The following is a 72,089-nucleotide window of genomic DNA, read 5'->3' as shown; positions in this document are numbered from 1 at the left end:
TCTCATACCTTAGAAATTCTTCCAATTATGCAAGTGAAATTTAATCAGCATACAAATAAGACAAAGAAGTAAATATTATAATTAAACATGCAACATGGATTTTATAGCTTTATTAGGACTTAATTCACATATAGCACATTTCACCCATTTAAATTACATAGTCCAATGGTTTCTAGTGGATTCAGAATTATGTGACCCCCACTATAATCTAACTTAATAACTTATTTGTCACCACAAAAGAAAACTCAAACTGTTAGCAGTCATTTCCCATTCTCTGATCCCTGGGCAACTATCTATTTATTTTCTGGTTCAGTAGATTTGCCTATTCTTGGCATTTCATAAAACCAGAATCATACAGTATGTACTCTTTTGGACCATATTCTGTCCTTCGGCCTATGTGTTTAAGGTCCTTCCACGTTGCACCATGTATCACTTTATTCCTTTTCATGACTACATAATTTTCCATCAGAAAGATATGTAGAATGCTTTGTGGATGTATTCCCCAGCTGGTAGACTTCAAAATGGTTATAATTTTGGGTCTACTAAATAAAACATCAATCTAACTGTATAAATAATATTTAAACAACATGGAACATTGATCCTGATCTCTTCAAAATACGGACAGGGCAATTTTAAATTTTCTGTCAACATTAGTAGACTATGATTCCACATTTTTTTTTGGAAAGTAAAGAAAAAACTAAAATAGTTATATCTTTTCAATTTAGCATTTTACTCAAGCCAGAAATGATGTGTCTTTAATAAGAATAGCAAATAAATTTTCTTCAACTCCATCAAGATACTATATGAGCAATAAGAAAAATGAATTATCCTTTCATCTGTTGAAGGTCATCTAGGTTGGTCCATAATCTGGCTATTGTGAATTGAGATGCTATAAACATCAATGTGGCTGCATCACTGTAGTATGCTAATTTTAAGTCCTTTGGGTATAGGCCAAGGAGTGGGATAGCTGGGTCAAATGGTGGTTCCATTCCATGTTTTCTAAGGAATCTCCACACTGCTATCCAGAGTGACTGCACCAATTTGCTACCCCATCAGCAATGTGTGAGTGTGTCTTTTTCCCCACATCCCTGCCAACACCTATTATTGCTTGTGTTCTTGATAATAGTCCTTCTCATTAGAGTAAGATGAAATCTTAGGGTGGTTTTAATTTTCATTTCTCTAATTACTAGAGATTTTTAACACTTTTTCATATATTTGTTAATCACTTTTATATCTTCTTCTATAAAGTATCCAGTTCCTTGACCCATTTATTGATTGGGTTCTTTGTATTTTTGGTGTAAAGTTTTGTAAGTTCTTTATAAATTTGGAAATTAGTGCTCTATCTGAAGTGCATGTGGAAAAGATTTTCTCCCACTCTGTAGGCTCTCTTTTCACATTATTGAGTGTATTCTTTGCTGAGAAAAAGCTTTTTAGTTTGAGTCCATCCTATTTATTGATTTTTACTTTGATATCTTATGCTTTGGGAGTCTTATTAAGGAAGTCTGATCCTAAGACAACATGATGAAGATTCGGGCCTACTTTGTCTTCTATTTGGTGCTGGGTTGCTGGTCTAAAAGTCCTTGATTCATTTTGAGTTGAATTATGTGTAAGGTGAGAGATGGAGGTTTAATTTCATTTTAATGCATATGGATCTCCAGTTTTCCCATCACCATGCCCTTCAACAGATGAATAAATAAATAAACTGTCATATATATACACAGTGGAATATTATTCAACCACAAAGAAGAAGAATATTATGGCCTTTGCAGATAAATGGATGGAATCGGAGAATATCATGCTAAGTGAAATAAGCCAATCCCAAAAAAAACCAAAGGTCAAATGCTTTCCCCAATAAGTGAATGATGAAATATAATGGGGGTGGAAAGTGGGGTGAGAGAAGAATGGAGAAACTTTAGATTACGCAGAGGGAAATGAGAGGGAGGGGGGTTTGAAAAATGGTGGAATGAGACAGACATCATTACCCTATGTAGATGTGTGATTACATGAATGGTGTGAATCTACATGGTGCACAACCATAGAAACAAAGTGATGCACCCCATTTGTGTACAATGAATCAAAATGCAGTCTGTAAAAAGAAAAAAAGAAAAATGAATTATTCAGAATATGAATGATCATTTTAGCACCAAATTGGCCAAAGTGATCTAGTATATTTTGGTATTTGTTACAAAGCAATTGAGAGCTAAAGTATTTTCCTGATAAATTCCAAATAATTTTAATAATTTTGACCAGAATTTTAGATCCTCTACTTCTTATTGTAAGGTACTTTCCTAAACTATACTATAGCATTTTTCTTTGAGCAACAACGCTTTTCTATGTATTTCTGCTGGAGGTAATGTCACCCGCAGACTCCAGGTTTCATTAATTAGAATCACATTGAATAAACCAGGATGCTAAAGGTCAAAGGACAAGTGCTTTGTCCTGGAATGTGCTGCACTGCTTAGGTCCATGGATACCACGTTTCTAGGTTGATATAAGCCCACAGATAGGAGAGGGTGTCTTTGTTACCACCCAGGCAGAACCTACCTGAGAAAGAAATCAAACCAGGAAAAGATGCTCAGAGTAAAATCTTGTGGGAGAATTCAAGGATCCCAGTTCAGTTCTGCAGGAAGTTCCTTTGATTAGACCGTGACTATCTGATAGAAAATGTGGCAATCCCTTCAGCTTTGCATCAGGAATTTTCCATTTGTTTTCTTTCTCTCTTTTGAAGAGAAGTCTTTACTTCCTGATAAGGTCAAGTCTAGAGTAAAACTGAGTTGTTTGATTTGAGGATTCTTTCCTCTTCCTTTTCCCACCTCACAGTGGTGCCATAGATTTCTGGACATACCTTCATGAGTGCCAGGATGAGACACAATCAGCTCGAATTTAATAGACAATATTTATTCAAGCAATAGGTTCCCTCCAATGAATAAAACGCAAGCCCACGTATTTGCTCTCCAGGGTTCCTGGACTGGGGGTTATATAAGAGCCAAGAAAACTAATGAACTATTATGGGGGAATGTACCCAACAACCTGACAGGAGCAACAATTAATAAATGCCACCAAGGACTTTCCCAAAGATATTTTACTAATGGAAATTATCTGAATATATTATATCTAGGGACCTATAAGAAATAACTTAGCACACATAAATACAAATCTATTCCCCCAAGGAATTTCCAACCCAGCGTAAGAAGTAGTTTACACTTTAATCATCAGTTGCAATATCATGTCCCAATTCAATGCCTTGCTGAATATGAATGTGATCCACCTTTTCCAAATTCCAAAATTGCTCTCTATTTATTTGTAAAATACACTAAACTGTAAGAAAGGTGAGTGATAACTGGAGAAATCAAAGTAGAAGATTGGCCATTGCCAGGTGCAATCAAGTTATATAGTTGTCCTTCAGGAAGGAAGAGGGCAAAGCTGACTCACAAGCAGAATAGACTTTGGGTATATTATTCTATTTGAGGAATTGCAATTTTTTAGAAGAGAAGAAGAGTTAGAAATTGGTAGCATAGATATCCTGAAGGAAAAAAAAGTTCATATTATTTTTGGAATGATTGCATAAGATATGTCTTTCCCATCAAGAACTGTTCCAGATTCAACTATAAATTTTCTTTCAGAATTCATAAAAGTTGCTAATTCATAGCTGTTATGTTCTGCCACAAGCCCCAACACACTACTTCCTTTAACTTTGTAATATTTGAAACATGTATGTTTAAAGCAAGACTATTTTTTTCTGGGACAGTACTTGTCCCCAGTACCTAATTCCTTTTAAGATCACAAAGTAAACAGAAGACAGTACAGATGTAATCTGGAGGAAACTTATAAAGATTTGATAATCCACACACATAAAATATGTGTACATGTATATTCTCTTAGAAAGTGACCAATAAATGAGGGATGGAGGACTTCCTAATGATCAGTTCATTACCAAGTCTTTGATACAGCATGATATCAAACATGTTAAGATTCATTAGAGCCAGTTTTCTGTTGTTTGGTTAAGAAAATTATCCCAGCATTTCATTATACATTTAGTGAAGGTTAGGATCCTTTTAATTTCTTGTCAGAGTATATAAGAAATAGTAGAAAATGTCTAAAATACATAGTCTCATCAAATGTTGTGCTTTAATTCATTAGTGGATAACAACCAGTTCAGAACATTGTGACAATTTTTTTTAAGTGATGCTGATATAATTAGAACAGATACAATGTGCCATTTTCCTTTTTTTTGGGGGGGGGTGTGGGTACCAGGGAATGAACTCAGGGGCACTCAGCCACTGAGCCACATCCCCAGCCCTATTTTGCATTTTATTTAGAAACAACGTCTCACAGAGTTGCTTAGCACTTCACTATTGCTGAGGCTGGCTTTGAACTCTCCATCCTGCTGCTGCAGCCTCCTGAGCCACTGGGATTACAGGCATGTGCCACCATGGACCCAGCTCTTTATTAAAATTTATTTCTATTTACCAGTCAAATAAGAAGAAGAAATTTAATTTTAAACCTATGTGTTTGGCAATATTCAAGAATATATTTAGAGTATGTCCTAAAATAATTTTCTGTCAAATAGATTAATCAGCCTAAGAAAAAATATGAATTTCTATTACATAACTAATGAAAAATTATAGCATGAACATTAGGGGGAAATCTGATTTATACATAATTTCTCAGAAGAGAAATCAAAGAAGGAATTTTGTATATTTTTATCCTATCTTGAATAGGAACATTTAGAGAGTCCATTACACTCCAGCACTATTTTAATGAACTTTAGTGAGTCATTGATGCAGTCCAATAGTGCACAATAAATGCCAAAAATATTTGTACCTCTAAATTCACATTCTAATTCCCTGCTTTCTGAACAATCCTTCTTTTTTAATGTGCACAGCTCCATATTCAACTGGGGTACAAGAAACTAAAATATGAAGCTTTTAAAAAGAGATTTAAGGATATGTAAAAATCAAATGTGCTAATTTTAAATGGAAGTATTATTTTCATCCTAAAATTCTCATTTAATCAGTTTTAATTTGCTACAAAGTACATAGTCATTAAACTATATTAAAATGAGTCATAAGACTCTCCAGACTAATGGAAGTTTTAGAAATAATGTTGCAGACACGGGGGAAAAACACTAAGAAAGTGGAAAAAAGGAGCCAATATTACCATATTAAAATTAGTCCTTACATTTATCCTCCTTTACACAAAAATCTTATATCAAGTTGAGATGATACCCAACATTGTTTTTAATTGAAATATTTTTCAATATAAATTTTAGATAAAACAATCTTCATTAATATGACTAGATAATTTTCCATAAGAAATATAAAAAAACAAATCCTGAAGGTACTAAAAATGTTTCATAAAAGTATCTTTATTATTTTATATTCATTTACCTTTTCAATTAATTTAAACTTTAATATGAAGCTAATTTTTAAAAAAAAGAGGAAAAAACACTTAAAGTTGCTTTGATGCTTTGAAAAATTCTTCAAATCACTGCAGAAATAAGATAAGTCATAAGACTCTGACACAGGACCTTGGATCAGTCCCTTCACCTGAGGTCTCATTGTGGACAGGGTCTGCAGGTGGAGGTTTGCACAAAAGAGTTTACAGGGAGAAGAAGGGAAGGGTGAGATGCACACATGTGTCTGTCTTCAGATAAATAGGAGTTCATAAAAAGGAGCATTATAAGTAAAATTTTGACAGGGACAAACATACTGGAGGATAGGTCTCTGCCCTCAGAGGATAATCTTCTGTTATCTCAGCTCTTAAGAGCCTTGGCTACCATTTTTTTTAACTCACTCCACTAACATCAATTCAATAAGGTCATGCTGGAAACTGTTCTGGGCGTGGTAGTAGATCAAAAACAGTGGGACAGGGTCCTTTTCCTCATGCACACAATGTACCCGAAATAACAGGGAATTAAATACATATGATGGAAACTGACTTGCCATGATATACAGATCTAGGTGATGTTAGGAACACACGCACAAGTATGCATGATATTTTAGAATAAAGAAAACTGAAAAATGTGATCTGCTATTGAGAAATGGGAAGGACAGATGTCCTGTAATTCTATGTGACTAGAGCAGAAGTTCCAAACCTTGTCAACAGTATTATTTTTCCTCATTATCCCTATTAATACTAGACAAAAGAAGGTCCTTCAGACACATTTTAGAAAATGATGCCAAAGAATAAGTGGTTCCCAATCTGGTTGATTATCAGAAACACCCGTACATTTATGATCCTACCTAAGATCCTGACTCAATAATTCATTGTGCCTTTGGTAGGGGCATGCTGTTTATATTTTTAAAAGAATATAAATGGAACATAAATAAATAAAATTAAAGCAGAAGGAATTGAAAGAAAAAAATATATCTTGATCATTTTATTCTAATGGTCAACCATGACCGTGTTTAAGAACCATTGAACTAAATTGAATTCATACACAGAAGAGTGACATTAAGTCAGATTCTAAGGCTATAGAATTAATGGTATGACATGAACTGAACAGAAGAGAGAGATGAGAAGTTCACGTGGTGCATTATGATAATAGTAATGGCATTGAAGAGCTTATTGTCTACGGTTACCTTTCTGAACTTTGTACACCCATGAAGCCATTTCATTCCTCCTATGATAAAAGTACTGTTATCGGTTCTAACTTATCAATGAAGAAATTGAGCAGAGAGGAGTTTAGTAGTTCACATAATGTCCAAAGTTACTAAATTGCAAAACTGGGATTGAAACAGATTAAGTCTAACTCTGGAATGTGAGTTCCATGCTACACGGATGCTGGTGCAGAGACTGTCAACTTTCGGTAGACATGTCCAGGACATGAAGGTGTTAATAGCATTTGAATTCAACTCTTTACTGCCTACCCATGGTTCTCTTTATAAGACACTCCACTATTTCTAGTCTAGAGATTAAGAGAGTTCCATTCCTGCAGAGGTGTAAGGAGACTCCCAGGAAGACTTGGAACTCAACCTGGCTTCCACATTTGTAAGGCTCCCAATTTTTCTATGACCAGTAGCTTTTGTAAATATCTGTGGTCTAAGACTGGTCCTATTGCTACCTGAATTTCTCCTTCTGGGAACCTTTGGTCCTGTGATCAACACCTTTACATAAACTCTCTGATAAAACCATTACCAAAATTTGTATGTAGTCTATACTAATCGCTGGAAAGATCTCAAATGCCTGAACAATCATGCAGCCTATTGGACTAGATTGCCATGTTTTATACGTTGGAAAATGTCATTCATTTCCACAGATGCTTACTGAGTGCTCTATGTAACCAAGGCACAAGATTTTTTTTTTTTTCGTTTATATGAGTTTCATCTCAAAACAGACTGCAAATGGCAGACTTGACCTTGTCCCTTTCCATTGTGCACTGGGATGAAGTCCTTTGCCTCCAGAGATTTTGTTCCTTGAAAGCCACTCCAAAAACTCAGTCCCCTTGTCCCTTGACACCCACAGCTCAACTCTTATTGGCCTCAGCCTTAGGAACTCCACAACAGGGAGGTAAGTCCTGCAGAGGACTGAATCGGGCAGGACTTGAGACACTGTTTTTTAGTTTTGGTTCCCTTCTTGCTTTACAAAGCCCTGAGCCTCACCCAAGTCTTTCTGAATGCTCACCTTTCTCCCATGCGCCACTGTTTACCTGGTACTCTCCTCCTAAGTCTCTTAGTAATCTCAGGTTTAGTGTGAGAAACTGAAAGGACATGATTCTACTCCACTCAGTCCTTGCTGCCCCCGACCGTGCTCTGTAGACCTGACCCAACTCAATAAAGTGCACGACTGTCTAGTCACTTACTTATCCAAAATCACCCTTGATTCTTCCTTCCCTGCCCTCACATCATACCTATCACATAAACCTAGAAGTTGAAACCAAGTCATACTTTAAATTTATCTTCTCCTCCAAATAATATTTTAAATTTTTCCATTTCTTATTTCTCAATTCCAAGCAATCTTCAACTATATACAATTTTGATATGCTGTGTCCTCCAGCTTTCATTCTTAGCCTCATAAGATCTAAGATAAGTTTCACATATAAATTAAATCCTTTCACTCCTCAGCTTAAAATAGTTCCAACTCTCAATGAGTGAAATTCAAACATATTAGTGTTGGTCATTGAGGTGCCTAGGCACAGATCTATGTGCAAATTGATGCATCTGATGTGGTTTAATAATCATCATCTGTGATTCATTGCTTTCTCTCTGCCCTCCTTTAGGATTCACATACATCAAGTATTTTGTGTAGGGTATTCTTCAAGTGCAATGATAGTCTGAATACCTATATGTCTTCCTGCACCAAATTATTTATTTTGTGGCCCTATTTGCTCATTTACAATTTTGTTTTTATTTTCTTGAAAAGACATAATTCAATTGTTGTTTTATTTTTGGTCTATTTGTGGTCTGTCACTTTCACTTGTATTTGGGCTCGCAAGTCAAAAAATACTGCTCATTCACATCTGTATACCAAAACCTATCATAGTGGAGGTGGTACATAATAATTGCACACTGAATACTTGTTAAACAAACAAATAAGAAATATCTTGGTTGCCAAATAATTTTATAGTTGGCAGACATATTTTACCCAAATCTAAGCAATTGCCAATTCAAATTTTATGCCTGACATTCACTGAACAGTTATTAAATGCTTAGACTGACTAGGAACCTTTCCAAGGACATGTTAAGTCTGGATTTTGGGTGTCTATATATATATTAGAGAAGGAAACCTTCATAAATCTTATGAAAAAGAGTAGGACTCAGTATGAAGTAGGAAAACTTGATGGAGATTGAAACACATTTCTTTGCTCCTAATTCAAAAGAGTAAGATAGCTATTCCAGTTCCAAAATTTAAATTTTATTCTGACATACCTCTCCAAATGAATTAAAAAATAAGAATAAAAAGTGGCCCAAGAGAAAGCAGACTCAATAAATGAAAATAATAGTGCCTGATATTTCCTTCACCGTCCTTATGATACATTGTGCTCTGAGGTAAGTCTGAGATGAACCTCATTGTTACTAATAATTTTAAAATTACCATAAAAAGAAAATTAATGCATTTTCTAATTAAACATTCCTTTTTAAACTTTGCAACCAAAATATTTATAAAATCAACTGCACTCTCAGGGTCATTTTAGGTCTGAAGTTCTTTATGAAAGCAAAAATAGATGCCTGTCATGTGCTATAAGCACCTGTTGAAATTTTTCAGTTACCAGTCTCCATGGAGTGTGCTGGAATGTGTTCTAAAGGGGAGTCAATGTTGATAGCTGGTTTTACACTCCAGTTTGTTATGTGCCGTCTCTGTAACACATGTACTGCACCATAAGTCTGAATGACAGCTAGTGTGGAGAGGAGTGGATCATCTGCATTTTAACTCCAGGGACAAGGGCAAAACTGATCCCTGGTATTACTTCTAAAATCGCTTCCTTCTGCTTCCACCTATTTAGGCATTAGGAGCGAAGTTATATAATCTTTACTTTAAATACCTTTCACCTAATAGCATATCTTCTTTAAAAAACAAAGTACCTACCTATAAGATGTACTATATTAAAAGTTGTTTTGTTTAAAGAAATAGAGGAAGAAATGGATCAGTGACCTTGCTGGTATCAACTGAGGAGGAAGTAGAAATAACTACTGTAAATTGATATGTAGATGGCAGGATAGAAGTAAAACTGAATGATGTGTGAATAAATGAAGTCAGCATTCTAGTGTACTTAGAATATGCTCTACAAATAAGGAAACACCCCCATCTCTCTGGAGCACTCTGCATTTTGCCTTTTGTGCACTTACATCCTTTTAAAGTCTGTTTTCTGTTGCTATGATAAAATGCCTGAACCTGGGTACTTTATAAAGCAAAGAGGTTTATTTAACTCACAGTTTTGCAGCTCTAAGAGTTCACTGCCATCTTCTGCTCAGGTTTGGTGAAAGCCTTCCAGTTGCATTTTGCCTTTTGTGAAGTGTGTTATTGAACACACTTCAATATTTATCACATTTAGATAATTCCAAAAAATGTAAAATGTCTACAATTTTTAAAAATTATATAGGAAAAATAGAATGTCCAAATTACTATGGATGTTTTGCAGAGACTTAAAATTTCTGGTAAAGTAACTTTTCATATCAAACAATCCACAGAGACAGCAAATAGATTTGCCTAAATGTCAAAACAAGACTCAGACTAGTATCTAAAGCCATACTTGATACAAATTGACATGCCTTCCACCAGTATGGTAAATTATTTTGTCATATATCTCTTACAAGTAGGAGGGGTGATCCCAGAGCTTGCTCCCCTGGAGAACGTTGTTCTATCTCTTCAACTGAATTCTATTTATAACTTCATCTGAATACTTAGATGAGGATGTCCTCTCGGGATCTTCGGGGGGTGCACTGCTTCTGGTGGTATTTTTGTACAGTTTTCAGTGACCTCATTTTGACACATGGACACCTACCTGCTTCTGGTGGTTGGGTCAACTGTCATTTGAAACAGCAGTGTGCTTTCTGTTGATAAGAACTTTGAGATTCCCAGAAGGTAGCTCTCTAGAATATAGGAAAATAATTGATTGGGATATCTTAAACTTTCCATCAATCCAAAGAGCAGGATCGCTTATTAAATAGAAAAGATGGGGAAGAACATTTCAGGATGCGGCCAACCCATGTCCAAAACCATGGAGGACTCTCAGTACATGAGCAGGACAGCGGCTCCAAGACCCTGCAGCTGGTGAAGCATCAAGGGAAGCTGACTACCCACCAGGGCACTGGAAGCTCATCCTCAAGTTCACTTCGGGATCCTTCTATTTTAATATTTCCCAGACCACACACGGGAAACACTAACTGGTCAGACCCACGAACACATTAACCAAAACACTATTACTATATGTTCCAGTGAAACAAGGAAGTTGTTTGTTCAGCTTATGCAACTTCACAGATTGGCACCCAATATATTTTTAGCAGAGGAAGACACTCTATCCTGAGTCTTCCATGGAGAAACCCTGTGCCAAAAGGGGATATCATGTTATTCACTCTGGCTTAATATTTTTTAAAGAAAAGGATTGACCTTCAAGTGATTTCTCATTTGACATTTCTACTAAACAATATAGGATGACAGAAAATTTTGAAATAATTTTTTAACATGCTGTTGAATTTAGATTATGAAATCTTTGTCAAAGATTTTTGCACTTACATCCTTTTAAAGTCTGTTTTCTGTTGCTATGATAAAATGCCTGAACCTGGATACTTTATAAAGCAAAGAGGTTTATTTAGCTCACAGTTTTGCAGCTCTAAGAGTTCACTGCCATCTTCTGCTCAGGTTTGGTGAAAGCCTTCCAGCTGCATTACACACGGCTGATGACCTCATGGCAGAATATTGCAAGAGGAAAAAGTCACATGGAAAGGCCAGAGGGAGTCGGGGAGGGATGGCCCTTGTTCTTTTATAAGAACCCATTCTTAGGGAAGCTTCCTCTATGAGACCAGTTCTAATCCCTTCCAAGGATAAAGGTGAAAGAAATGATTTTTTTCCCATTTTAATGAATTTATACAAGTAGATAAAGGGACCTTTATCCCTTCTTCTCCAAAAGTTCAAGGTTTTCAAGCACAGTATCCCTACATTTTCAGTTATCAGTATAAGGTATCCTTATGCTCATCCCTTTTATTTCCCTCAAAATTCAGTTGGTGACATATTTCTCCTCTAGACCAGCACACTCAGCCTGTCCTCCAGTCTGTCATTTCTCAGCGTCTGAGTTACCTGGCTCGGTGCTCCATCTTCTTGTTCTTTCCCCTGTACTTTTGGCAGGAACACTCCGGCGACCCATGGAGTCCGGCATCCTAAAGCTTTAACTCTGTAGTCCGGTTGCTTACGTTCAAACCTGCCTCCAACACACCCAGGAGGAATGATCCAGGGCCAAACTGTTTGTCTTTCCACACCTCAAATCCCTCACCTACAAAATGGGGTAATTAAGTTAATTCAGTCAAAGTAATTGGAAAAATGCCTTTTGCATAGCTAAACTCAGTAAATATATTTTACTGGATCTTCTCCTGCAGTCCTCACAGTTGTTGAAGTTACCTTGAATTTGACCCACAACTGTAATTCCAAAAGTGGAATTCTAAGCCCCAGCAGGGGGTTCAGCCTTCTCTTCTTTCCCAGCCTCTGTTGATATGCCTTCTTCACCAGAATTTGGTTTCCCACCCACCTTCTGTTGGAGCACTACAGTCTGGCTTACACTCAGCACTCGGACTAAGACACTTTGACTAAAGTCACCAGTTCATGTTTAGTTGACGGCTTCATTTTTCCTTAGCTCCCTGCAGCTTCTGACCATGTAGACGACTCTCTCAGAGAGTGTAATAATGCACTCTTGGCTCTTCTGTCTCAGACTATCCTGTCTGTGCATCCCTGAAGGACTCGCTTCATTTGTCCTTCTGCTGCATGCAAGTGATCCTTTCAGTTCTGACCGGGTCTGATTATTCATCTAAAATTATACACAACCCTGAAGTAGGCTGCTGACTCCTAACTGCATGTCTTCATCCGGGACCTCTCCCCAAGTTCCCAACACCTAAACCTGTGCACACAGGTTGAGGTCTCAACAGGCCTCTCTGTGCACCGCTTTCTGTTTTGCCTCCAGGGTGTCCATATATATTCTCGGTGGTTGGGATATTGACTGAATTGTCTGCATCTTCTTAGAAACCTGAGCATGATACTAGAAAATACTCTCTCACATTCCCATTTAAACAGTCATTAACTTCTGCCAATTTTTGAATCTGCAATATTTTAAAATTCAAACTCCTCTGTTTCTTTCCCAAAAGTATTAAGCTGAGACTTGTTTTCCTCCTCAGTACTGAACAACTTAATTTTTCAAAATGTCCTTTTTTCTAAAACTTGCACAACGGATTTCCATTTCCTCCTAAATGTCAGAGAGTAATATGAAAATGAGTCTGATTAAATCACCATCTTGCTTAAGACTTTTCTGTCAACATAGGTTAAAAAATGATATATACATATATATATATGTACAAATGTGTTTTTATTTACAATTATACATATCATAATTTGATCCATCTCATTCTCCAGTATTTTCCTTCCCTCCTGATCCACTTGATCTACTCTACTGATCTATTATCATTGTTATTTTATCCGTTAGTGCATTGTAATTAGTTATATATTATGTAAATGGTTCACTGAAATGTGTTCATACGTGGGTGGATGCAGCATGATTTGGTAGATTTTGCCCCCAGGACTTCCCTGTACCCTTCCTTCTCCCTCCTTACAGTTCCCTTCCTCTACTCCATTGGTCTCCATTCTATTTTCATGTGATTCCCCCCTTTTTATTTCTTTTTAAAGAATTTCTCGCTAACTTCCACATGTGAGAGAAAGCATTTGATATTTGACTTTCTGAGTCTGGTTTATTTCACTTAGTATCGAGTTCTTTAGTTTTATATCTTTAACAGCAAATGACGTCATTTCATTCTTCTGTATGGCTAAATGAGATCATTGTGTGTATATACACCACATTTCTTTCATCCTTTCCCATGCCAGCAAGTACTAGGCTGGTTCCTTATCTTGGATATTGTGAACTGCACAGCCATGAACATCAAGATGCTCATTTTAGTTCTTTTGGATATCACATATCAAGGCGTGGGATACCTGGGTCCTAGGGTGGTTTCCTTCCTTGGCCTTTGAGGAATCTTCATACTGCTTTCCAAAGTAGTTGTATTAATTCTGGGTTCACCAATAGCACATAAATGTACCTTTTTCCCCACATCCTTGCCACATTTATTATTAGTTGTGTTCTTGAAGTCTGCCATTTTAACTGGAGTGAGATGTAATTTAAGTGTAATTTTGACTTGCAATTCTCTCATGGCTAAGGATTTGGACATTTTTTCATAAACATGCTGGGTGTTTGTATTTATTCTTTGGAGACATGTCTACTCAGCTCTTGCTTGTTGGATTGAATTGGATTATTTGTGGGGGTTTTTGGATGATGTTTAAATTCTTTATGCACTCTGGATATTGTCAGAAGAGTAGCTGGAAGAGATTTTTCTCCCTTTCATCTTCCTAATTGTTTCTTTGCTACATAGAAGCTTTTAAATTCTTCATCATCCCACTCATTGATTCTTGGTTCCATTTCTCGAGCATTAGGAGTCTTATTAAGAAGTTGGTGCCTGTGACAATATGTTGAAGTGTTGATACTATGATTTGTATGTTCCCTACCAGTCTTTGGGGCAAAATTTCCTCTGTCCCCTATGCTTCGTTAATTCCAAAGTTTTTGAAGTTATTCTCATGTTCATTCTGTGTTTTCATTCTCCATCATTTGAGTTCTCCATTGCTTTTATCACTACCTGAAATATTCTTCCTACTATTAATTGTTTTCTTGCCCTTTGAGATACAACTGAGGCACCACCCTCTTGAAGTTGCTCTCTTGAGAGAAACCTCTTTACAGACCAGTTGAAGGGCTCCTTTGTGAAGTATCCACATTGTCTATAAATAGGGCTATCAAGCTGAGAACAATACTGGTTTCTAACCATATGTTTCATTAAAAACCCAGGATCTTCACAGAAGCAAATATTGAAACTTAATGGATGGAGGAACTTTAGATTATGTAGAGGGAAATGAGAGGGGGGAGGGGGTGGGTGTATGAGAGAGGGTGGACTGAGATAGACATCATGACCCAATGTACATGTATGATTACAGGAATGGTGTGAATCTACATTGTGTACGACCAAAGAAAAGAGAAGTTGCACCTCATTTGTGTACAGTGAATCAAAATGCAGTCTGTAAAAATTTTAGAAAAACTTATTTATCTTCATATCCAAAAAATTTACCATAATTTCTGTTGTATGTAATAAGACTTAGTTAAATGTTTACCAATAAGGTGATAAAAATATTCTCAGCTATTTGCTTAGAAATAATCAATTTTATCAAGCAAAAACCAAAGTTCTACAAATTCATGAATTTTTATAAATTTGTATAGTTTTGAAATAGTTCTACATTTTTCTCAATCGTTATGGTATATTGCAGGATCAGTATGCTACCATTTTTGCATTTGGTTCACATTTTCTTGGAGAGGTATTAGTAATCTTATTTTTTTATCTTTGTTGTGGTTTGGTATTACAGTGACACTGACCTTGAAACTCTAAAACATTTGTACTTGCCTTTCTTTCTGTGTATGAACACAATCACATACATATTAAACATATATGCACTGCATGATCATGTTTATCCTGTCTGTGTGCACATGCATGCGTGAGCTGGGTGTGATCCTATGTGTGTGAGTGCCTTTGTTGTTGGTGCACAGGTCTACGTGAAGTGTCTTCTGTTCCAAATGAACATGCACACTTCCTCTGTGTTCATGTTTTCCTCATGGAAGAATGCATTAGTGTACGTGTTCATTAAGTATGCACATGCTCCTCTGGGTGACGGTGCATGCTTGTTGCACGTGTGTGTTTTCATGTGTTTTTAAACAACGAGTTGATGTGCACCACCTATCTTCTCAGCAAAAAACCGAATTGTCCACCTTACAGGAGACAAAATCAAAGTGGAAAATGGTCCTTGCTGGTTGGGCACCATGTTCCCCCAGCCCACTCACATTCTCAGACCTTATTTTTTCATGCTTTATATAACCTGATGCTGCCAAAGCTGTTTGATGAATTTTTGCTTCAGGTCCCTTGCAGCAGTCTATGAAAAATTCATGCTCAGCTCTTGCAAAAACCAAATTCCAGCAAAGATTTTGCTAAGCTGGAGGTAGCAGCTATGTCCTAATGTGCACCTATTTCAGAGTGGTCTCTAAATGAAGGGAAAGTGCTTTCTCAACGTTTCATTTTTAATTTTTTCAGTAGATCTTAGGTTTCCCTTTGAGAAGGATGAATTTCCTTGGATTCAATAAAACAAATGGTTTCTTCTCTTTGGATCTCCATTTCCTATGTTTTATGAAGATCTTTACAATTTTAAGATCATTTTCAATCATTGTCTGTTTGATCTTGTATGACCTTGGTGAAGTCAATTCAACTTTCAGAGTTTCTGTTTCTAATGAGTGTCATAAGTGGGCACAGATGCTGTGAGAATATAAAGATAACTCAAGAGCCTGTAAAATGTAAGATGAATACAAATATGCAAAGCTGATGTTATTATTGTCATTAGCATTACCTCTCCCATCAGGTTAGTAAAGAGGAAAGACATCAAAAGACACTTAGTTCATAGATTTAGAAATTGATTCTTGATTGACAGCCTTGGAAATAAAACTCTTTTCCTCACACAATGATCACATATTTTCCCTGATGGTGAATTTAATCAGCAATTCATGTTAGCTAATGGGTAGGGAAATGGCATTCTAATACAATATTGACACTTTGGTATATACTATTTTGCATATTATTTGATAATATCTACCAAAGATTAAATTCCAGTAGTCTTGAAGCCAAATTTTCTGTTCATATCATTTGATGCGAAAACATAAATACAAATACAAATATACATATATGCATACACACAATATTGATGTAGGAATTGCAGGTGAGAACATATATGTAAATAGAGGTGCATGCATTTATAAATATACATATATGAGTATGGAGGAGGTATGCATAGATTTTAAAATTTGAATAGCTAATCTGAAAACAAATAATGTCCATTTGTAAGTGAAAATTAAACAGCGCTACATATCTACCACAGGATTCTACAAGTTATAAAATGAATAGATTATGTTTAGTATTATGGAAAAAGAACTGTGACATAGTATTAGCAAAATAAGGTCTAAAACAATATTCCTGGTATGTACACATTAATTAATATATTTATAAATATATTGATGCAGGAAACAAAGTTTGGCTATATCTGTAATTTTGCATTGTTGGATAATTTTTATAACCAAGTGTTATTTTTATAATTAAAAAGTCCATTTATACAATGAAGAAGGCATAGACTGCAAACATGAACATTTCTAAGAGATGAAAATTAGGAATATTAAAACTCTTTAGAGAGCATTCACTAACTAAATGCGACTACGTAATCCAGCATTTGGAAATGAATATCTAATAACCGTGCTCTAATTCTGGCTCAGTCAATGAGACCCTGTGGAATCCTCCAGAGGCAAGACTTCCACTGTTGTCTTTACTTCAGCGCTTATTATATTATAATGATGACAATTTCCTTACTTCTCTGAATTTTGATTCTAAATTAAAACCGTTTTCTTGATGAGAATCAGTCCCTTGTAAAATGAAAATGCTGTAAGAAGATTTCTCTTAGGGAATGAGGGGTCTCCAATAACCTTTATCAACTTAACCTTAACACTTTCATTCAGAAGAAATTCAGGTTAAGTTTATAGTACACTGACCTTAAGTTTTTTAAAGAAAAATCTTATCCCTGATGATCAGAGTAAGAATCAACACTTACTTCACCTGTTGACTCTTTCTCTGTTTGAGCTTTACTCAGAACTAAGTAGAAGAGTTCAGCACTAGATCCCTGAGTGCTTCTCCCTCAGAGGACCCATGATATATCTCGGGGTACTTTTCCACTGCTATAGGGGATATACTCCACTACAGAATCTAGAAGGGTTTATAAAATATGGATAAACCTTGTCTTGAGAGAGTGGAATGGTATAAGAGAAATGGAGCCTGAAATCAGAACTTTTCAATCTTGGCTTTGCTAATTATTAACCATGAATTAAGAAAATCATATGCTAGTTGACATACGATCTTATTCTATGAAATAATACTCGTAATGCTTCATATGGAGAATGCCACATGGCAAGCACTCCATCAAGGTCAGCTACCTTACCCTAAGAAAAGAAATACTCATCAGAGAAAACAAAGAATTTCTCTTTCTGTGTTTCCCTTTATCTACAGAACAAATTCTCAACACTGAAGGACCACTTACTTCGCTGACGTCCACCAGCTAATTGAAGAGACAGTTTCTAGATTCATTTCTCTGCTGGATGGACACACTTTGTGCATGTTTTCTGGTCATTCAATCCTGGAGTAATTTCTGGTTCCCTCTGGAGAGACCACTGTTGAAATTCACCTGGCTTCTTTCTTCTCATGAATTCCATCCTTGTCTGGAGGTCATGATCCTGGGGGTCTTAGCTGGGCATATGCCCCATATAGAGGTGATAATGAACCCAATAAAGTTATAACCACTTTTTCTGTGTCCCTTCCAGTAAGTTCCCTGAAGCATCTTCAGTCTACTTCTTGTGCATTAGCTTTGTCACTAGTCTAAGATCAGAAACTATTTTGATGACATTTAAAAAAGAGATAAATAAAAAGTAGTTCTAAATACTTGATTAGCTAAATTAATGCTTATATACTAAGTTCATTCAGAGGGAAAAAGATATGCAAATTTAAAACTCCCAAATAATATTAATAGGTCCTGAATTGGCATTAATTGACTAATGTAAAATATAATTAAATTTTTCACATTCTATTTTCACACAGGAATATTCTAAAATGTAATTCATGTCCTAAGATCCTATGTTTCTTCCATCCAAATACCAAGATATTTATTAAGCTTGAGGAAACAACGTATTCTTAAAGCCATCATTCGCAGGAAGAAATGAGGAACCCAGAAAAAGCAAAGACCCTAAAATAATCAGGAAAACCTCTTAATAATGATTCTAAACAGTAAAGTTGAATGATTAGATATGCAATTCTCAAAATTCAACAAATTAGATGTGATTTAAAAATTCACTAACTTTTAGAAATGGAAAATAGTCCAATTATAGTCAGGGATATTTTGTCATAAATAAAATAAATCCTGGAAATACCCTAGTAAGAGAATTTTTTTCAGAAATTAGATAATTATGGGGAATTGTATAAAGAAGCTTAAATTTCTAATAGAATTATTAAGGTCAATTTCTCAATTTAAAAAAGAACCCTGTGAATGGAATAAAAGTTTTATTTACCTCCTTCTTTAGCTTAAGTTTTGAGAATTAATGGTGAAATTTAAAATATATTTTTTCATAGTAATCTATGAAAGTGTCATTCTGTTAAAACAGGTGAATAGAACACTTTTACTTAATTTTTCATATTCGGTTTTCTTACCAAACAAATCATGTCCAATTGCCTGGCATTATAAAGGATAATGTCTCTGTAATAAGCTATTAAGTAATATACACATTCAAATCTTTGGGTATATAAAATTGTGTTTATTTATTTATTATTTTCTGGTACCAGGGATTGAACTGAAAGGCAATAAACCACTGAGCTAGTTCCCCAGTCATTTTTATTTTTATTTTGAGACAAGGTCTTCCTAAGTTGCTGAGGCTGCCCTCAAACTTGGGATCCCCTGCCTCAACCTCCGGAGTTGCTGGGATTACAGGCAAGTGCCATTGTGCCCAGTTTGATATATAGTATTTTTAATCAGTTTGAAATTTCAAATTTTTCTACATGCATTCCTTAAATATACTTCTAAACTAGAAGTAAATATTAATTTCTTTATAGAAAGAAGATAGAGGGAAAAATACCCATAATATTTATGGATATCTCTAAAGATTGGAAGAAATTATTTAATATCAGATTCATATCTTATAATTGAACACATCTTGAAATCAGACATACTTTATATGCATAAGTATTCATGCATATAGGAATTATTAGGCATATAGCATACTCAGATATGATACTAAGATCTTTGCATGATTACATAATTATTTTCAGACTTCATTAACTTCTAATTTATTTTTTGATAGAGAATGAGGAAAAGTTGTTTGCTTTGGATTTCTTTTAGTAACAGTATCTCCTGAGAGAAAGTTCAGGTTCCCTCCAAAATGGATAAATTTCCATTTGGAATGAGAAGGAACATAAAGATTTATCCCTTACATTGTTAAATAAAGAAACTGATGCCTTGAGAGTTTAAATTGTTTGGTTATGAAGAATTATATGATTTATTTAGTTGTAGAAGGACATACATAGCATTACTACAACCACAACGCAATTAGCAGTGGACAAGATTTCAAACCATTGTCTGACCTCCCAGTCCAAGATTTGCCTAATGTTCTCCACAGTATTTTATTAGATTATGTTTCCAAATGTTCGTTTTGAGACACTTTAAGACTTATAAAGAACTTTGAAAGGAGGATAGTGTTCCCATACACTTCCCATTCTGCTTCCCTTAATGTTCCATCACATTAATAAAGTTCAGAAAATACATCAGTGTGGTACAGCTATTAAACCGTAGACTGAAAACATCCAGAATAGACCAAAGTGTAGATTAGCTGCCAGGGGCTGCGGGGTTGGGAATGGTGAGTGACTGCCTATTGGACAAGGAGTACCTTCTGAGGATGATGAAGACATTTTTTGATTGAGATAGTGCCACCTTTGCACAAGATTGTAAATGCTCCAAACACCATTGGATGCAAGACTTTGGCACAATTAATCTTATGTTGTGCGAATTTTACTTTACTTGAAAAAAATAGCTGGGATGTGTATAGAAAATGTTACAGAAAATCTCTTGACAATTCCACACCTGAAAAGCGTTTATGCCAAATTCTAATCCTTGCATTTTCCTCAAACAGCCTGATGACTCCTTTGCCAGAGGATAAATGGCTTGCTAGAAATGAGGAGTCTTAATGTTGTAAATATTTCAGCTCTTGAAATTAGCTTGTATGTGTAATGTAATCTTAATCAAATTTCAAAATATGTTTTTGAAAATAGACAAAATAATTTTAAGTATGCATGCTAAGAACAAATGTAGTCTAATAACCGGGATACCAAGCAATTTCTGAGATTAATTATACAGAGCAGCCATAACAATTTACATGGCCCATGGCCATGTGAAAATAGACAGACACATCAACGAAAAAGCACAGTAAATTCTTGAGATGACATTACGTATGAATTAACATATTTTATTGTACCATTTGAAACTGCAGTCAAGTAATGAATTATTCATAAACGATGCAGGGACACCCACTGTTTAGTAGAAAAAGGACTGAACAAATCAGATATGCATTTCACATTCACACTAAAATGAGTTAAATATGACTTGCTTTTTAAATAAAATTTGCAAAATAAAAGCAATAAAATAAGAAGTAATGAATATTTTTGCTGTAGTCTTTATATACAGAACCGTCTTAAAAACATATCAGTAAAAGCAGAGACCATGAAGGACAGATGATAGACTATAAGAAAAAGCATATATCCTTTTATAAATGGATAAACACGGCAACTAAAAAATGAAAATGAAGAAAAATATTGCAACATATGTAAAATAAGAAAACTTATTAATCTTTATATATAAAAGCTGTGAAATGACAACATTTCAAAGCAAAACTTGAAAATATATCTCAAAAATTATACCACAAGAATACCATTAAGTTAGCAATTCATTTTTCCTAAAGAAATGGTGAGATAAGACAAAGAGAATATTGTGTATACATTTCCAATGCAATATTGTTAAAGTACCAAAGTAGACTAAGAGTCAGAATATCTGTCAAACTCTAGATCACAGGTTACATGCAATAAATAATTAGAAATTGTATGAAATAATGGGGTAAATATATACATATCTAATTTATATATCTTTAATAATAAAAAGTAAATTTCAAAATGTGTGTTGTATGATAATGTATTTTTATTTGTATAACTTGGTAAAAATAAATGGAAATGTATAGACCAAACTGAAAGATAAACGTGTTTATATGATTGTAAATGATGTATATACTTATGTGTCATTATGGATGTATACCAAAGTAGAAAATGTAGCAGTCTCATATTATAAATCAAATTCTTAACGATGCTTTTTCTAAATGACAATTTAAAAGTGATTTTTTATATATTTATAGGAACTTTATCAGTTTTTCTGTAATTTAATTTTTAATAATTTAGCATGGATAGTGTGATATATATGTTTAGCTTGCAATTTGAATTCTACAATTAATTTCCTAATTCAACACTACAGGGATAGTGAAATAGCATTTGAAATTTTAGAAGTTCCAGAAGCCAAGATTCTTGGACCATCTGCTATAAAACCTTGAGCTATCTTTTACTGTGGAAAACACTAGAGGCTTAGCAAAGAAATAAGGAAGTCTTTTTATTGGTTAACTGATTGGTCACAAGATACATGGATTAGCCAAAAAAAAAAAAAAAAAAAAGAAGCAATGAACTTGAATTCTCAGCTTCATTTGGATTGGTGTTAAGACTGTATGCATGCATTACAGGGACCCCTGAGAAGAATATCTGTGGCTTGATTCTAGGGAGCTGCCTGTCCAGATAGTGACTCAGAGTTTTGTTCTGTGAGTTCAACTGAGGTTATCTAGAGCTTTTACTAACTTTGCCACGTTCACTTTGAGAGAACCTCTCCTCCGAGAAGCTTCTGGTACGTCTTAAGTAACACAGAACTAGAGCTTTTGTGAGATCACAAAATAAGCAAGAAGTAAAAAAGGTTTTCTTGAATCAAAATAAGTATATTGCTGGATGCAATGTTACCCGCCTGTAACCCCAGTGACTCAGGAGGCTAGGCAGGAGAATTGAGTGTTCAAAGTCAAACTCAGCAACTCAGCGAGGTCCTAAGCAACACAGTGAGACACTGTCTCTATAAAAAATTTAAACAATTTAAAAGATAATACATATCTATTAAAGACAATAATCAGACTGAGAATTTACATCCATTGTAAAATAATAATAATGATAGCATATAACATATAATGCTTCCCATTTTATATATGCATAATAATACAGCATTTAATATATAACATTACATATGCATATTCAGTAATTTGATTATAACATAGAATATTATGCATCTTATGTGCATGTGTGCTTGTGTACATGCCTATGTTTGTAAGTATATGTTTGGGTGTATGTTTTGTGTATGTATGAAGAGATTTCAGTGTCACTGATGCTTAATAAAAATGACTGCAAATTCTCTTAACCTGATAAGTTATTTAACAACATCAACAAAAAGACCCAGCAAGCATCATATTTAATAATAAAGCCTTAGAAAAATATGCTTAGTCTTATGAAAAATTACAAAGTTGTCTGGTATACTTATTTGAGATACTTTATTTTAGGTAATAGCCAGATTCCCTGAATAAGAAAAAAAGATTAAAATGGCATAATTAAATATGACACATATTACTTACTCACAAGATGATTGTCTACATAGAACTGCAATATAATATAAAAACTGTAAGAACGAATAAGTAAGCTCAGCAAAGGTGATGGGCATGAGATGAATATGCAATAATTATTATTGTGTTAATTTGAATAAAAGATATGCTGAAAATCCTTTTGAAGTGAAATGACCAAAATTCCAGAGCATAAATAATACATGTGATGGAAAGAAATAAAGGGTATTTTTAGTGACTAAAAGTAAAGGAAAAATGGAAATAGAAAGACAGTTTTATAATAAAAGTTGGATACTTCCATACCTGATTTTCACTCAGTCAAAATAAGTAAGGAAGTAAAAGACTTGATCAGTGTAATTAACCAATGAGATCTAATAGAAACATGCAGAATATCAACCAAAGGAATGTTTGAAAGTTCCTAAATTTAAGGAATTTTCAAAACACACTCTTACCCAGTGGGTCAAAGAAGAAATTGTAAGAAAACTCAGAAAAGGTTTAGGGGTGAATGAAAGCAAAACTATAAAATATTGGAATGTATGAGATACAGTAAAATCAGAGCTTACAGGGAAATTTGTAATATCCACGTTTAAAAAAAAAAAGTGACCTCAATGCATTAGTGTAACTATACCTTAGGGAACTAGAACAAGAACAGTAAACTAAACCAGAAATGTAGGGGAAGGAAGCAGTTAACAAAAATTAGAGCAGAAATAAACAAAATTGAGAATGTATAAAAATAGAAAAAGTTAGTCGAACCAAAAACTGATTATTTGAAAAGCAAAATTGATGAATTTTAACTAAATAGAATAATACCAAAAGACAGAAAATACCAGTAAGTCATAAATGATAAACCTTACAGAGATGAAAGGATTATAAGAGAATATCATGAACTCTTAACATGAAAACAAACAAATAGATATATTACATTAAACACAAATTGCCTAATCTGACTTAGAAAATATGGAAAATCTCAATAGAAATATAAAAAGTAAAGAGAGGACCCCAAACCATGTCAACAAAGAAGAATCCTGGACCAGGTGGCAATCATGGGATTCTACCAGACATTTAAAGAGGAATTCACAGAAATATTTCTCAAATTCTTCCAAAATATTGCAAGAAAAAGGAACACTTTCAGATCCAGTCTGTAAGTTCAGTATTAGCTTGGTATAGTCAGATATAAACATTGCAAGAAAATCACATACCAATTTCCCATATGAATATAGATGCAAGAATCCTCAATAAAATATGAGTAGATTCAATCCAAAAGTATATTAAGAGCATTAGTCACTGTGATCAAGTGGGATTTATCCCAGGGTAGATCAACATAAAAAAATTCATCAATGTAATAAATCACATTATTAGAATGAAGGAAAAAGTCCAAAAGATCATTTCAGGTAACCCAGAAAGTCTTTAACAAAACACAATACCCTTTCATTATAAACAACAATCAGAAAACTAAGAGTTTCCTATAAAGAGTTTTCTTCAATACTATGAAGGGCAATTGTGTAAAAACACACAGCTAACCTCAGACTCTACAGAGATTGAAAGCTTTCCCCAGTTCCAAAATAAAATGGGATGACCGTTTTCCACATTGCTACTGAACAATGAATGAGAAAATATAGTCAGAGGTATTAAACAGGAAATAGAAATGAAACTATCCAAATGGGGAAGAACAAAATAAAAACATCTCTGGTTGAGATATCATGATCATGCATATAGAAAAATCCCAAGGCATTCACAGGGAAGTGGTAAGAATGAATCATGGAATTTGGCAAAGATCCAGGAACCACGGCCAACACACAAATACCAGTTGTGTGGGTGTACAACAGCAACCAACAATCTGAAAACAAAATTAAGAAAGTAACTTCACTTACAATAGCACCTAAAAGAATTGAATGCTTTATGTTGACTTGGAGACCATTAACTACCCCATGAACAGTACTGGTGAAACCAGACCTGGACCAATACCTGATACCAGGACATGATAAGCCACACCATCACTGACAAAATGTGTAGAAGAATTCCATAAGGAATGTTTAAATGCTTAGGACAATATTATAAAATAATGGGCTATGTGTGTTGAAGCTAAACTAGGAAATTGACAAACCAGTGCTTACAACACAAAATAAGACTGAAAAATAATGAATCAAAAATCCACTTTAAGAAATTAGAAAATTTAAGCATGTATTAAAAAAGAACTGCTGAAATAAAGACTTCAGTAAAGGCAACAACAGATAATACTAAAATACAAAACAATTGAGATTATAAATCAAAGAAAATGGTCCTTCCAAAGAACTAGAACCTTTAAGAAAATGATAAAATTGACAAGAAAATTCAAAAGTCATGACTGGCAATGTTAGAAATGACAGTGAACTCTAAACATGAATGCTGTGGAGTTTAAAAGGATCAGAGAGTTTTAAAAATAACTTAGTGCATTGAAAATTAATTCAGAGTCACAACTCATAAACATAGGTGAAAAATACAAAGAAAGTAGCTGTTTTCTATCACATACTTCCCCAGATAGCATTCTCTCAATGAAATGCCTGATTTTAAAGATCTACATTTTAATAATGTACATAATTCTTAGTGGTCTTTGTTTATAGAGAGAAGATAGTATATAATGTTCCCAAAATTCATTATGATGCTTTGTATAAAACCATGTGCATTAATCTATTTGAGTTGCATTCCAAGTCCACTTGGGAACACTGGAATGGCATGTGCCTGTCATGCAAGGTCTACTTGTCAGCAAGGTGATGCACCTTTCAAGTACCCTTGATGGCATCAGAGAATCATCCTTATTGTGAAACAACTTGTTTCCTAAATGTTTCTTTATAATTTATTCCTTATTTCACCTAATCTTGTACACTGGGCACCAAAATCACAAGAAGGTATGGAATAAAAGTTTGGAAAAAGAAGTTAAGGAAGTGACAAAAAGTAAATTTCATGGCAAAGACAATCCTGTTTGCAAGTTGAGCATAATGCATAAGGCACAGGGCTGTCAGCTGTCCTGAGAGATCCACATGATGTATTGGACTGTTCCAGGCACCTTCAGCACTGCCCATCAAGGATGCAAGTGCTGCCCTGGTCTCTTATTCGTGTGTTCCAAAGTCACAAATGTCCTTTGAGTCACCAACAGTGCAACACAAAACAGTGGGGTAGTTAATGCTCACAGGGGAAAATCTCAAAAGGGAATTTACCCCCAACTGCTCTTTGGAGGCTGTGAATAATATACATTCCAGTTTCCCATCCTCCAGTGGAATAATTTGGAGGCAGAACCCAAATTAAGACCCGGGGTAATTGCTTGTTAATAATGCTCATCAATTGCTTGATGTTCAAGAAATGGTTTTTAAAGAAGTTTATGTCCTAAACTGAGAGTTTTTCACTTAATGAGAAGAGTATTACTGTGTTTTTATTATAAGGAAAATGGATGTGGGCTGAAGGTTGAAGTATAATGTACAGTAACTTTCACATTTATATTAAGTAGAAATAATATCACAGGAAAAGATTTTATTGAGAACAAATGTTATTTTGAAAAATGCCAATGGTAAGTGGAAGTAATCTGCGCTAAAAAGAATAAAGCAAGGTATAAAATGAATGGCATAATTACTTAGAATTATTTGTTGTAAGAACGGAAGGATTTTTAGCTAACATTTAAAAATGTGTTAATGTAGCTTGCACATTAACAAATTAAAGAAAAATGGGCAATTTTAACTTTGCACCCGATGCCAAAAAAAATCAATAAAATTTTATAGATTTTTAAGACAGATATTTAGAAATTTAGACATAAATGACTTGATTTTCTGAAACATGTGACAATTATCTTAAATGTTCTAGGGATAACATTTTCATAAGAAGCAGTTCAACAAAGTTGCTGGATATAATGTCCATTGATCCGTGCTTGTGACAAATCCACACGTCTCAACTACAAATGAGAAATTGTAATTGGAAATAATTTTTAAATACCAAAAATATACAGGATGCCTAATATGTTTAACAAACCATATATAATTAAGTCTAAAATTGTCCTTTGTCTTGCATAGGAAGTAGTTTTATAATAAAGATGTATATTTGTCCTAAATTAATCTATAGATTCAATGAAGTACAATAAAATTTACAAAACTGAAAATTAAAAAAATATATATCAATAGGGAGAAATCCTATCCTATAGCAAGAAATCTCAGTATCTAACGAATACATTTCTCTATTCATATGTTTGCTAGAAACTTGTCAGAGTCTATCCACTATTATAACTAAGTAAATTTATCCTGAATTCAAAAGAGTAGGTTAGGAGCCATAAAAGACAGTTTTGAATAAGAACAAGTAAGGATGGTATCCCATAGGTATCTGTCCTTTAACTCTCCTGTTCAATTTTTTTCTTCCTTCACTAATAGCTTGGTTGAGGACATTACACAGGTGACATATTGTCAAATTCACCTCTGGTGTATAGTTATGAGTGTTAGGTCATATACCATACCACAGAGCTCATATCCAAAATGCTTTTGACAGGTTTGAGCAAGAGGTTATATTTCCTCGAAGTAGAACATGGAACATGAAAAATTGTACATCTGAGTCTGAAAATTCTATGCAAAATTGCATAATAAGGCAATTTAGTGGTTATTCCTGCTTCTCCTGGCTGGAAGCAGACTTAAAGGTCATTTTAGATGCCATTTCTCGTCATCTGCACACAGTTCACCATACTGAGTTCCCCAGGAGACAAGACACAACGAAGGTTCCAGTCTGTTAGACGCATTTTATTCCTGATTTTTATCTTTTTTTTTTCTGTCCTAGGTAACTGAGATGTACAACCTCAATAAAAAATGTGAAAAGTCAGCTTCCTCTTACTACCTCCTGAAATAAGAACTCAGAATCATCTTTTTTTGCACTCTATGATAGATAACCCCTTTTTGAAGGAGTCAGGGTGAAGTCTAAGAGGGAAAGAGGAAAAATGGAAAAAATAAATAGAGTGAAAGAAAATCAAAGCTTCGTTAGTCCCAGAGTTCCCTTGGACTTTAATTGATCATCCACTCAGATCTGTGGCTTATGGTACCTTTTTCTCCCTTGCTTATGGGTCTGCACAAGGTTTCTACTAGTCCACTTGTGAAAAGAGAAGAAAAAGTAGCCTGGGCCCTTGCCCCAGAATGATAGTGAAGTCTGATCACTGAGTTTTTCTAAACAATAAATTATTTGCTAGCATTCCAGGAAACAGCTCAACACTTACTTCTTTTTTTCTTACTTCTTTTTTGGTATAGAGGAAGCCTTAATGACCAGCTCACTAATGACATTAAGTTTTAGAACAATGTTTGTAGTTATTCAACAGATAGTTGTCACTAATCTTTTCACAAAATGGGAAAGTTCAGTATATCAAAAAATACTTCTGTGTTTTTAAATTCAATCGTTTCCAAGCAGGTCTATTGCTACATAATTGAAAAATGTGTTATCTTCTCCATAATGCAGGCACGGAACTTCTGGCTTGGTGATGCTTCATGTAGTTTATTAAACTCTGCCTTAGAAGGAAGATAAACACAAGGGGAATATCATATTAGGCAATGTGTAATTCACTCCCAACTTAGTATAATTTTATTCATCTCAATTGCTTTAGACGTACATGAGACCATTTAAAATTTCAATAAGTAACTTGCTTAAGCATTGGAAAGAATTGAAGTATTTACAAGGAAACATTTTTCTTACCTTTCTACACTTTCAAACAAAATTCAGAAAGTTGGCTAGCCCTTAGTATATGCTTGAGATAGCTGATCCCTGTGATTTATGTTTTGCTAACAAACTGCTGATAAAAGCACGTGTGTCTCTTGATAATAGTAATGCTGTATTTGAGTGTGTGCACATGTGCACACATAAAATCCTTATCACATTGGTCAGCTGGTATTCTAAATTCACTGGCTGCTTAGCCAGGGTTCCTTGTGTGTGAGATGGTACAGACAATTTAATAAGTCATTTCCACACATATTTAAGCTCTCATTGTACAAACCTGGATTCTATTTTAAGTGACATACCTGGAAGTCACCACCTGAACACAAGTGACTTCTTTATAATTTACTGTTAAACTTTTTGCTTTTAGGTACAAAGTAGCTCTGGATTTGAATGCTGACTTCACCTTGTCAAGGTCTCCACTCTTTGGAATTTAATGCAGGCTCTGTGTATCTTTATTAACTCAGCTATAAAATTCCAAAAGTAGTATATATTTCAGCAGCATCATGGTGAGGTCAAATAAAATTATGTACCTAAAGTTCAAAGCGCAGTGTGTGATACATAAAGTACTCTTAATAAGTACTAATTACGTTCTAGAAAGGGTTGCTATAGGTAAAGGTCATTGAAAAACTATGGATCTCTATAACTTGGCTAAACCTTTAGTAGCAGGAAGTGCCTTACACTATGTAACATTTATTACAAATGAATTCTACTACAAAATAAAAATTGGCTTTTTTCCTTTTTTCAGATAGTGAAAAAAAGTACTGTAATTCAAATTGATATTATTCTAGTTGTGGTTGCACTGGTAGTTGTTTCTTTCCCCCTGAACAACCAGGAGCTATAGAAACAAAATTTATGCAAAACCCCAAATTATTTTCACATTATTTTCCTCTTTATTTATCAAGTATTTTGTTCTCCCTTCTTTGTTGTACCTAAATATTTGTTTTCCAGAGTAATCTCAGATTTCCCAACATTCATCTTAAAATTAGTATGGGAAATGATTTATAATTATCAAATAAACCCATTTGCCCAAAGGAGATGGAGGTTTCGATGGGAGGAGGCAACAGTGTCAGGCTGGTGGTGGACTGGATTGGGAGCTATGACTGGGGAACACAAATAAGCATGGGTCTCCTACTGCAAGGCCGGCAGGTAGCCCGATGTGCTACTTGGCATCTTTGAACCTCACAGAGCCCCACAGACCTGCCCTGAGTCCCCCTGCTCCCTCCCTGCATGCCCCTCACCCAGCAGGAAAGACCCCCTGAGGCCATAGCGGCTTCCCTTGTCAGCTGGACTACTGCACCAACTGGTCCTCACACAGATATGTCTCATGTTCCCATCAGCTTGAAGAATGAGTGGAACACACCAGTCACACACTCCAGCACAGATCAGGGATGACCTCTCCTGTCCTGGTGAACCTGCCTCCACATCTCTGCTAGTTCTCTCTGCTCCTGGGTGACATCCTACATGGCACACATGGCCTGCCATGTCCTCTTACCCAGGTCATGAGCACAAGTGGCTGACATCTCCCCACCCTCATCACCCATTGTCCAGTGCGAAGTGTTTTGTTGCCCTGGAGTTCTTCAGGCAGGGTCGCTTCTTCAACATTGGGTAAAAGAAAAACTGCCAGAATTGGGGGCAGAAAGGGAAGGAAAAGGCTGCTGAGATCCTGATTTAGTTGGAGGCCAACTTGACTTTGCTTTAGTATTTCCTCCACTGATTTAAAAGTTGTCGTTAACCATTTTATCACTTTAGAGTTTGCTTGTAAGGTTTTTTTATTCACTCAAAACTACCTTTACTTGTACATATTTGTGACCTTGAGTGCAATGATTTCATAACTGTATAGAATGGGTGATGATCTAATTGGTGCAATTAGAATTTACTTCTCAAACATTTATCATTTCTTTTTGTTGGAAAACTTTGAACTCCTTTCTTCTAGTTCCTAATGAAATACAAAATAAAGTTATATAAACTATTGCCCTCTTGATTTTGTTACCATCTTCTGGAAAAATTATTGACTATCATTTTGTACAATTTGTGTAAAAAGTGTGATGTCTATATTGTCCTTATATTATTTAGCATATGCAATAAAATTTATAAATAGTGTTATATGTGTCTAATAGTTACAGTATTATGAGTAGCCATTTTTATTCCATAAATTAATTGCTCTTTTCTCCACATTTTCATCCTGTTCCTGAGCCCAGTGGGTTACTGAGGTGTCTGACACCCACGAAGTTGGAACCACTTCTCTCGTACCATTTCAGAGCTGAGTTTTCTAATGATCTGCACTCATTTACCAAGTAGAGTCTCTGCTGCTTCTTGACATGATGCATATTTTTCTTATTTATATCTTGTTTTAATTGCTAAATAATACCATAGTCTTATTGCTTTACCACCTCAGTATACTACTATATTTTATCCAGACGTGATTTGATTTTGTTGGTTTCTTGGATTAGAATACTACCCCTATAAAATTTAACAAAACCACTTTAGAAGAAAATCAATAATAGATTTAGAATATTTTGTGTCTTCCCTAAATAAGGATGAAATCATAAATTTAAACTAATGCCTACTTATTTCCTATCATATGCTCTGTTTTTAATGCTGGGGAGAATACTGAAAAGCTCCTAAAGATGATTAATACTTAGTTCCATGCTCTAACTATTCCATAATCTGCTTGAGAAATAGATGCATTACCACGTCATTATATTATTCCACACTGAGCATAAATAATAGGACCGGATGCTAAATGTTATTTGTGTGATTTGAAGAGGTGAGAATGACCTCCATCTTGGTGGTAGAAGGTTGGAAAAAGCTTCCTGGCAAAGTTGACCTTTTCATTAGCCCTGACTTGTGACTAAGATTTAGCTAGGTGCAGGATAAGAACAGAGCAAAGCCAGAGGGGAGGAAAGACTGAGCCCAGGCCATGAGAAGGGCAGCCAGTTCACACATTCACGAGTTGATTGACTGGTTGGTGGATTCAATAAACACTAAGCAAGGACAGATATTGGGATAAACAATGAGCAAGGTAGCTATGGGAAAGTCAGCCCCTGTTGTTGGAAATTCCATAAGTCATGGCAGAAGAGGTCAAGTCAAACAATCCCAGCGCAGGCAAATGCAGAACTTGAAGGTGTGGGATAGGCTGTGGGATAGGCCACCCTGGGGCAACATCCATGCAGGCAGTCATTGTACCACCCTTGAAAATAAAGCTAAAGTTGGAGGAGTCAAACTACATCAGTCTCTGCAAACAGTAACTTCCCAAGGTCTCTTTATTCTATCCCCTACCTCTTGCCCATATTAAAAGTGCATTTCATTTGTCTGAACTTCGTCTAATTTCCTCCTGCTTCTCTGAAGTACGTTCAGTCATTCCACTTCAGAGCCCTCTGCCTGCTCATTTGCGACTGGCTTCAGATTCACCTTCAATCCTGAGTGACAGATTTGTGAAAGAACCCAATTAGAACCCAGTTAATGAGCCCTCCAAGGGCTCCCCTAATAGCCAAATGACTGTTTATTTTCATCTTTTGAATTAAGAAAGAGACTCTAAGTCAAGGAAGAATTTAGAATGGAAAAAAAAATACTAATTGAATCAGAAAAACACCTGTGTTCGTTATCCTATATTTATTTATGTACTTTAATCCAATGTTACTTAATAGGTGCAAAGTGTTTTAAACATCTTAATTATGTGCTATAGGAAATAGACTAAGAATTAAGAGCAATGACAAAAAAATAAACATGAAGGAACAAAAGAGACATGTAGTTTTTTTTTTTACCCTGGAGTATTTTTCATATAAAGATACTGTATGAAATATTCTTTCTAAAATTGTACTTATTTTGATTCTATAGTACGTGTTAGATACGTTTGTATGGTGGTAGTTGCAAATATTTGCATATTGAATGAAAAATATGATCCGGTTAGTTGAAAAGCTGAGACTGTCATTGAAAAGTGGGTCTACTGTGTGCTTTTTCTTCTGTGGTTCCTGAGCAGCAGCTGTGAGGGGCTACATTTGATGTTAGAATAGCCAGTTTCAGTGATGGGACACTGGGGCTCCAAGGTGACAATCTTTTATTTTAATTGTTTCTAGACGTGTGATGACTGCAGGAATCCCTACCATTGTGAATATTTAATAACCCATGATTGCTGCCTACCCCTCTGCCTTTTATCCTCACTGGAAACATGGACACCAGCTGTCCCCTCTTCATAAGAGACCTATTATTAAGAAGAATAATCCATTGTGTAGCATGAACTCTGAAATCTTAGCAACATGTTCACTCCCTGCACAGGTGGCCACAGGATCTTTTGGATTTGACCTAGGTGGGGAGGTGACCCTCAACATTTGACCCCCGGAGACAGACCTTTGCATGCCTCTTCCTCCAGAATGCCGTGCCTATTAGAGCTACAGTGGATGGGAAACACAACCGTTTCTTGCTTCTATCAGACCAACCAGATCAGATCAAGCTGGCCAGCTTCTGGCTCCAGGAAGTCACTGATACAGCACTGGTGTAAACTCTGTGCCTCCAAGTCCCTCCCCATGTCTGACCTTCCAAAAACTGCTTTTTGGAAGGCCCCGCAGGTACCATTTTCAATTCTATGACTGGACTGCTTCCTGAGAAGACACTGGGTCAGTTTCTCTGGCTTCTTCGTACACATCACAACCATGCAACACTGAGCTACAGAATGGACTGGGCAGGAGCATTATTCTGGCAATAGACAGAACAATGGATGCATGTGTGTGGTAGTTCTGCTGAGTGAAAAGAAGATCTGAAGACAATTAGCTTGGATTCAGGGAAAGCCTACCATTTAAGGGTCTTTAGTTTGAACAACTCCAAGCTGCTGAATCCTAGGAGTATGCAGTGCCAAAAACAGACCCCAAAAAAGTCTATTTTATGAAAGGTATTAACATATATGGGCTCCTATTATTACATTTTTGTTATAGTTTACCCCTAATCAAATCGAAATGACTCTTAATTAAAAAATAGACTAACAGTTTACAGCATAAAAATCACACATGAAAATAAGGGGGAATAGGAAATGGATAAAAGACGGCCACCATTTATCATAATGGTTAAATAGAGAAATAACTCAGGAAAAGTGTTGTTCGAAGCAGTGAATTTAAAATGAGCCCAACTCCAATCAATCAAGGACAGAGGAAGCAGATTGAGGAAAACAGTAGGAGGAAGTCCAGCGAGGGATCAGGAGGTCAAGCGTGTGGTGGGCAGCTCCATGTGGACTCCAGAGTCAGGTGGCCTGGGAGTTGGGCTGCAAGTTCACCACCACCCAGGCACGTGTCCTGACCAGCTACTCAGCACTGTGTCCTAGGGGCTTCAGCCAGAGCACAGGAGTGATGAGAAACCTCTTCCGAGCTCTGCTGCACCTGCTTAAGACAAGGAATGTGTGCAATTTAACACAGAGTCTGAAACGCAATGAGTCTCACAGTGGATGGTTACTTTATGAAAGTAAGAATAAGACAGACCCATAATGGACAAAATTAGCATGAGATGTAGATAAGAACAAAAAAATAGCTGAAAAAAATCTTTACTAAAATTAGGATTTTTGACTCTGAGGAACAAATACATCTTATTGTAGAAAATTTGGGTACAGAATTATCAACTCCATAGTTTACCCCAAGGAAACTATTACATTTCCAGAAAAAAAAAAATTTCAGGTATCAGGCAGAAGTAACAAATAAGGTGAAAAGAGTAAGTAAATAAGCAAATAAATAAATGTGTTGACATTATTTTTCTTTTTTTTTGACATTATTTTTCAATACTGAATATCAAAAAAGGATAATAGATTTTCACTTCAGTGAATCTACGGACAAAAGAAAGCATGACCCAAGAACAGCAGGAAGAGTAATGATGTCCTTCCAAAATAAAGCAACATTCAGAAAGAACAAACACTTTCAAAGATCAATCTGCATTGTGTATATTTTGCATTGACTTTGCCCATCCCATTACAGTCTTTCAGTCTTGGCATATTTTAATCAATTCAAATGTATTTTATAACAAAAAAGAAACATATTTCCACCTGGAAAGGAAAACAACTCTGTTTAGATTTGGAGTACAAAATGCACTTGCCTAGGTCCCAAGTTTTACTAATGGTATGATCTGGGGTAAAACAAATAATCTCGCTGAGCCCATTTCTAATTGGCCCTCGGCAGTGGGACAGATGAACCAGTTCTGGAACTGAAATATTTATGTAAACAGTTTACTCTGCAAGTGGAGAAGATTATTCAGCTTAATTATTTCTGCTCAAACAGTGAGCAAGAAAGTGGAGAAAGGTCTCAGATTATTTCTTCCTAAAGAGAAGTCCTGTAGGAATAAAATGTGTCAGACAACTAAATGGAGAATGTTATGCTGGGCGGAAGATGGTCAACTTTATCAAAAGCTTTTACCTCATGGATAATATATCACTATTCTCTTTGAAGGCTTTTCCTTCTAGGGAATACCAGACTTTAAAATTCTCAGCCTGAGCTTCTTTCCTTTCACAGCATACAACAAGTATATTCTAACTAACTATGTACTCTTATAAAGCACAAGGATGGTACTAAAAGAAGGGAGAAATCGGATTGGGTTGTTTAGGCAGAATTACCCAAAGAACAGGACCTCAGTGATGTTGGGCACAGAGACACCTGGGTAAGCTCAAGCTAACAACATTAATTACCTGTTGTGGAAGGGCATTTCAACCTCTGCTTTTTCTTTGATGTCTGCAGCTCAGTTTTGTGTACCTGGATCCATTAAATTCCCAACCTACATTGAAGCTGCACTCCTAGACCTCAGGCCAGTTTGTCTGAATATTTCTGGGACAGAAAGTATTGAAATAGAATCTCCTTTCTCTGCTCCAAGTGGATAGTGATAGAGTACATGTTTTAGTCAGCTTTTTCACTGCTGTAACTAAAATGACCCAACCCGCACAACTGTAAGGGAGGAAGGGTTTATTTAAGGGTTCACAGTTTCAGAGGTCTTAGTCCATAGAAGGCTGGCTCCATTCCACAGGGCTCAAGGTGAGGGGGGGAGAGAGAGAGAGAGGGAGAGGGAGAGGGAGGGGGAGGGGGAGAGGGAGAGGGAGAGGGAAGGGGAGGGGGAGAGGGAGAAGGAGAGAGAGAGAGAAACTCTCCAGATACAAAATATATACCCCAAAGCCATGCCCAATTCCAATTCCCTCCAGCCACACACTATCACTTCAATTAATTCCATCAGCGATTGATTCACTGATTGGGTTAAGATTCTTACAACCCAATCATTTCTCCTCTGAACCTTCCTGCATTGTCTTACATGTGAGGTTTTGGGGACACCTCACCTCCTAACCGCAACAGTACAGAATCACCATTTCTTGGAGGTCTACTGTGCGATGGGCAGTTTGTACCTTCTCTCTGATCCTGGCAGGTAATCCTGTAATGATGCAATTGAAGCTCAGTTTGGGCAACTGCTAGGCAGTAGTCACTAACTGTCCTCAAAGTGGTGGTTCAAAACTTCTTGCACCTGCCCCTTCATCTGGGTTCTTCCAGTTAGCTTTATCCCATGCTAGGAGGGATAGCTTGTCTACCATATACATGCTGAGCAAAGCTGAAAATAGCTTTACCTCTCTGGTTCTCATTTTCTTGCTATGTATTCTGGATCCTTTAATAATACCCATCATAGGTAGATGGTCAGCATTTCTGATCCATATTAAATGTTCAATGAAACAGTTGTTTTTAAAACTGTTATTAGATTTATGTGAAATTAAAAGAGATGATTGTGATGCGCCACTCAGGAAACAGTAATCAATATGCAAATATGTCCCTTCCTTATGCTGACAATGCCTTATACAAATGCACAGGAGCCTGGACCCTCTTTATAAGTGAAATTTTGGTACACAGCTTTGCCTTCAGAGGCAGACTTGGTAGCTGTGGCAATTGTCTCAATGTCTGGTCAGCTTTGGGTAAAGCATTTCATACCAGGAATAGATGAAATAGGTAGCTTTTCCCAAAGCCACATGTTCTAAATGGCAGAACACTGTACCTCACAGGCTAGTCTCCAGTACCATGTAGGCAGCTAGGCTAGAGAATCATCTGACCTGCAGAGATGAAGGCAAGAAATGTAATAAATGGAAACAGTTGGTGTTCTCTCAAGTCAATTGTCAATTTAGAAAAGTCTTTTCTGTCCTCTTGCTCCAAATCATAATTGAGTGAGAAAACCTATCCATCCCTCACTCTGAATAATCCCCTACTAAGTTCCTCTGATAATGCCCACATCTGTTAGCTCGTTAAGGACAAAGTTGAATGCTACTTGGAATCAGTGTTAGGCAAATGTTTGGATGAGACAAGCAATCCTCCTGGATTGGTTGCTAATTTATCTTTGCCAACCTTTACTAGTTTTAGCTCAGCAAACAAGGATATAGTATCTGAGCGGATGGCCGGGAAATTCCCAGGAAAGTTCTGGTGTCCCAGCTGCCCATCTGAAGCTTTGGCAAATTGGAGATGACTGGCAATAAGCCCAACTCACAGAGCCCAGCTGTGCTGGGCATACAGATAAACCACAGATGGGGAGAGCCAGGCTGGAAGAGCTAAGGTTTCAAGACCTCTCTGCTAGAGGTCAGGGTGGGAGAGAAGCTGCACCCCAGCAGCAATTGCATAGTGTGGGCCGTGAGCTTGGACTGGAGCTCTCTGTGCATGCATCACACACAGAAAGGAAATCTGGGGTTCCACAAAGTTCAAGATGCCTTATTTCTACCTGCCAGGGAATGTAGAGGAGAAAGAGCTGGTGGATGCAAGACTCAGAAGCTTGTCTTTGCTTCTTCACTTCTCTTTCCAATTTTGTCCTTCTCTTCTGATTCACATTATCCTTTTGCTGGTCTCTGAAGAGATCATTTCATTGTGATGATGTAGTATAATTGAGCTAACTCAGCATGATGGTTCCTGAGTTTATAAACTTAGGATTCTAAAATAATCAGAAAAAAACATTTAGACAAATACTTTGAGTTTAAAAACAAAAAAGTAAAAAAAAAAATTATAGTGTATATGTGCTTTTTTTTTCCCCTTCCAAATCCATGTTTATACCTGGGTTACAGGTAAGAACAAAGTATCAGAATTAAATAAAAATAATGTTGATGTAAGACAGACATGTCTGCTTTCCCAATTTTGACAATGAATTTGACCTAGTTCAACCTTAGTTTCCTTGACAGTAAAATTGAAATGATAAAAATTGCTGCAGAGTTCTTGCAAGTTCGAGAGTAAGTATAAATTAAGGAGCATGGTACTGATGATGAAATGAATGTCTGCCTCCCCACAATCCAGACACTGCAATCTCATGTCTACTCTTTTGGTATTTGAACGTGATGTTTTTGTGTGATAACTGGGTCACGAAGTTGGAGCCCTCATGAGTGGGATGAGTGACCTTGTAGGAAGAGGCACAGAGTTACTCACTCTCTGCCCAACAGGCAAGGATGCAGCAAGAAGTCAGCAGTCTTACACCAGAAGAGGGCCCTCCCCAGAACCCGGCCACGCTGATGCCTGACCTCAAGCTTCAGCCTCCAGAACTATGAGAGTAAGTGTTGGTTGTTTAAGCCACCCAGTCTGAAATTTCTTACAGTAATCTGACCTACAGTACCAAGGACTCATTTAAAAATGTGACATGGGAAAAAAAAATGAGGAAAAATCAACGTTATTCCTACCCCAAGAACTTATTTTTAAGTCCATGTCACTGTTGCTATTTTGCTCCTATCATTGCATAATGAGAGAAGGAGAGGCTTTGTTCCTGGTTGAGGAGATTTCAGTTGTCGGGGAAGAGGGACTGAGAAGATGAGACCTAAGCATTATCCATGTCCTAACATCACAGGGGACTGTTCACCTCCACATTCAAGGTAGCCTCTCAAAAATACCTACTTGCCTTTGAACACTATGTGTCTCTAAAAGCCAGTTTGCACAGAGGCTGACTTGTACTAAGAATTAGCATGTTAGGAGCAAGAAGTTCTGGGATACTAGTGCACAGTGTGTTAGCTGTGGATAACAATCATGCACAGTCCATTTCAAAAAGCTAGAGAAAAAGAGTTGTGAAAATTCTTATCACAAAGCACTGATGAATGTTAGAGGGAAGAAATATGTTTAATCTGACTTAAACACTGCAAAATATTTGCATTTGTCAACATTACATGCTGCTCCAGTAATACATGCAATGTTTCTGTTTTGCATTAATCAAAAATTGAAAAAAAGAATGAACTAAAATTCTCTTTAATTAATCATTACAAACATCACCCTAATGCTGGCATCCTGATAATGTCTATTTCTCATATCTCAATATTTTTTTCTCCATGTTATAGATAGAAAAAGAATTAGCTGTGAACATTACTTGTTCATGTAACTCTTCGATAGCATTCCAAATAATATTTCCCAATTTAAAAAGAATGAGAGTTATCATTCATTGAATAGAGGAGCTCTCTAGATGAGTGTAAAAGAAATGGAACAGGATTACTATTTTACTATCTATGCTTGCCAGTCATTGCCATGGTCTAGTTATTATATACACTGCAATTCATTCAAACCTCACGACAAGCTAAGGGTTATTATCCCAGTGGAAGCAAAAGCCCCACAACAGCTCGACTGAGTATATATTCTTTTAAAATATCATCCTTATTTTTATACATTTGGCAGTGGAAATAATAGATAAGGTAGTCCTAGAAAGTATGTTCTGTCTACCTTTGAGATTAATAGTGAAGTGGAATTTTAATTGCATAAAATTTTAAACTGTCCTGAATTCAAACTCCCTCATAAGTCTTCTGAAAAGAAGTACAGAATCTTGTAACCGTGTTATAAGACTGAAAAATCAGGCTGTTTTTCCAGTTAAACATGGCCATGGGTTGAATCTAGATTTTTTTTTTTTAAAGCTAACTCTATCATTGCAACAGATAAAGCTAGTTCAGGTTTTAAAAATGCATAAATATGTATGTTTGATGGAGCAAAGTGTTCAAGTTTCTTATCTGTCAAACAAAAAAAGAATAGAGATTATTTGTTGGGATCCAGTTGAGCAAATCAGATCCAATCTGTTTGTACATAGTCTAACAGAGAAAAAAAATGTGAATCTACTGTCAGCTCGCTCTGTAAACAAATCAGAACAACACAATTATGTTTCAACTATGAGAGGAAAGAATGCTGTGCTGAGAGTCAAGAATCTGGGTTACTAACTCTCATTTGCTACTACCACACAGCCTGACATTAGTCCTGCTAACTTTCCTCACTTAGTCTCGGTTCCCTGGTCAAAAGAATCTTCACATTACCTTGGAGGATTCTCAGAGTGAAGACTCCACAGGTATTTCTGCTGGGCCCAGAGCAGATATTTTAAGGACTGCAGCTGGTTCAAACAGTCTAGAAATGAAACATAAATTAGGAAAACTTAACTCCTCCAAGGCCTTCAATTAACTTAGATAGAGTGGTGATTATCATAGTTTCAGGCAGAGCAGCCGGATCTGGATGGTAAGCAAGCCAAGGCCAGAGGCTGGCAGGTCATAAATGCTGGGGATGGATGAGCGGTGCAGGTGGATACGATTTGGCTCTGACACTGAACCCACAGTCGTCGTCTGTGGGGCCTAAGTGTGCAGGAGTGAGGGAAGGATCTAGGCACCAGGGCAGCAGGATTGACTCCCAGGAGCTGACAGACCTTGAATAAATAATACCACTTTTCTCCACCTCAGTCTTCTCATACACTAGATGAAGGTGAGGATAATGGGTAAAAGCCACAAGTGAGACATAAGCAGGCTCCACGAAAGTCAACAGGGAGCCCAGGAGTTGCCGACCTTCACTCCATAATCATAGTAGCACATCCTGACCTTTGAATACAAATGGAGATCACCAAGACATTTACTTAAAGCAAAACTCATCCTGTCTTACGTACTTGTTGTTTAGTTACTGTATAAGCTATAATCTCCAGGTCATTTTGGACCTGATATCTTCTCAGATATCAAAATTTTAAACCTAACTTTATGCTATCCCAAATATGTGAACAAAGCTCTAACAAAAATTTCTTTTCTGAGCCTATTTATGCACCTCCAGAACTGATACCCATCTCCCCTAAGATGTAACACGGTTATAAGATTCTGTACTTCTTTTCAGAAGACTTATGAGGGAGTTTGAATTCAGGACAGTTTAAAATTTTATGCAATTAAAATTCCTCTTTACTATTAATCTCACCCAGTGTACATTGCTGGGTGCAGGCTGCACATCCCGTCGACCGTACTCACTCTCCCCAACCAGTGTGTCTTGAAGATGGCCTCTTCCAACATGAAACAACCAGAAAAGTTAGCTCCTCTGAAATGCACACCTTGGTCCTCTTTGCTTCCTTGACTTCCAGCATCATTTTGCCTTCAAATGACCTTTTATGATTTCATTGATAACTAAGCATGTGGACCTTTGGTTCTCTTTCCCTACCATCCATCTTAACTGGTGCGCATATAACATACATATTGATCTTTCCTACCATCACAAATAAATGGAACTTCTCAACCTTTTTATACTCCCACTCCATTGTTACATTTTTGTCTTTTGATATTATACAAAAATCATTAGTTTGTGCCCAGTATTTATCTCCCTGCTTCTCTTTGTGGATTGGTTCCATGATCCCTCACTTTAACCTGATCAATATCTTCATTTTCATTATCACCCTGTCTTTCAAAAACACTCATAGGCAAAAACCACAGTTTAGGAAAAATGCAAAGACCTCCTTTCTGTACACCTTAATCTGAGTTATGAATATTTCTTTAAAAAAACTTTGAAAAATATTATCATTCTCATTCAGGGCATCCAAGGATTAGAGTCTTCCCTCCCATGCTTCAGTGTGGGCTGATGGCATGCTTGCTTTTCTCTGTTGAATCCAAAGATTTCAACAGCGTGATGGGTAAGAAAGAACAGGAACAATTTAGAGTCAACCAATATGGTGAAATAAAGCTTCTCGAAAAGTTAACAAGATAAAACAAGACAAAAAGAAATCTTGCTAGCTTAATAAATATTAATTTGGTTCACATGACAAAAAAAAACCTTCTCACAGAGACTTCTTTATCCCATTTGATTTCAGTGGGGGATTTTTTCATGTCAAAGGGCAGATAACATCAATCTTATGCAAACACTTTCCATGAAAATAGGTGAAGAGAGATAGTATAATCTTAATACCAAATCTTTAAAAAAGACATGCCAGAAGGTAAAATATAAGATTAATATTCATCATAGGCCTATGTTCAAAAATTCTGAAAATATTAGAAACATATGTTCCAAATATAGTAAATTGATTGACAATGTTACATAAGAAAAGGTTATTTAGGGAAGGAGAAGTATCTCTCTTGATCATCTGGTGCTGCAAAACAACTCCAAATTAACAATCATTGCTGTTTCTCATCCCAGGGGCTCAGCACCATCTGCAGCATTCTTGCTTACCAAGTCCCATATGGTTATGGTTGCAGTCAGACATCAGCTGGGACTGCACCACAGGAAGGCTCTCTGGAGCTTAAGTCCAAGATGGCAGCACCTTCGACAACCTCTCCATTTGGACTGCACCTCTTTCAGTACAGAAGCTGAGTTTCAACTAGGAGAATCTAAGAGCAGTGAATGTTCTAAGACATGATATGTAGAATTTGCCAAGCCAGTTGTGGGTGACACTTGCAGGTAGCAAAATGCCTCTCCATTGTCTTCTCCTGTTCTGTGAAGTCACAGGTCCTGCCCATACTCAAAGGGTTAAAAAAAAATAAGAGTCCACTTCTTAATGGTAGAAGAGGAAAACAACACAGAAGGTCAGTATTTGGGATAGGAGACGATAGTGCATCTATGTTTAGGAAATAAAATCTGCCACAGTGGACACTGTGTCAATAAACATCAGCTACGAAAATGGACAATCTTCCCATGTAGAAAAAACACTCTCCACCTGCCCACAAAAACCTGAAGTGTCATTCCATTGGTGCCAGCTCAAAGTCCCAGTGTCTTATCACCTCAATCAAGTCTAGGCGGGGACAAGGTTCCTCGAGTGCACCTCTAGTCAAGTTCTCCAAGTACACTTTCCACTTAACATGAAGATCTGAGAACTAAAGAGACTAGTCACAGTGCCCAACCTCATGCTTCTAGTGTAAAATGGTGGTCAAGGCATAGCATGATGTAGCAGGCCTTCCTCTTCAAAATGCGGGAAATGGAAGGTGCTTTGTGTTCACTGGTAAATCTGAAGTCCCAATGGGCACCCGTTGCCATTTTCTCTATAAAGGGGCATCCTTGATTTCTGCCACTTGTCGCTTAACCTCTAGAGCTCTTAACTCTGCTTTCTGAATCATCTTTCTTTTCTACAACTCATGATATGTAACTTTTCCATTTATATAGGAAACAAGCTAAAATACAGTGTAAGATTTAAAAACAAAACTTAACTCAAAATACATATCTTACCTGATGTTAAGAGTTGAATAATGTTACTTCAAAAATCCACAAGCTGAGGCAGATGCTGCTGCCACAGAGGCCACTGCCGTTGCCCGGAGATCTTCTCTCTGAGTGCCATGGCTGTGTTTGATGCTGCCACGGATGCCCAGAGATTCTTTTTCCTGGGCACAGCCCTGTCTACACTCCTGCTGCCAACACCACTGCCACCACACTGCTGCTGTCCCGTGAGGGCCCCTGGAGGTCCTCTCTCTGGGTGCTGCTGCTGCTGCAGCCACAGTCCACACCCCAGCCATTGCCACTGACCTCCCACCTGCTGCCAATGACACTGACCCACTGCAGCTGCTGCTGACCCCCTGCCCGCTGCCACCGGCCCCCACCACTACCACTTCCACCATTGCTCAGAGGTCCGCTGCCCGGGAGACTCCAGGTCTGGTTGTACGCAGCCACATCCATCTTGAGATGCTGGCCAGAGCCTGGAGAGTTGGGGTGCCAGCAGGTGTGCTGCTGCCACCATCTTGGGGTGTAGCCACCCCTGTCTGGGGATATTGGCCAGGACCTGGAGATCAGTGTGGGGTACCTGAGGTTTGGCTGCGCCTGGGGTCTTCCTCCTGGGAGTGCTGGTGGCCACCACCTAGTTGCTGTTTCTCAAGTTTGCTCATCCCTGGTGGATTCTCTCTAAATTCCAGCATCATTGCGATCTTGGGACTTCAACATGACCAAACTCAGGATATTCGAAGGCCAGGTCAGTGGGATAGTACCTGGTTTTGCCAGGGCCGGTCTGGGCAATCCCATGAGAAGTCAGAGATAGGGCTGAGAAATTTGGGACACCGAGAGAGTTGTTCAACTGTCCCTTGAGATTTATTTTATTTTTATTTTTTTCTTCTCTGACATGTCTCTACACCATATTTGGAGCAAAGTATTTCTCATGCACCACTTTGTTGAGGATAGCTATATATGCATGGTGTTTTGCAGTTCTGTTGTATATTCTTATTTATTTAACTTTTTCTTCTTTGTATGTAGTCCTCCTCTCACATGTCTATTTTCCTGGATTCCCTTTCTGTCTTTTCTCCACCTAACAACCAATCTCTGTTGGTTTCTCTTCCACACTGCCTAAGATTTTTAGTTTTAGCCTCTCTCTTCCTCCCTTGTGAACATAAGGTTCTACACTAGTTCTGTTCTCTCTTTGTCCACCCCTTGAAATTGTAAACCCTTTTAGCAAATTTTCAGTTTATATTGTAGACAGCTATTGAACTCATCATTTCTATTTATAGCATGAAAGCAGTAGAAACCTTGGTGGAACCTATTAGACTTGAGGTTGTAAATTGTTTACACTGGGTGCTGTTGGTATTAGTCTTTTTCTTAAAGGTGGGATACTGAACAATATAGGTCTACAGGGTAGAATCTGTTCTGCCTCAGATTCATACAACTAGATGGGAAAATGCACAAGCAACATGAAAAAACAAGGGATGCCCAAACAAACCAAGATGCCCCAATAAGAGGACCCACTGACAACACAGTAGAAGAAATGTCCAAGACAGAATTTAGAATGTACAGAGCTAAACTGATCTGCAAAGTGAAAGATTTTATAAAGTGTGAAATCAAAGAGAAAATATAGGAAATGAAAGATCACTTCAATAAAGAGAGATTCTAAAAAAAAAAAAAAAACAGGCATCCTCAAAATGAAGGAATTAATAAGCCAAATTATATATTCAATGGAAAGCATCACCAACAGACTAGACCATTTAGAAGACAGAACCTCAGGCAATGAAGACAAAATATTTAACATTGGGAATAAGTGAATCATGCAGAGAAGATGGTAAGAATCCATGAGCAGAACATTCAAGAATTATGAGATAACATAAAAAGATCAAATTTAAGAGTTATCAGGATAGATGAAAGAGCAGATATACAAACCAAAGGAATGCACAATCTTTTCTTTTTTATTTTGATTCATTGTACACAAATAGGGTACAATTTTCATTTCTATGGTTGTGCACAATGTAGATTCACACCATTTTTGTAATCATACATATACATAGGTTAATGATGTTTGTCTCATTCTATTATTTTTCCTCCCCTCCACCACCTCTCACCCCTCATTTTCCTCTATACAATTCATCCTTCCTCCATTCTTGCCTCCCTCCCACCCCCTGTTATGTATCATCATCCACTTAGAGAAATCATTTGGCCTTTGTTTTTTTTTGGGATTGGCTTATTTCACTTAGCATGATATTCTTCAACTCCATTTATTTACCTGCAAATGCCATAATTTTATTCTTCTTTATGGCTGAATATTATTCCATTGTGTACATATACCACAGTTTCTTTATCCATTCATCTACTGAAGGGCATCTAGGTTGGTTCCACAATCTAGCTATTGTGAATTGAGCAGCTATAAACGTTTATGTAGCTGCATCACTGTAGTATGCTAATTTTAAGTTCTTTGGGTATAGGCCAAGGAGTGGGATGGCTGGGTCAAATGGTGGTCCCATTCCAAGTTTTCTAAGGAATCTCCATTCTGCTACCCAGAGTGACTGCACCAATTTGCAACCCCACCAGTAATATATGAGTGTACCTTTTTCCTCACATCCTCACCAACACCTGTTGTTGTTTGTACTCTTGGTAACAGTCATTCTAATTGGGGTGAGATGAAATCTTAGGGTAGTCTTGATTTGCATTTCTCTTATTACTAGAGATGGTGAACATTTTTCATATTGTTAGGGTGGGCTGAGGTGGCTGGATAGGGGCAGGGCAACAGACAGCCCAAGCAAGCACCAAGGAACAATGCAGCCCATGCATACTCAGGGAACAACCAATCAGGCACTGACAGATAAACCCTAATGGTGCCTTACAATCAACTGACAGTCAGCAGAGTCCCCAGCCAATCCTAAAAGGATACAGTCCCTGCAGGGTCTCCAGCCAACCCCAGGAGGACACTGAATCCTCAAGACTTCCCCTGCCTATCCCGGAGTTGCATAGCTTCTCCGGCCCTCACTGTGATGGACTGGTGAACTTTGCCCGAAAGCCATCCCAATCAAGTTGTTTTTCAATTTCATCTGGCCTACCTGCTCTTCAGTTTCCTTCATCCGATCAGGTTGCCTTGTCTGATCTTACACTTGGTGCCGAAACTCGGGAGGGTCCTAGGGCCTCCCCCATCAGGGTGGAGGTCCACCCTCTCCCTCCAATGAACCAGGAAATTCCTGCTCTTCATCCAGGCCAACAGAAGTGGGGTAGGTTCCCTTGCGTTTCCCGTGGCCTTCTGGTGGCATTCTCCCTTACAGAGGTCTGTCCATAAGTCACGCGTGCCACAGACTCCCGCCGGTTCTGCTTGGGCCCCGGTAGACTGTGGAGACATCCAGCCTCTGGCTAGCCCCACCTTCTGTTCTGGGTCCTGTGATCTGAGGAGATATCCCAGCCTCGGGCCTGCTCACTTCCTGTTCCTCGGGGGAGCACGTTGAGAATCTGTGACACCTCTCTCTGCTCCTGTTCACCCCCAGGTAATACTGAAAGACCATGGGAAACACTGAATTCTCCCTAGACCCCAGGCCCCTTTGGACTGTCTATACCTTGATTTTACTAAATTTGGACTCGCCCAAGAATTACGCTGTAAGCCTCTGGGCTTTTACTCCACTGTGATCTGGCCTGAGCATGTTTTAGACAACGGCTCAAAATGGCCACCAGAGGAAAATTTTGACTTTCAAATCCTCACTGATTTGGACAGTTCCTGTCATCAGACAAATAGTCACAACTGTCTTATGGTCAGGCATTTTGGGATTCGTGCTCTCGTCCTTCCCTTTGTTTTACCTGTTCTACTGCCCGTGTTCTCCTAGCCAGAGAAGGTTCCAAACCCCTCCCACATTGCCCTTCTGTGTCCTCCTCATTTTCAGATCCACCAGAAATACTCTCAGCTTCACCCTCCTGCCCACTCCCACTACTCAGGCCAGATTTCCTCCTCTTCTCTCTCCTCTCCTCCTATAGCGACATGTCTCCCTCTTCCTCCTTTGCCAGGAGGTCCCCCTCCTACCCACTTCTCTTCTCTCCGGTTAGTGCTCACACCCAATCTCCTCAGGCCCCCCTGCCACCCAATCCAGAACTCCTTCGTCCTCTCCAAGAGGTGACTGGTGCCGAGGGCATTGTGTAGGTCCATGTCCCATTCTCACTTCAGGATCTTTCCCAGATTAAGAAGCACCTAGGGTCTTTCTCTGCTGACTCCTCTACTTATATTAAGGAACTTGATAACTTTCTCAGACTTATGACCTCACCTGGCACAATGTTTATGCCATTCTTTCTACCACCCAACTGTCCTTTCCATCTCTTTTCAGATGAAAAACAGGTAGTTGCCACTGGCCTCCTCACTCAACCAATCGGACCTTCCTATAGACTGGTGGCATATCTCTCCAAGCAGCTTGACTTTATGGTTTGTGGGTGGCTACCATGCCTCCAGGCCCTGGCAGCAGCAACTGAACTAAGGAAGCCCTAAAACTCACCCTACTCCAACCAATAACTGTGTACTCCACCCTTTGACTCCAGGACCTCTTAAGGTCCTCTTAATCTCTTCCCTTCTTGATCCCATTATGGATTCAAGAATTTCATCTCCTCTTTTTAGAAAACCCCACCATCACCCTCTGTTCTTCTACTCCTCTCAACCCTGCTACACTTCTCCCACAGTCCCTGCCTCCCTCAACTGCCAGCCATTCCTGTCCACAGATACAGGAGGTCCTGTACTCACCCTGTGAGAACGTCTTTGATCACCCACTCCCCTCACCTGACTTAACCATTTTTGTAGATGGCAGTTCTGTGCTGGGTCCCTACAGATGCCATAGAGCCGCTTATGCCGTAGTCACCACCACTTCAGTTCTGGAAGCCAGTTGCCTCCCAGAAGGGGCCACTTCTCAAAAAGCTGAACTCTTTGTTCTCATTAGTGCCCTAATCTATCCAGAGGCAAACGGGTTAACATCTACACAGATTCCAAGTCTGCCTTCTTGATTGCTCACTCACATTCAACTATATGGAAGGAGTGTGGGTTTCTAACAACAAAGTGGTCACCAGTGGTCAATGCCAAACTCTTGGAGGCACTTCAGTTGCCAACCCCAGTTGCCATCATACACTACCGAGGACATCAAAATTCCTCAGACCTCGTAACCTTGGGTAACAATAAAGTGGATTCTATAGCATGAGGGCTAACCACAAAGTCCTCAACGTCCCCCATCCTATTCCTATCCACTATAATCCAACCTAACTATTCTCCCAGGAATGGAAGATCTAATAATCCAGGGTGGCCATTTTGGGGAACTTCCTAGGGGACCAAATTGCTCTTCCCGAGCAGTAAGCTTACAACTTGGTGATGAACATTCATGACTCTCTTCACATTGGCCCCAAGACTCTCTTGCAGTTTCTCCAACCCCCTTTTATCTTCCAGGAATGAGAACGATTCTCCATCATGTCCATTCCGCTTGCCCTGTTTGCTCCAAAGTATCCCCACAAGGGAGCCTCAAACCCAAGCTCCCAACACACCAGATGAGAGGCCATCAACCAGGTGAAGACTGACAGATCAACTTCACCCACATACCTAGACACAAAAAGCTCCATTACTTACTTAACTATGGTTGATACTTTTTCAGGCTGGATAGAAGCCTTCTTCACCTCCAGGGAAACTGCAGACATCATAGCTTCCATCCTCATCGAGGAGATCATTCCCAGATTCAGACTTCCTGTGTCCATCCAGTCAGACGATGGTCCTGCCTTCACCTCTCAGGTTGTTCAACTAGTGTCCAAGGGCCTCAACACCACCTGGAGGCTCCACATGCCTTACTGACCCCAATCCTTAGGTAAGGTCGAGAGAGCTAAGGGCATCCTCAAGGACCATCTCACTAAACTTACTACTGAACTCAAACTTTCCTGGCCCAATCTTCTTCCATTGACCCTTACCTGAATTCAGGCAGCCCTTAAAGCCCCTCAGGTCTCAATCCCTTTGAGCTACTCTATAGGTGCCCCTTCCCAATCAACCAAAACTTTCCTGTCACCACCCCTCTCCTGGCGTCCTACCTACCCTATCTCACACTCTTGCACAAACTCCTAAGGGAGTGCGCAGACCTCTGCCTTCCTGCACAATCCACAGCCTCATCTCCAGCCAGACCACAGTTGGAATCACCCATTATCCCTCTTCAACTGGGTGACATGATTTTGCTTCCAGAATTACATCCTCAATTGCTGCAACCTCACTGGACTGGACTCCATACAGTCATGCTTAGCAGCCCAACAGCAGCCAAACTTCTGGGCCACTCCCCTTGGTACCATGCCTCCTGCCTTAAAAAAGCATCCTTCTCAGACACCCAGTCCTGGATTTCCATCACACTGGGGCCAACCAAACTCAAAATCTCTCTCCAACCCACTACTTCTACTGCTCATTAACGTCTTTCAGGCCTCTGTCTCAGCCTACAGGTGGTGTTTCTATGTCCAGGAGACATGGCAGTAGGGTGGAACCCCCAACTCTCAGGTCATAGCAGAAGGGGACTGTTCCACCACAGGATGTTACCGGGAAATCAACCTCGACCTCAAAAATTTTAACACTGTTTCTCTCATCACTAACCTCCAGCTAAAGCTTTGCTTCCTATATGACCAGACAGAAACCTCCTGCAAAAGGAAGCCCACCATCTATGGAGGATCTCCCACAATGGATGTAAGAGACATTTCAGTGGCTAGGTGAGGGACCCAAATGGTGAATGGTAATTTACAAGAATTAACATCAGAGACCCCTGAGCCTCTAAATGGACCGTGGGGGTCCACGGCAAAATCTAGATATGGACAGGAGCCTCACGTCCTGTGACTTCACTTATAATCTGGAGACTTTATACTCAGGTAGTTCCTTAGTTCACATAACCCATCCCAGAGCAGGAAAAGGAGATCTAATGCCAGCTCAATGCAGCCTCTCATCCTAATGTTAATCCCTTCTCATGGCTTACTTTGGCACATCACAGTCTTCACCTTCTCAATTTATCCAGGGTCAATAATATCTTAGACTGCTTTCTCTGCACAGGTTTGGACCAAACACCCCCGACAGCCATTCCTATTAGTGCCCCCCTTAATACTTCCTCAACACCCCAAAGGGCCCCCTCCACCTTCAGAGAGGGTTCCCCTTTTTAACAACTCCTTGGAAAGCTTTGCTTACTGTTACACTTCCTCTACCTCAATATATTGCAACCAAACCATGCAGATCTCTTCCTCAATGTTTGTTCCCCCAGGATTCTTTTTCTGGTGTAATGACACTCTGACAAAAAAATTCGATTCCAATATGCCCTTTATTGTCTATGTGCCCTCCACTTTAGTTCCTCAGCTAACTCTATACAGTGAAACTGAATTGATCTGGTATTCTCGGAATCCCATCCCTTGGGTGAAATGGGCCTTTTTCCTGTCAGTGTTGGTCAGACTCTCCCTAACCTCCTCACTGGCAGCCTCCAGGTTGTGGGCAGGAGGACTTGGTTATGCAGTCGCTGCCACACAGAAGCTAGAGCGACAACTCCAAGAGGCAGTAGAGGCATCTGCTGCCTCCCTGGCCTCCCTACAAAGACAAATGACATCTATTGCCCAAGTTTCTTTGCAGAACTGCTGAGCACTAGATCTCCTGACAGCAGACAAAGGGGAAGCATGTCTATTCCTAAAAGAGGAATGCTGCTACTACATCAATGAAAGTGGGCTGGTTGAAAAAAATCACTGAAACTCTCAGATGTCTGAGTGAAACAATCAAGTAACCCCTGGTCAGGAGGGCTAAACTCCCCTCTTGCCACCTGGCTAGCACCCATCCTCACTCCCATAGTAGTGGTAGGACTCCTATTAATGATCGCTCCATGTCTCCTCAGGTTTGCCTGCAACTGACTTAGCAAAGTTACCTGAGTTATTGTCAACTAAAAGCTCCTGCACTCCTACAGCCACCTCCCCACAGACACTACTTCTGAGCCCTCTCCCCATGATGCCCCCTAATAAGCAGGAAGTAGCCAGATAGATTCCGGCACCCTATATCATACAAAGGCCAGAATGTTAGGGTGGTCTGAGGTGACTGGATGGGGCAGGGTATAATGCAGCCCAAGTATACACCAAGGAACAATGCAGCTTGTGCATGAACAGACAACAACCACTCAGGCACTTATAGATAAACCCTAAGGGCTCCTTGCACTAGCCTGATGGTCAACAGAGTCCCCAACAAATCCTAGAAGGACATGAGTCCCTGCAGGCTCTCCAACCAACCCCAGGAGAACACTAAATCCTCAAGCCCTCCTCTGCCTATCCCAGACTTCAAAAGCACTACCCCCCAGAGTTGTGTGTGACTTCTCCAGCCCTCACTCTGGTGGACCTCTGAACCTTGCCCAAGAGTCATCCCAATAAAGTTCTTTTTAAATTACATCTGGCCTGCCTGCTCTTTGGTTACCTTTGTCTGATCAAGTTACCTTCATCTAATCTTACACATATATCTGTTGATTGCATGTAGATCTTCTGCAAAGAGTCTGCTCATTTTCTTAGCCCATTTATTGACTATGTTATTTGGATTCTTGGAGTAAATTTTTTGAATTCTTTATAGATTCTGGAGATTAGTGCTCTATCTGAAGTGTGTGTGGCAAAGATTTTCTCCCACTCTGTAGGCTCTCTCTTCACATTGTTGATTGTTTCCTTTGATGAGAAAAAGCTTGGAATCTAACCCAATTATTGATTCCTGCTTTAATTTCATATGCTTTGGGAGTCCTGTTAAGGAAGTGTGACCCTAAGCCAACATGGTGAGGATTTGAACCTACTTTTTCTTCTATTAGGTGCAGGGCTTCTGGTCTAATTCCTAGATCCCTGACACATTTTGAGTTGAGTTTTGTGTAGGGTGAGAGATAGGGGTTTAATTTCATTTTACTGCTTATGGATTTCCAGTTTTCCAGCACCATTTGTTGAAGAGGCTATCCTTTCACCATTGTATGTTTTTGGCACCTTTGTCTAGTATGAGAAAACTGTATTTATGTGGGTTTGTCTCTGTGTCCTCTATTCTGTACCATTGGTCTGCTTGTCTATTTTGGTGCCAATACCAAGTTGCTTTTGTTACTATTGCTCTGTAGTATACTTGAAGGTCTGGTATTGTGATACAACCTGCATTGCTCTTCCTACTAAGGATTGCTTTAGCTATTCTGGGTATCTTCTTCCAAGTGAATTTTACAATTGCTTTCTCTATTTCTATGAGGTACATTATTGGGATTTTAATTGGAATTGCATTGAATCATTCTGTATAGTGCTTTTGGTAGTATGACCATTTTGACAATATTAATTCTGTCTATCCAAGAACATGGGAGATCTTTTCATCTTCTAAGATTTTCTTTAATTTCTTTCTTTCATGTTCTTTAGCTCTCATTGTAGACTTCTTTTACCCCTTTTGTTAGATTAATTCCCAAGTGTTTTGTTTATTTTTTTTTTTTTGAGGCTATTGTGAATGGGGTAGTTTTCCTTAATTCTATTTCAGAGGTTTGATCACTTATGAATAAAAATGCATTAGACTTGTGGGTGTTGATTTTATATATCTTGCTAGTTTTCTGAATTCATTTATGAGTTCTAGAAGTTTTCTGGTGGAATTTTTCAGTTTCTCTAAATATAGAATCATTGTCATTGGCAAATAGTAATACTTTGAGTTTTTCTTTTTCTATTCATATCCCTTTAATTTCTTTAGTCTATCTAATTGCTCTGGCTCATGTTTCAAGGATGATGTTGAATAGAAGTGGTGAAAGAGGGTTTCCCTGCCTTGTTCCAGTTTTTAGGGAGAATGGTTTCAATTTTTCTCCATTCAGAATGATGATAGCCATGGGCTTAGCATAGATAGCCTTTACAACGTTGAGGAATGTTCATACTATTCCTATTTTTTCTAGTGTTTTGAGCATAAAAGGGTGCTGTATTTTAACAAATGCTTTTTCTGCATTTATTGAAATGATCATGTATTTTTAACTTTAAGTCTGTTCATGTGGGGAATTATGGTTATCAATTTCCAGATGTTAAAACAACCTTGCATCCCTGGGATGAAACCCACTTGATCATGGTGCACTATCTTTTTAATAATTTTTGTATGCAATTTGCTAACATTTTGTTAAGAATTTTTGCACCTATGTTCATTAGGGATATTAGTCTGAAGTTTTCTTTCCTCGATGTGTCTTTGTCTGGTTTTGGTATCAGGGTGATATTACCTTTATAGAATGAGTTTGGAAGGGTTCCCTCCTTTTCTATTTCATGGAATACTTTGGAGAGTATTGGAATGAGTTCTTCTTTGAAGGTCTTGTAGAACTTGACTGAGAATCAATCTGGTCCCAGACTTTTCTTTATTGGTAGGTTTTGATGATTCTTCTATTTCATTGCTTTAAATTGATCTGTTTAAATTGTGTGTCCTCCAGCTTCAGTTTGGGTGGATTATATGTCTCTATAAACCTGTCTATGTATTTGTGATTTTCTATTTTGTTGGAGTATAGATTTTCAAACTAGCTTCTAATTATGTTTTGTATTTCAATAGTGTCTGTTGTGATTTTTCCTTTTTCATCATTAATTTTAGTAATTTGAGTTTTCTCTCTCTTCTCTTTGTTAGTGTGGTAAGGGTTTATCAATTTTGTTAATTTTTTAAAGAACCAACTTTTTGTTTTGTCAATTTTTCGAAATGTTTCATTTGTTTCAATTTATTTGATTTCAGCTCTGATTTTAATTACTTCCTGTTCTACTTTTGTTGTTGAGCTGTTCTTTTTTTTCTGGGGCTTTGATCTGTAATGGTAGTTGGTTCACTTGTTGACTTTTTTTTCTTTTATTGATTGGGCTGCATGCAAGTAATTTTCCTTTTAGTACTGCTTTCATAGCATCCAAGAGATTTTGATATGTTGTATCATTGTTCTTTTTTAACTCTAAGAATTATTTTATCTCCCCCCTCATGTCTTCTGTTATCCATGCATCATTCAATGGTGTATTATTTGGTCTCCAGGTTTTGGAGCAGTTTCTGTTTTTCATTTTATCATCGATTTCTAATTTCATTCCATTATGATCTCACAGAATACAGGGTAGAATCTTTATTTTTATTTTTTATTTTTTTGTATTTGCTAAAAGTAGCTTTGTGGCATAACATATGGTCTATTTTAGAGAAGGATACATGTGCTGCTGAGAAGAAAGTTTATTTGCTCATTGATGGATGGAATATTCTATATACGTCTATTAAGTCTAAATTATTGACTGTATTATTGTGTTCTATGGTTTCTTTGTTCAATTTTTGTTTGGAAGATCTATCCAATGATGAGAGAGGTGTGTTAAAGTCATCTAGTATTACTGTGTTTTGGTTTCTTTGGTTCCTGGAATTGAGAAGGATTTGTTTGACATACATGAATGCTCCATTGTTTGGGGCATAAATATTTATGATTGTTATGTCTTGATGATTTATGTTTCCCTTAAGCAGTATGAAATGTCTTTCTTTATCCCTTCAAACTAAGATTTGAAATCCATTTTATCTGATATGGGAGTGGAGGCCCCTGCTTTTTTACTGAGTCCATGTGTATGGTAGGTTTTTCCCATCCTTTCACTTGTAGTCTGTGGATGTCTTTTTCTATGACATGAGTCTCCTGAAGGCAGCATATTTTTGGGTCTTTCTTTATAATCCAATATGCCAGTCTATGTCTTTTGATTATTGAGTTTAGACCATTAACATTCAGGATTATATTATTGTGATATGATTTGTATTCCTGGATATTTTGGCTTATTTTTGGTATTCAACTTGACTTGGTTTCTTCTTTGATTGGTTTTTTCTTTAGTCTAGTTCCTCCCTTTGCTGACTTAGATTGTTTTTCATTTCTCACTCATAGAATATTTTGCTGAGAATGTTCTGCAATGCAGGCTTTCTATTTGTAAATTCTTTTAGCTTTTGTTTATCATGGAAGGATTTTATTTCATCATCAAATCTGAAGGTACGTTTTGCTGGGTATAAGATTCTTGGTTCACTTCCATTTTCTTTCAGAGCTTGAAATATGTTGTTCCAGGCCCTTCTAGCTTTTAGTATCTGGGCTGATAAATCTGCTGATATCCATACTATTTTCCCCCTATCTAATGCTTTTCTCTCACAGTCTTTAAAAATCTACCCTTATTTTCTAATATTATTCATTAAATGTATTATATTCATTGAATATAATATATGATACATTATTAATTGCTTTGGCTTGCATCTCTGTATCTTCCTCAATCCAAATAATTCTTAAATTTGGTCTTTTCATGATATCCCATAATTCTTGAAGGTTCTGTTTATGATTTCTTGCCATTTTCTCTGTTTGGTCGACTTTGTTTTCAAGATTAAATATTTTGTCTTCACTGTCTGAGGTTCTGTCTTCCAAGTAATCTAGTGTGTTGGTGATGCTTTCTATTGAGTTTTAATTTGGTTAACTGTTTCCTTCATTTCAAGGATTTTTGTTTGTTTTTTTTCAGAATCTCTGTCTCTTTATTGAAATGATCTTTTGCTTCCTGCATTTGCTTTTTAACTGTTGATTGCTATAATCATTCATTGCCTGTATTTGCTGTCTTATCTCATACTTTGCTTCTCGAATCATTTTAATTTTGTATATTCTATACTCCCTTTCTGACATTTCTTCTACCATGCTATCATTGGATTCTATTGATATAGCTCCTAGGTTTGTTTGGGACACTTTCTTCCCTTGTTTTCTCATGTCATTCATGTATCTTCCTCTCTAGCAGTGGGAATCCAAGGTATTTCAATTCTCCCCTATAGACTTATCATGTCCCTGAAGGTTTCCAATACCTTACCTTGAAATGACATATCAGTATTAGCAGCACACCATACAGACAATATACATCCCTAACCCAAATAGTCCCTATGAATATATTAACCATATTGTCTTAATACACAGAGATGATGAGTTTGATTATTATCTACAGCATAAACAATAGGTTTACAATAAGGGCCACAATATCTAATGGTGGACAAAGAGGATGGGGAGGGGTTTAGAATGTAATGTTAATGAGATAAGTGCATCTATAGAGGTACTATGTCATAGGACTAGTGAAAGCAGAATTAAAAGAAATGTTGTTAGCATGAGAAAAGGGAAGAAAGTGTCTCCAAGGAAACAGATAGATAAGAGGAAAATAGAGTGAGAAACCTATTAATAAAAGAAAAAAGTAGGAAGAATAGTAGTTATAATATGAATAATTATAATAATATAGCTAACAAAAAATTCTACAATAAAACTATACTGTACTGTTCAAACATCCTAGTCTCCAGCATCCTGATGCCTGACAGGAACTTGATAATGCAATTTCCCAAGAAGGCTACTGTCCGCCTATGGATGTTGGTCTACAAGTCGGGAATAATCCATGCTAGTGGGCAGAGGTGCCCCACATGTTGATAGATGTTCAGCTGCAGTGCAGACACTGGAGATGGTGGTCTGGGGCACAGGCCTCAGCACTGGAGACAGCAGACTGGGGCCTGGGTTGGGCCTCAGCCTGGGAGATGCTTGCAGGTGGTGGGCCCAGTGGCTGGACCAGGTCTCAACAGTGCAGGAGATCCACAATCTTTTCAATGACATAGTATCAGAAACTTTCCAAAACCTAAAGGATGAAATGGAAAATCAAATACAAGAGGATTACAGGACACCAAATGTACAAAATTACAGCCGACCCACAACCAGACACATTATAATCAGAATGACTAAAGTACAGAATAAGGATAAAATCTTAAAGACTGTGAGAGAAAAAAAGCAAATTATGTATAGCAGCAAACAAATTCAGGTTTTAACTGGTTTCTCAACCAAGACCCTCAAAGCTAGAACGTCAAGGAACAGCATATTTCAGGTTCTAAAGGAAAATGAATGCCAACCAAGAATTTTATAAACAGCAAGAATAAGTTTTATATTTGAAGATGAAATAAAAACCTTCCACGATAAAGTTAAAAGAATTCACAATTACATTTTGAGACAACAGGTAGGCCCCATAGGATCCTTGGCCAGACTGACTGAGCCCCATCTCCAGGATTCCTCAGCCCGACCAATCACTCCCTGCCTCTGGGGCCCTCACATCCACTGACTGCTCCCTGCCACCAGGACACCCAGACCAACTGACTGTGCACTATCACCAGGACCTCAGAACGACTGATTGCACCTGACCTCCAAGATCCCACAACCACACCAAACACACCAGACCTCCAGGACCCCTGCCAGACCAACCATATCCCGTCTCCAGGACCTCCAGCTGACCACATTCACCCCTGAGCTGCAGGTCCCCATTTGCCAACACATTTTGAAGCCAGAGAGGCCATCTTGGATAATCCTGGAAGCCAGAGCTCAGATCTTTGGGTGGGGCAAATCCCATCCTGCGATGCTTGCTGGAGGCTTGAAGCTCATTGTCAGGTACCTCTCATGCATCAGGCTACTGAACACTGGGAGGTTTCATTAGTATATGACTGTTATACAGTAGATTTTATTTTTTCTCCTTTTTAAAAAATTTAAGTTTTTATTTATTTACTTTTCTTGCTCTCTTTTCCTTTTGTTTACCTGTTCCCTCAGAGTCTCTTTCTCCCTTTTTTGCATGCTAACATCCGATTTCTTTTGATTACACTCTCACCCTTTCTATTTTCTAGAACTTCTGTAGATTCTTTTCTTATCCCATTAACAGCCACATTCTATCCCTCTGCATCCTCTTTGTCCTCAATTAGAAACTACAGACCTTATTGCAAACCTGTTTGTTTTACCGAAGATAATATTTGAACTCATTTTGTATATTATGACAATTTTGTTATTGTACTCATAGGAGCTATTTGGTCTAGGATTGCATAGTGTCTGATTTGGGCACTGCTAATATTGATCTCCCCTTAAAGAAAGGGTTTTGGAAACCTATAGGGCCACTATAAGACTATAGGGTGGAAATCTGCAATACCCCAGATCTGCACTGCTAGAGGGGAAGATACATGAACAACATGAAAAAACAAGGGAAGAAAATGATCCAAAAAAAATCCAATGACAGTATTTTAGAAGAAATGTCAGAAAAGGACTTCAGATTGTACATGATTAAGATGATTTGCAAAGCAAAGGATGACATAAGAGCGCAAATGCAGGCAATGAATGATAATACCAATAAGCTGAAAGAGCACCTGCAGGAAGCAAAAGATCATTTCAACAAAGACATAGAGATTCTCAAAAAAAAAAAAAAAAAACCAAATGGAAATCCTTAAAATGAAGGAGACAATAAATCAAATAAAAAACTCAATGGAAAGCATCACCAACAAACTAGACCACTCCACTTGGAAGACAGAACCTCAGACAATGAAGACAAAATATTTAATCTGGAAAATAAAGTTGCCCAAACAAAGAAGATGGTAAGAAATCATGAACAGAATCTTCAAGAACTATGGGACATCATGAAAAGACCAAATTTAAGAATTATTGGGATTGATAAAGGCACAGAGAAACAAACCAAAGGAATGAACAACCTATTCAATGAAATAATATCAGAAAATTTCCCAAACCTGAAGAATGAAATGGAAAATCAAATACAAGAGGCTTACAGAACACCAAATGCACAGAATCACAACAGATCCACACCAAGGCACATTATAATAAAAATGCCTAACATTCAAAATAAAGAAAAATTTTGAGGGCCACGAGAGAAAAGCATCAGATTACATATAGGGGGAGACCAATACGGATAGCAGCCGACTTCTCAACCCAGACTCTAAAAGCTAGAAGGGCCTGAACCAACATATTTCAAGCTCTGAAAGAACATGGTTGCCAACCAAGAATCCTATACCCAGCAAAACTAACCTTCAGATTTGAAGATGAAATAAAATCCTTCCATGAGAAACAAAAGTTAAAAGAATTTACAAATAGAAAGCCTGCACTACAGAATGTTCTCAACAAAATATTCCATGAGGAGGAAATGAAAAACAGCAATGTAGGTCAGCAAAGGGAGGAACTATCCTAGAGAAAAACCACTCAAAGGAGAAACCAAGCCAACGTAAAAACCAAAAATAAGCCAAATGACTGGGAGTACAAATCATATCTCAATAATAACCCTGAATGTTAATGGCCTAAACTCATCAATTAAAAGACATAGACTGGCAAAATGGATTAAAAAGAAAGACCCAACAATATGCTGCCTGCAAGAGACTCATCTCATAGAAAAAGACATCCACAGACTAAAGGTGAAAGAATGGGAAAAAACCTACCACACACATGGACTCAGTAAAAAAGGGGGGGTTTCCATCCTTATATCAGATAAAGTGGACTTTAAGCCAAAGTTCGTCAGAAGCGATAAAGAAGAACATTTCATACTGCTTAAGGGAACCATAAATCAAGAAGACATAACGATTGTAAAGATTTATGCCCCAAACAATGGTGCATCCCTGTACATCAAACGAATCCTTCTCAATTTCAAGAATCACATAGACCACAACACAGTAATTCTGGACGACTTTAACGCACCAATGTCACCACTAGATAGATCTTCTAAACAAAATCCATCCAAAGAAACCATAGAACTCAATACACAATCAATAACCTAGACATAATACACATACATAGAATATTCCATCCATCAATGAGCGGATTCACTTTCTTCTCAGCAGCACATGGAACCTTCTCAAAAATAGACCATATGTTATGCAATAAAGCAGCCCTTAGGAAATCAAAAATATAGAGATACTGCCTTGTGTTCTATCAGATCATGATGGACTGAGAATAGAAATCAATGACAAAATAAAAAAGAGAAATTACTCCAACACTTGGAGACTAAATAATATGCTATTGAATGATACATGTATAACAAAAAACATCAGGGAGGAGATTAAAAAATTCTTAGAGGACAATGAGAATGATGATACAACATATCAAAATCTCTGGGACACTATGAAAGCGGTACTAAGAGGAAAATTCATTGCATGGAGCGCATTCCAGAAAAGAATGAAAAGTCAACAACTAAATGACCTAACATTACAGCTCAAAGCCCTAGAAAAAGAAGAACAGAATAACAGCAAAAGTAGTACAAGACAGGAAATAGTTAAAATCAGAGCTGAAATCAATGAAATTGAAACAAAAGAAACTATTCAAAAAATTGACAAAATAAAAAGTTGGTTCTTTGAGAAAGTAAACAAAATAGACAAACCCTTAGCCACACTAACAAAGAGAAGGAGAGAGAAGACTCAAATTACTAAAATACATGATGCAAAAGGAAATATCATGACAGACACAACTGAGATACAGAACATAATGAGAAGCTACTTTGAAAATCTGTATTCCAACAAAATAGAAACTACCAAAGACATTGACAAATTTCTAGAGACATATGCTCCTCCCCAAACTGAACCAGGAGGACATACACGATTTAAACAGATCAATATCAAGCAATGAAATAGAAGAAGCCATTAAAAATCTACCATCCAAGAAAAGCCCAGGACTAGATGAATTCTCAGCTGAGTTCTACAAGACCTTCAAAGAAGAATTCATTCCAATACTTTTCAAAGAATTCCAGGAAACAGAAAAGGAGAGTACCCTACCAAACTCATTCTATGAAGCTAATATCACCCTCATACCCAAACCAGGAAAAGACACATCAAGGAAAGAAAATTTTAGACCAATATCCTTGATGAATATAGATGCAAAGATCCTTAACAAAATATTGGCAAACTGTATCCAAAAACATATTAAGAAAATTGTGTACCACGATCATGTGGGGTTCATCCCTGGAATGCAAGGATGGTTCAACATTAGTAAATCAATAAACATAATCCATCATGTTAATAAACTTAAGGATAAGAATCATATGGTTATTTCAATTGATGCAGAAAAAGTGTTTGACAAAATACAACACCCCTTCATGCTCAAAACACTAGAAAAAATAGGGATAGTAGGAACATACCTGAAAATTGTAAAGGTTATTTATGCTAAGCCCATGGCCAACATCATTCTTAATGGAGAAAAACTGAAACCATTCCCTTTAAAAATGGGAACAAGACAGGGATGTCCTCTTTCACCACTTCTATTCAACATTGTCCTCGAAATTCTTTCCAGAGCAATTAGGCAGACTAAAGAAATTAAAGGGATACAAATAGGAAAAGAGGAACTTAAGCTGTCACTATTTGCAGATGACATGATTCTATATTTAGAGGATCCAAAAATCTCCTCCAGAAAACTTCTAGATCTCATCAATGAATTCAGAAAAATAGCAGGCTATAAAATCAACACGCATATATCTAAAACTTTTTATACACAAGCAACGGAACAGCTGAAAGGGAAATGAGGAAAACAACTCCATTTGCAATAGCCTCAAAAAAAAAAAAATACTTGGGCATCAATCTAACCAAAGAGGTAAAAGATCTATACAATGAAAACTACAAAACATTGAAGAAAGAAATTAAGGAAGACCTTAGAAGGTGGAAAGATCTGCCATGTTCTTGGATAGGCAGAATTAATATTGTCAAAATGGTCATACTACCAAAAGTGCTATACAGATTCAATGCAATTCCAATTAAAATCCCAATGATGTACCTTACAGAAATAGAGCATGCAATCATGAAATTCATCTGGAAGAATAAGAAACACAGAATAGCTAAAGCAATCCTTAGTAGGAAGAATGAAGCAGGGGGTATCGCAATACCAGAATTTCGACTATACTACAAAGCAATAGTACCAAAAACAGCATGGTATTGGCACCAAAATAGACAGGTAGATCAATGGTACAGAATAGAGGACACAGACACAAACCCAAATAAATAAAATTTTCTCATGCTAGACAGGTGCCAAAAATATGCAATGGAGAAAAGATAGCCTCTTCAACAAATGGTGCTGGGAAAACTGGAAATCCATATGCAACAGAATGAAACTAAACCCCTATCTCTCACCCTGCACAAAACTCAACTCACAATGGATCAGGGACCTTGAAATCAGACCAGAGACCCTGCATCTTATAGAAGAAAAAGTAGGTCCAAATCTTCACCTTGTTGGCTTAGGATCAGACTTCCTTAACAGGACTCCCATAGCACAAGAAATAAAAGCAAGAATCAATAACTGGGATAGATTCAAACTAAATAGCTTTCTCTCAGCAAAGGAAACTATCAGCAATGCGAAGAGAGAGCCTACAGAGTGGGAGAATATCTTTGCCACTCATACTTCAGATAGAGCACTAATTTCCAGAATATATAAAGAACCCAAAAATCTCTACACCAAGAATACAAATAACCCAATCAACAAATGGGCTAAGGATATGAACAGACACTTCACAGAAGAAGATCGACAAGCAATCAACAAACATATGAAAAAATGTTCACTATCTTTAGTAATAAAAGAAATGCAAATCAAAACTACACTAGGATTCATCTCACCCCAATTAGAATGGCAATTATCAAGAACACAAGCAATAATAGGTGTTGGAGAGGATGTGGGGAAGAAGGTACACTCATACATTGCTGGTGGGGCTGCAAATTAGTGCAGCCACTCTTGAAAGCAGTGTGGAGATTCCTTAGAAAACTTGGAATGGACCCACCATTTGACCCAGCTATCCCACTCCTTGGCCTATACCCAAAGGACTTAAAATCAGCATACTACAGAGATATAGCCACATCAATGTTCATAGCTGCTCAATTCACAATAACCAGACTATGGAACCAACCTAGATGCCCTTCAATTGATGAATGGATAAAGAAACTGTGGTATATATATATAATGGAATATTACTCAGCTATAAAGAATAATAAAATTATGGCATTTGCAGGCAAATAGATGAAATTGGATAATATCATGTTAAATGAGATAAACCAATTTCAAAAATCCAAAAGACGAATGATCTCACTGATAAGGGGATGATGACACGTAATGGGGGGTGGGAGGGTGGCAAGAATGGAGGAAGGAGGGACTGTATAGAGGGAAAAGAGAGGTGGGAGGGGTCGGGGGGAGGAAAAAATATAAGAATTACTCTATGTAAATATATGAATATGCAAATGTTATGCTGTTACTCCATGTACCTACAGAAACAACATGTATCCCATTTGTTTACAATAAAAATAAGTAAAAAAAAAAAAAGAATTCACAATTAGAAAGCCTGCACTACAGAACATTCTCAACAAAATATTCCATGAGGATGAAGTGAGAAACAAATTAAAACCAGCAAAGGGGGCAATACACTAAAGGAATAATCGAAGGAGAAACTAAATCAAATTAAAAACCAGAAATAATCCAAAATGACTGGGAATACAAATCATATCTCAATAATAACTTTGAATGCTAATGGCCTAAATTCATCAATCAAAAGACACAGGCAGATTGAATTAAAAAATAAGACCCAACAATATGCTGTCTCCAGGAGACTCACCTCATAGGCAAAGACATCCACAGACTGAAGGTGAAAGAATGGGAAAAACATATCACTCATACGGAGTGGATAAATAAGAAGGGGTCCCTCATATCAGATGAAGTGGACTTCAAGTCAAAGTGAATCAGAAGGGACAAAGAAGAACCTTTCATTCTACTGAAGGAAATTATACATCAGAAAGGCACAATAATTGTAAATATCTGTGCTGCAAACAATGGAGCATCCCGGTACATGAAACAAACCCTTCTCAAATTCAAGAATCAAATAGACCACAACACAGTAATAGTGGGTGACTTTAACACACCTCTCTCACTACTGGATAGAGCTTCCCCCCCCCCCCCCCAAAAAAAAAAAAAAAAACAACTAAAGAACTATAGAATGAGATAATACAATCAATAATTTAGACTTAACAGACACATATAGAATATTTCATCCATTGATAAGTGAATACAATTTTTTCTCAGCAGCACATAGATCCTTCTCTAAATAGTCTCTATCTTAGGCCACAAAGCAACTATTAGTAAGTAGAAAAAAATGGAGATAATACCCTGCATTTTATCAGATCATAATGGACTACAATTAGAAATCAACAATAAAATTAAAAGGAGAAGTTACCCTAACACTGGAGAACAAATAATACAGTATTGAATGATGAATGGAGAGTAGAAGAAATCAAGGATGAAAAAAAAAATAAAAACACTTAGAAGTAAACGAGAGTAACAATACAACATACCCAATCTCTGGGACACTATGAGAAAAGTTTATTGCTTTGAGCTCATTTATTAAAATATTAAAAAAACAACAAATAAATGACTAACATTACATCTCAAAAACCCAGAAAAAAACAATTCAATAACAATAAAAAAATCCAAAAATTATGAAATAATTAAAATAATTAATGTGAAATCAATGAAATTAAAACAAAAGAAACAATTGAAAAAATTGACTAGACAAAAAGTGGTTCTTTTACAATTCAAAAAATTGGTAAACCCCTAGACTCACTAATGAAGAGAAAATGAGAAAACCCAAATTGCTAAAATATGTGATGAACAAGGAAATATCACAACAGACACAACAGATAAACAGAAGATAATTAGAAACTATTCTGAAAATTTATACTCAATAATGAAGACATTGACAATTTTTTAGATACATATGACCTAACTAAACTGAAGCAGGAGCTCATACACAATTTAAACAGAACAATTTCAAGTAATGAAAGAGGAAACACCATTAAAAGTCTATCAATTAGGAAAAGTCCAGGAACAGAAGATTTTCAGCTGAGTTCCTCAAGACCTTCAAAGAAGAATTAACACAAATACTCCTCAAATTATTCCTTGAAGTAGGAAAGGAGAGAACCCTTCCAAACTCATTATAGCAGGTTAATATCACTCTGATATCAAAACCAGACAAAGACACATCAAGGAAAGAAAACTTCAGACTAATATCCCTGATGATCATAGATGCAAATATTCTCAATAAAATTCTGGCAACTCACATACAAAAACAATTCTAAAAAACAATGGTCAAAAGTTTTCCTTGATAAGTGAAGGATGATATATAATCAGGATGGGATGGTGGTGAGAAAAGAATTGTGAAACTTTAGATTACATAGAGGGAAATGAGAGGGAGGGGTATGAAAAATGGTGGAATGAGACAGACCTCATTACCCTATGTACCTGTATGATTACACCAATGACATGAATCTACATCATGTATAACCATAGAAATGAAATGATGTACCCCATTTGTGTACAATGAATCAAAATGCAGTCTGTAAAAAATAAAAAAATAAAAACGTATTAAAAAGATAGTGCACCATGATCCAGTGGAATTCATCCCAGGGATGCAGGGTTGGTTCAACATATGGAACTCAATAAACATAATTCATCATATCAATAGAATTATAAACAAGAGTAATGTGATCATCTCAATAGATGCAGAAAAAGTATTTGACAAAATATAGCACACTTCATGTTCTAAACACTAGAAAAACTAGGGATAATAGGAACATACCTCAACATCATAAAAGCCATATGTGCTAAACCCAAGGCCAACATAATTCCAAATGGAGAAAAATTGAAACCATTCCTTCTAAACCTGAAACAAGATAAGGATGCCCTCTTTGACCACTTTTATTTCACATTGTCCTTGAAACTCTAGCCAGAGCAATTAGAAGAAAGAAATTAAAGGTATACAAATAGGAAAAAAAAAAACCTCAAACTATCACTATTTGCTGATGATATGATTCTGTTTGGAAGATCCAAAAAATTCCACCAAAATACTTCCAGAAGTAATAAATGAATTTAGCCAAGTAGCAGCATTTAAAATCAATACCCATAAATGAAACACATTCCTTACATAAGTAATGAATCCACCAAAAGAGAAATAAAGCACACTTCCCCATTCATAATCACCTCAAAAAAGTAAAATACTTGGGAATCAATCTAACAGAGATGAAAGACCTGTACAATGAAAATTACAGAACACTAAAGAACTAAATTGAAGACGCCTTAGAAGATGGAAAGACTGCCCATGCCCCTGAATAGGCAGAATAAATATTGTCAAAATGGCCATACTACCAAAAGCATAATACAAATTTAAAGCAATTCCTATTAAAATCCCAATGAATGTCTTCATAGAACTAGAAAAATCAATCAAGAAATTCTTCTGGAAAAATAAGAGACCCAGAACAACTAAAGCAATCCTTAGCAAAAAAAGTGAAGTAGTAGGCATCACAATACCAGACCTTCAACTATACTACAGAGTTATAATAATAAAAATAGCATGGTGTTGGCACCAAAACAGACATGGAGACCAATGGTATAGAATAAAAGACCCAGAGATAAACCCACATAAATACAGTTATCTTATACTAGACAAAGGTGCCAAAAACATTTATTGGAGAAAAGATAAACTATTCAACAAATGGTGCTGGGAAAAATGGAAAGCCACATGTAACAAAATAAAATTAAACCTTTTATCTCTCACCCTGCGTGAAACTCAATTCAAAGACTTAGGCACTGAAATAGAGACCCTGCACCTACTAGAAAAAAAAGTAGGCTCAGATCTTCACCATGTCAGTCTAGGATCTGACTTCTTTAACAAGACTTCTTAAATCAATAATCAATCAATGGATGGATTCAAACTAAAAAGCTTCTCAGCAAAAGAAACAATCAATAATGTGAAGAGAGAGCCTACAGAATGGGAGAAAATCTTTACCACATGCACCTCAGATAAAGCATTAATTTCCAGGATATATAAGAAAAACTTAACACCAGAAAAACTGAACACCAAAAAAACAAATAACCCAAACAACAAATGGGCTAAGGAATTGAACGGACATGTCACAGAAGATATACAATGTATCAACAAATATATAAAAAGATGTTCAACATCTCTAGCAATTAGAGAAATGCAAATCAAAACTGTAAGATTTCATCTCACTCCAATCGGAATGGCAATTATCAAGAAGACAAATAACAATACATATTGGCAAGGATGTGGGGAAGAAGGTACACTCATACAGGGCTGGTGGGAATGCATAATGCTGCAACTATTATGAAAAGCAGTAGAAGATTCCTCAGAAAACTTGGAATTTAACCCAGATATTCTACTCCTTGGTTTATACTGAAAGGACTTAAAATTAGCATACTACAGCGACATAGTCACATCCATGTTTATAGCAGCTTAATTCACAATACCTAAACTATGGTACCAAGTTAGGTGTCCTTCCACATATGAATGAAAAAAGAAATAAAGAAAATGTGATATACAAACCACATTTATACACAAACGCACACACATGGAATATTACTCAGCTTTAAAGATGAATGAAATAATGGCATTTGTTGGTAAATGAATGTAGTTAGAGAATATCATGCTAAGCGAAATAAACCAAACCCTCAAAAACAAAGTCTGAACATTTCCTGTGATATGCAAATACTAATTCACAATAAGGAAGGGGCATGCTGGGGAAAAATAGTTACTTTATATTAGGTAGGAGGGAGTGAAGGGAGGGGAAGGGTATGAGGGTAGGAAGGATAGTAGAGTGAAACAGACATTATTATCTCATGTATGTATATGACAGCATGACTGATGAGATCCTACAATATGTACAATCAGAAAAATGAGAAATTGCACTCCATTTATGTATGATTTATCAAAATGCACAAATGCATTCTACTGTCATGTATAACTAATCAGAACAAATTTAAAAATTTAAAAATCCATATGTTGAAGTCCCTGTACTCAGAATGTGACCTTATCTGGAAATAGGTTAATTGCAGGTATTATTGATTAAAAGGAGGTCGTACACAATATGACCTTAACCCAATAAGACTAGTTCTTATAAACAAAATAGTAAAATTTCTCTGCAAAATACAGTGTCATGAGAATGAGAAACCAATCATGAAATGAAAGAAAACATTTCCAAAAGATACATCGGATAAACGATGCTTATCCAAAATATATGAAGACATCTTAAATTTATATGATGAAAAACAACCATATTTTAAAATGGGCCCAAGGCCTTAATAGATCCCTTATCCAAGATATCCATCTAGCAAGGCAGGGCATGAAAAAATGCTCACATCTTCTCAGATTTCCCTGAGGTTCTACTTCACGCCCATTACTGTGCAAAATCTCTACCAAACCCTAAAGCAATTACTATCTCAAATACCATTAAAAAAGTAAGCAGATGATAATTATTGCTTTGTTCTATTCCTCAAATTTTATAACTTTTACATTTATAACTGAAATAGAACATGGAATTGATTGCTTAACATGGTACAATATTAGTTGCTTCTTTTATGCTTTCTTTAAACATATTTACCCTAAGCACTGCTATGCCGCTGATGGTTTTATGATTCTATTTTTATATTATCTTGTATTATGGTGGAATACTTACTCTAATTTGGACTTTAAAAACCTAAACACATCTTAAAACTTCAGGAGAGAAATGCAATTGCATTATCACTTGTGAAAAGAGTTATTACACATTGAAATAAATGACTTTTCATCCATTTAGAATAAAATTACAAACATCCCAGGTACCACAAAACTTGCATGAATTGGTCCTTTTGTGCCTTCTCCTTTTCTCTGACCCCTTTGACCTGGGCATTCCTTGAAGCCACGTGGACGTTTTTGATGCTATTCCAGGTTGGTCACTGCTAGGCTTTTGCACTTGATGTTCCCTGTCTAGATTACTCTCTCCCTGGCATGTCCACAAGGGTCACTCTCCTCCTGGCTTCAGGTCCAAGTGCTGTTCCATTTGCACATATGGTTTCCCTAACAATGCTACCTAACAGGATCCCTCTCCCCCTTGCTCTTCAATCTCACCCCACACTCAGTCTTCTTCAAGACACCCATTACTTTATCAAATTATATTGTAAATTTACCTGTAGATTTTATAAAATTAATCTCCTTTTCTCCAATGAAAATACAATTAGCATTTTCATTCACATTTGCATTTGTAGCACTTAAAAACATAATTGGTGTTCAATATATATTTAATAGACTAATTAGATAGTAACCATCTCCTTCCTGTTGCTCAATGAGGACCATCATCCCCAAAGATTTGAAAGAATATTTTGCTGTGGACTGTCAGGTGCAGCTGCGCTGGCCCTAATACGGTAGTCATTATCCAGATGTACTTGCTTTTAAATTACAATTTACCCATATTTCAAAGATGAGAAGAAAAAATTGTGATTCTTTGCACCTAAAAGATGTGATAAATACTGTAGGAAATAGACATGAGTACCATAATTTTAAAGATGACACAATCTAAATGTGTATGAATTCATCTCATGAAGCACCTTAATATGTACTTTTCTTTGTTTTCCTCTATCAGTTAAAAATAAAATTAATTTTTAAAAAATTAACTGAAATACCATTTAAAATGCAGTTCCTCTGTTTGCCTGGGCCACAGTTACTCAACAGCTGCATGTACTGTTGGCTGTTAGTCTGACAGTTCAGATAAAGACTATTCCCAACATCCCAGAAATCGTTGCTGTACTGTGAAGTTCTAGAAAATTCATCCTCCTCTACAGCAGCATAATGCACAATATATAGTTAAGTAGAATTTATTCATTGTCTGTATGTCAAGCCCTGTGAATTTATATTCCATTTTTAGTGTGGCCAACTTCTAAACCACACATGGTTTGCATTACACACTGTTATGAGCAATGCAACATGAAAACAAAAACACAAACACAACATTCCTAAGTCGGTATTTCAGACTATACTTCTTTCACGAATTGGCATTTTAACCTTGAACATAGCATGGTAAAAAAATTAAAAAGGATGTGCACACTTGGAGAATTTTTAGCACTGTTTTTCATTTCCTTTCCATGCTGGCTTTTGTTTAAGGCATATAAATAGGGTGCTGTTCCCAGGTCTAGACAATTCCCATCTAAAGCACAATAGCTTTTAGCGTTGATTTGTCACAAGAATACAATTATTTCTGTATTCAGACCTGTAAAAATAAGTGTTGGTCTGGTATTATCATCTTCTTATCAGTACAAACTGTCCCAAATACGTTTATAAAAACAGTTAATCATGGGCATTCCACAAACATCAGTTCATACACAGTGGTCCCAAACCACAGAAGCATTATTGTTCAGATTTTTCTTTAGGCAAATAAAAAGTCTATTTCCTGTCAAGTTCTCCCCTAACATGATGATTTTTCTGGTGACAGGCTAATCCTCAAGTGTTCCAAGTATGTTGTTGACACTGGGCTCAACTATATATATCATGGAAGTTATTGGTTCTTAAAACTATGCTTTAAAAGGATTTAGGCTTCTTGCAAATAATTGGAAATACTGCAACAAATAAAATAAAAATTAAAAATGCCTGTAATCTTACAATTATCTAGCTAGCTGTCATCTGTCATCTATCTGTCTGTCTGCACAGAGACTAAAATTGGAAATACCAAATGAATGCGTAGTGTGTTTGTGTGGGTTGTGTGTCTCACATCTACATACATTTGTTCATAAGTAGCAAACAATTATGTAGTCTCAAATCTGCCTTAACACTTCCCATTACATTGTAAACAAGTGTTTTAATATTTTTCATTATGACTCCTCTAAGAAAGATTTTTATACAATTTTTTCTTATCTATTTGTGTTCTGTATGTGTATCTGTGCTTTACATATACAAAGAGAAAGGCTTTTGGCACCCCTAAAGTCACTTTTAGCCTTTGAGGGTGGTAGAATCCATGTGGGAATGCATAACATAACAGTCATTTATCAGCATGCTAAATATTTTAATGTCAATAAAAATGCAACATACAGAATTTCTGAAATATATGCATTAACACAAATGCAACATATTTTGTGTAAGTGTGAATGTGTACCTGAAGTAATGGTGCTGTGTTCCTTGCACATGCACCAAAAGTAAATGCTCCTATAGGTAAGGGGAGCAGGCATGTTCAACCTTACAACACTTCATGTGGAATACCTGAACCATGAAAACACAGAAGGCTTGTGTAAAAATGTAAAATATATTTAGTGAGTGAATAAAATCAGCTCTGTTTTCTGTTCACTCAACAGAATGTCACCCAGTTCCATCCATGTTGCCTCAAATGACAGGATTTTGCTCTTGTATGTGGAATGCATAATGCATATCATGTTTTTCTTCATCTATGTGGCATATTTTTATCTATTCCTTAGGCTGATACCATGTCTTGGTTGTTGGAATTGGGCTTCAGTGAACATGGAAGTGCTGTCTTGTCTCATGCTGGCTTCCTTTCCTGTGGATATGTACCCAGGAGAAGGCTTGTTGGGCCACATGGTTGTTCTTTCTTAAAATTTTTTGAGAAGCCTCCGAACTGTTCCCCATAACGAATATACTAATTTATAATCCCACCATCAGTAAATAAGGATTCATTTTCACCATGTCTGCATAATTATTATATAAATAAAGAATTGAAATATATTTAACCAAACACTGCTCTGCATCTCAGCCTTGATATATCTGTGGTTACTTCTTTGCTCAGAATCTACAGTTGAAATTACTAATTCAATAATAAAACAAAATATCTAAAAATCACTGACACGTTGATCAATTTTTTCAAAATAATATATAAAACAATTTATTTCCTCCAGTCAAAAACTCTAGAAAATTCACCATCATTTCCTTAAACTAACAAGAAAAATAAAACTTATGTTGATGCATATGTTGTAGCAAGAAGAGTTTATTTCTTGTTTCTTTAATGTGCATTTTGTGAGACTAAAATTTTTTGCATGTTTATATCTGCTTTGAATTGTTGGTTCTTAATCTCTGAAAAATTAGGTATGTAGCAGTTCATGGAAATATAAGTATAGCCAAAAACCATTAAATCTATTGAATAAATGTGAAGAATTCTTTTTTATAACTTAAGTGACTAATGAATATATGTAAAGAATTATAGAAACATTAAGAAATTTAAATGAAAAGTTACAGAATTAAATTATAAATAGCATTCACTTATTCTTAGTTTTATTAATACATAATCTTCTTTAATGTATGACTTTAGGAATTTTTTCACTTAATTCCAAATTTCTTACAATTCTATACATAAAAATAACAAATAGATCCTAAATGAATCCTCAACCAGTAAGGTCATAGAGATTTTAAAAAGAATAGGCAGTTAA

This window comes from Sciurus carolinensis, chromosome 13 (genome assembly GCF_902686445.1).
Source record: "Sciurus carolinensis chromosome 13, mSciCar1.2, whole genome shotgun sequence".
NCBI classification, from domain to species: Eukaryota; Metazoa; Chordata; class Mammalia; order Rodentia; family Sciuridae; genus Sciurus; species Sciurus carolinensis.
This window is presented reverse-complemented; position numbering follows the sequence as displayed.